The following is a 71,129-nucleotide window of genomic DNA, read 5'->3' as shown; positions in this document are numbered from 1 at the left end:
AATTACAATGATAGCATGATAGGCCTTCTATCACTTGATAATTACAATAATAGCATGATAGGCCTTCTATCACTTGATAATTACAATGATAGCATGATAGGCCTTCTATCACTTGATAATTACAATGATAGCATGATAGGCCTTCTATCACTTGATAATTACAATGATAGCATGATAGGCCTTCTATCACTTGATAATTACAATGATAGCATGATAGGCCTTCTATCACTTGATAATTACAATAATAGCATGATAGGCCTTCTATCACTTGATAATTACAATGATAGCATGATAGGCCTTCTATCACTTGATAATTACAATGATAGCATGATAGGCCAATGGTTTTTTCCAGACTAAACAGTGTACACAATACTCGGAAAATTGGTGCAAAGTAGCGTATGATTTTTACACTTCATTAATTTATTCATTTTATTTATCACTTGTATCCCTCGAATATTGTCGAATGGAATATAAAAATTTACATGTTTTATCCAGCTTCTGGTTGCAAAACATGGTCTTTTTTCAATTAACATATTTTCTACAAATTAAAATGTATTGTATCTATATCACATTAACTGATTTTTGTTATTGGAAAAAGATATCACATCGTAATATACATGCAATACTAAATATCAAAACGTGTTAAAGTAGATTTGTGGAAGAATGAAAGCATGTCAGTTTCCATACTATGGTGTGATATAACGTGGATTACAGTGATACCTTGATGAAGTATACCCAGGTAACAATACAGCGTTGGACCAACGTTGGATCAACGTTGGGAAATTTTTTCCCAACGTTGCCTCAACGTTGGCAGGCCAACGTTGCATCATCGATAGAAGTGCACGCGCATACATCGTCAGACCAACAACATTTCCAACGTTAGTTCAACGTTGTCCAGCAACAATGTTTCAACGTTGTCTGGCAACGTTGATCCAATGTTGGCTAAATAGTCAAATACAACATTGCTACAACGTTGGTAAGCAACGTTGTATCATCGATAGAAGTGCACGTCCATACATCGTCAGACCAACAACATTTCCAACGTCAGTTCAACGTTGTCCACCATCAATGCTCCAACGTTGGTATAATGTCGGCTGAGTCATCAATAACAGCGTTGCTGCAACGTTGATGGGCAACGTTGAAGCAGCGATGGACGTGCACTTGCATACATCGTCAGTCCAACTATGTTTACAACGTTGGTTCAACGCTGTCCAGCAACAATGCTCCAACGTTGTCTGGCAACATTGCTCCAACATTGTTACAACGTTGTCACAACGTTGCTCCAACATTGCTCCAACGTTATTCCAACGTATGGCAGTAATTAACAAAACATTAATTGGTTTCAAGGTGAAGTCCACCATTACAACTCTACACTCAAATGTTTATCATCATATGTCTTATCCTATCCTAAAATCCTACATCCTAATCCTATATCCTATTCCTATCATCCTACACCTATCCACTGTATCCTGTCATTGACTCCTATATATAGAGCAACTTTGCTATACTTGGCAGAATACAGTTAATATCATTTTCCACACTTAACCTTGAATATTTCACTTAGAATAATATGTTTTGATTATATATGATATGGTAATGGAGCCACATACTTTTCTGAAACTTTTCATGGTGGAAATATTGAATAAACATAAATACTCTAATTATTATAGCAATATTACCTAAAATTTTGGTCATTTACTGATGTAATGAATATTCATGAGTGCATAATCATTGTCCAGATGAGGCAGGTATGGCAGCGTTGGTCCAATGTTGGTCCAACGTTGGGTGACGTTGATCCAACGTTGGTATAATGTTGGTCCAATGTTGATGGAAAGTTGATTCAACTTTAGTCCAATGTTAGTCCAACGTTGGCGTAAACGTTGATTCAATGTTTGTCTAATATCGGTTAAATGTTGTTGTAACGTTGATTCTTTGTTGGTCTAATTCTAAACAAATCCAATGATGCGCCATCTCCATCAAACAGTTTTCAACACTGTGCCATCATCATCTGTAATCTGTTCATGATTCTATCAAAAAACATTACAACTATTATTACAGCTATTCATTTCTTTTCATTCTTTCTGTTACAAGTCTCTTCACATAATTAAGAGAAATCAAGATAATTACGTGTGATATTTATTGAGGCCTTTGTAGCATTCAAACTTTTTTGACATCCTCTTTTTCTCAAACAAGACTAATACCAAAAAAACATATGCATATGTAATAAAAATTAAGATGTATTACATTTTCTTGCGAGTTGCAATCTCTGTTTCTGTCTACAATTGTTTAATGACTCGGTATGCAATGCCAATTGCAACGTCAGTAATCATCACAAAAACTCACATGTGTAATTGCAGTCTCTCAGTATTTACAAAATCAAAAAAGGAGGTCGCGTAACTTGGCCTCACTCAGAGTAACGTAGCTACTGCCTACTGTAACTAAAGAGTGCCTCTTTTTGATTAAGATAGAAGTCAACTGATATCTCAATATGCATGGCCATGGCCTAGTCTCGCTCGTGCCATAACTATTAAATGATATTTCAGCGTCAAGTGTAGCATGCCTCACATAGCAACTACAGGTTTGACTGCAGTTGGAAAACACTCGGTCCAGGCTAGGCCAGGCAGGACCGACCAAGTCAATTCAAGGCAGCGTATAATAAATAAGGCAGGAATGCCAGGTAGCAAGTCATTTGGGTGATTTCAAGTACGGTGTACGGTGTTGAGAGCGTGAAAGGGCTGCTGAACTGAGCTCCAACACCAAGCGTAATATTATTTGCTCTCATCTTAAATGTAAAAGATAATTTTACGGAGATGGTTCGTCGTGTTCGCCCCCTGTTCGTAATTAAGCTACAGTTCATCAACACCAACACTGAACTTTAAATCACGATTCTCCCAATCCCTGGGGTACGTCGGTGTTGCTGAATGGGGAAATTGCTTGTAGATCATCAACACCATGCAGCCACAGTGCAGTGTTGGGTTCAGCAGATGACAATCAACACCAGCCTTCAACACAAACTGCCGGAAATACACCATATTTTCCGAGGTCAATCTTAACACCAGCCTGATTCAAGTACGGTGTTGTCACAACACCAACACTAACCCAGGGAGCTCCGGCCCGCTCAGCGGGCCGGAGCCCAGGGGCTTACCGTGTAATTCACCATACCCACGGTAGTAGCGTGAAGTATGGTCTAAATAATTATCCGAATAAATAGTTAAAACAGAAATTAAGCACTTACCACGATTATATGGATGAAGGTCTAACGATTGGCAGCTTCCCGACATCGAGGCACAGACTGGAACCTCAAAAAACGAAAAAGTTATGTCGCGGTAGCTCTCCTTCTTTCAGAATTCATAGCAAAATGGCCGTTCGAGACCGGTACCGAGGGTGTAGGGCGCATGCGCGAATTTGACAAAGTCTATATCATAGAGATGTATACTAATGCACTAGTGCTATTAGTCTCGGTCTCAATCGGCCATTTTGTTTTGAATTCTGAAAGAGGAGAGCTACCGCGACAGAACTTTTCGTTTTTTAGGTTCCAGTCTGTGCCTCGATGTCAGGAAGCTGCCACTCGTTAGACCTTCATCCATATAATCGTGGTAAGTGCTTAATTTCTGTTTTAACTATTTATTCGGATAATTATTTAGACCATACTTCACGCTACTACCGTGGGTATGGTGAATTACACGGTAAGCCCCTGGGCTCCGGCCCGCGCAGCGGGCCGGAGCTCCCTGGGTTACACTCACACGTATTGCCAGGTTAGTATTAGTACACTCACACGTATTGCCAGGTTAGTATTAGTATACTAACCTCGCACCACGAACCGCGTTTGGCAGTGGATTTCTTACTAGTGGGTCGCACGTGCTGGGATCTCACTTCTTGGGTCCACAACACACGACTTCTATGGCTTGATTTTTCTGTGCGCGGCGGCATGTAATGAACCCTTGGGTGCCTGGGTTACACCCACTCTAGGCGACACCCCAATACTTACCCGTGCTAATAAACTGGGACTCCACTCACGCGCGTTTGGGCCTCCCTAGCTTAGAACTAAGCACTAATATCACCTTAAAAACTAAATCTACAAGGTATGTATAATCTATTTATAACTTTAATAATGTTTAATCGGTACTCACCGGTTCTTTTGTTGCATTTTCAGACCATTTCTCACAATTCTTCGTAAATATTTGCGGCAAATTTTGTCGCCATAGACAGCTTAGCGTCCATCTTTATTGATAAATGGAGCGCCCTTTACGATAGTTGTTAATGCCGCGGATAAATCGTTAGGCATTTTGGCCTGTGTTCAAGGCGTTCTTTCTGTTTTATTTTTTATATTGAAGATTGTGCATTTGTTGAATAGCGCCGTCTACGTCAGGTATGAGATCGAGTGTATAAATACACTCTTCCAAAATAATTATGATTCCGACCTGGCGCTGTTTAACTTCAATCTCTTTCACCTAAATTAGCGATGAATGCTAGCATTATAAAATATATATTATTAACGTCTGACAAAAAGAATAACCAACCGATCAGCTGACGAGAACGCGAATCACGTGATCTTCATATCAGCTTCGATCGCGAGTCAGAAGAGAAGAGCAGCTGCCCAGAAAATCAGGAAAAAGCCGTGAAAATGTAAGTTCCCCTTCATTTCTTTCATTTTTTGTTGTTGCTAACGATGCATTTACACTATAAAATTATAATTTAAATAAGAGAAAGGAATAGAGCTTGTACTTGTGATATAATTGCCTAAATATCCTGTTCTCAGAGATTTCTAACCAAAAATACTACTGATGTCGCCTATGAGGTCCATACATGTAATGTTGGACCTCATTGGTACTAGGAGTGGGTTACACCAACACCAGATATCAGATTTCAACACTGTACTTGAATTTTGAAAATCATCCAATGACTGTTGCCTTGCCATTGGTATCGCATACTCGTTCCCACTCACACGTATTGCGAGGTTAGTATTAGTCACTCACACAAGCTAATTACGAGGTTAATTAGTATGTTATACTGTGCAGTGACTGGTGTTAAGTACTACTTTACTACTACTTACGGTACACAAATATACTTGCGTCGGACTGTACGCACACAGAAGCTGACTCCGTGATCTTTCGGAGGGGATCAATGGTTGCAGTTACCGATTATCTGCAAGTACAAAGAAAATTCAACTGTAGATTGTAGGTCCTAAATATACAGCTTATAAGTACTGTTCCAGATCACTAGATATTCTGGAATTTACTTATCTATATCCACTATCCAGTCCAAATTCTGCCAGATTCTTCAAGTTCAAAATTGAAGGAAGCAGACTACACAGACATGACAGAAGGAGTCCGACGTCGCGACTAATTCTGCGCATCAGAATAGTATGGTATTTTTAAATAGGCACATTTGATGCTTGTATTTCCTTCTTCAATTTCTTCTAGTTATGTGACGGTAGGCCTATGACATATCTCGTACTTACTGTGAAAGGCCTTGCCAGCTGCAAAGGATCGACGAGGGCGTTTCTGGAAATTCTGGTCTTGAACTACATTTTTTTCTTGTTTTTCTTCTTTATTTTCTATATTAATCGACACATTTGCATCCCCAGGTGCATGCAGCCTCTCTATTCTACCCCATCTTTATTTTTGTTTTCCCCTTAGACTTAGTTTTAGTTCCTCTTTCCCTTCCCATTATTTTCCTTCTCTCTCGATTTCTTTTCCCCTTATTGCTGGGGGATACCAAGGGTGACATGGATAGACAAGCAAACTTACTTTATCGACCCCCCCCCCCTTGGCCCCATTGGAAACTATGCCAGTATAGTCTTGTCTTGTCTTGGGTTAAGTCGGCATATGCAGACTTGCTGTACTCCGCCAACTTTATCAATTATCAATTCTCCAATGAACCAGTTTCTAACGTTCTCAACACTGTGTATATTATGCCGGGATATTATGTTGACTGTCAAACAAATATCCAACAAACTATAGTTTCCAACATTGTGTCAATGTTAACTGTCCAATAAACTATTCCAATTACGCTGTCCACGTTGTGCCATTGTCCGTTGTTCAACAACTCTCCATCAAACTAGTTTCCAACTTTGTCAACGTTGTGCCATTGTCGACTGTCCAACAAATCTCCAAGAAAATAGTTTCCAACGTTGTTCCTTTGTCGGTTGTTCAGCAACTCTCCATCGAACTAGTTTCCGACGTAGTCAACGCTGTGCCTTTGTTGGCTGTTCAACACCTATCCAATCAAACACGCGTTTCCAACGTTGTGACGTTGTTGGCTGTCCAACAAATCTCCAACACACTAGTTTCCAATGTTGTGCCATTGTCTGTTGTTCAACAACTTTCCAACGTTGCCAACGTTGTGTCATCGTCGACTATCCTACTGATCTCCAATCTACCAGTTTCCAACGTTGTGCCAGTGTCAGTTGTTCAACAACTTTCCATCTAACTAGTTTCCAGCTTTATCAACGTTGTGTCATTGTATACTATCTAACTAATCTCCAATCTACCAGTTTCCAACGTTGTGCCATCGTCGACTATCCAACAAATCTCCATCGAACTAGTTTCTAGCTTTGACAACGTTAATTGTGCCATAGTTGGTTGTTCAACAACTTTCCATCGAACTAGTTTCCAACGCTGCCAACCTTGTGTCATCGTTGACTATCCAACTAATCTCCAACCTACTAATTTCCATCGTTGTGCCATTGTCGACTGTCCAACAACTCTCCAACTAACAAGTTTCCAACGTTGCCAACGTCGTGTCATTGTTGATTGTTCAACAACTTTCCAGCGAACTAGTTTCCAACGTTGCCAACGTTGTGTCTTTGCTGGCTGTCAACAACTTTCCAATCAAACGTGTCTCCAACGTTGTGACATTGTCGACTGTCCAACAACTCTCCAACTTACTAGTCTCCAACGTTGTGCCATTGTCGACCGTCCAACAAATCTCCAACAAACTAGTTTCCAACTTTGTCAACGTTGTGCCATTGTCGGTTGTTCAACAACTTTCCAGCGAACTAGTTTCCAACGTTGCCAACGTTGTGCCTTTGCTGGCTGTTCAACAACTATCCAATCAAACGTGTTTCCAACGTTGTGACATTGTCGACTGTCCAACAACTCTCCGACTAACAAGTTTCCAACGTTGCCAACGTCGTGTCATTGTTGATTGTCCATCATCTTTCCATCAAACTAGTTTCCAACGTCGATTCAACGTTAATCCATCAAGTTTTCCCAACGTCCAACGACTTTCAAGTTTCCAACGTGGAGCCAACGTTGGCTTGTTACCTGGGTAACTTTTTGTCACAAGCAAAGGCGAGCATGTCTGGGGAGAGGGAAACCAAGTAAGACCAATTACAAACCAATGTCGTATTAAATGCATTGAACACAACTCTTTCCTTCAGGTTCAGACCATCAAGATCATAGAGCCTGATCACGACGCTACTATTCTTCTTATCAACACTCGCTACATACACCCTGTCCTGCTCATCCACGGCATCATAAAGGTGGACATCCTCTGGAGCTTGTAGAGACTCACCAGCATTCCCATCCCTGTCATAGACCGTCACCACGCTTGGATTGTACCAACATGAACTCGTGACGATCAAACCCGTCCTGGTGGTAGATGCCTGCCACGTAATGTGCTTTGTTCGAACAGTGTGTTTAAGAGTGGATCCTGTCGGGTCATAGATATAGACTCGTTTTTCAAAGTTAGTAATAATGATTTCATCTGATGGACTACTGTTAACTCTGAGACAAATAGTATTGTTTCTCACGTGGATTGTTGCTTTCCTGGAGCCAAGGGGAGAATAGATGTGGGCCTCTGTAGAACCAGTCGACACGCATAACGCCCCGTCCCGTTGCAACGCCAGATCATACCAATACATGTCACTTAAGGGTGCGTTTCTATACTGCTGCTTTCCGCCATTTGAATCAATGATATCAATACCTTGTGCATAATCCCCATACCCGATAGCGACAGTGCTAGGGGAGTACCGTGCCATACCGAGCATCACTCCCCGTAGATCAACACACTGAATGACTTCCATCTTGGGATCTGATCCTGAGATACTCCCGAGGTCAAGACGAGTATCATCTGCTGGTTTGAACCTCTTCTCCTGTGCTTTCTTCTTGATAGCTTCCGCAGAAGTGTGATCAGTAACCTCCTTCAGCATGGCATCCAGCTCCTCACAGAGCAAGATATGAGCAGATAGAGTGTCTGTCTCAAGATGACACAGTCTGTCATTGTCTACCAAAGTAATTGAACTACAAATACTCTTGATCCTCTGTCGATATTTTGACTTCAGGACGTTGAGGTCGTCATCAAAACTATGCTTTAAGGCATGTATTTGCTCGGTGAGATTTCGAAGATTTTCTTCCAGCTCCTTGGCCTTGATGCTGTAGGCTTGCCTGACATCATCTAGTAGTGTCTGCACTGCAGTGTGTACCTCATGACGTTGTATTTCTATGTTCTGAATGTTCTTCTCCAGCTCTGCTTTCTTGTCGGCACACCGCTGGGCAAGGTCCTTCACCTACAAATTGAAAGTGTGATAAATAAAAACAACGAATTTGGAAATATTGAATTAAGGTGAAAATAACAAATATCATTAAAGGACAAGTCCACCCCAACAAAAAGTTGATTTGAATAAAAAGAGAAAAATCCAATAAGCATAACGCTGAAAATTTTATAAAATTCGGATGTACAATAAGTTATGACATTTTTAAGTTTCGCTTAATTTCATAAAACATTTCAATGCACATACCGGTTAGTATGCAAATGAGGGAACTGATGGCATCACTTACTCACTTTTTCTTTTGTATTTTATTACATCAAATATGAAATGTTCTAATTTTCTCCCCATTGTTCTGTGAAACAAAGTTTTATTTCTCCCTGAACATGTGGAATTACCATTGTTTAACATTTTATTGCTCAGTCAAGTTTGTCCTTATTTTCAAATCTGTAAAAATTGAAATATTGTATAAGTAAAAACAATAAAAAAAAGAAATAGTGACTGAGGGACATCATCGAGTCTCTTGTTAATTTTGCACGTGACTAATTAAAGTGTGCATATAACTATTTTTTTAAAAATAAACGAAACTTCAAAATGTCATAAATTTCTTATTTTACATCCGATTTGGGTGAAATTTTCGGCATTATGCTTGTCTGGTTTTGCTATATTGATTCAAATCAATATTTTTCTGGGTGGATTTGACCTTTAAAAAGAATGACATACGATATTCTGAATAAGCTTGAAAGAGACCACAAACATTTATAAATACAAAATTTCATTTCAGATTGTGACAACAATGATTATAATCGTCACTGTAATTCAACATTAAGAATAAAGAACAAATTAATTAGATGCAACAATATTTATAATATTGATGATGGTATTACAAATTAAAAGCATCATTATTATTGTGCATTCATCAGCATCCAGTAGTAGTAGTAGTAGTAGTAGTAGGAGTGGTAGTCGTGGTAGTAGTAGTGGGAGTAGTGGTAGCAGTAGTGGTAGTAGTAGTGGTAGTAGTCGTGGTAGTAGTAGTAGTAGTAGTAGTAGTAGTAGTAGTATAAGTAGTAGTAGTAGTTGTAGTAGTAGTGACAGTAGTGGTAGTAGTGGTAGTAGTGGTTGTATTACTAGTAGTAGTAGTAGTAGCAGTAGTAGTAGTAGTAGTAGTAGTAGTAGTAGTAGTAGTAGTAGTAGTAGGAGTATAGTGGTAGTAGTGGTAATAGTAGTAGCAGTAGTAGTAGTAGTAGTAGTAGTAGTAGTAGTAGTAGAAGTAGTAGTAGAAGTAGTAGTAGCAGCAGTAGTAGTAGTAGTAGCAGTAGTGGTAGTAGTAGTGGTGGTAGTCGTGGTAGTAGTAGAAGTAGTAGCAGTCGTAGTAGTAGTAGTAGTAGTAGTAGTAGTAGTAGTAGTAGTTGTTGTAGTAGTGGCAGTAGTGGTAGTAGTGGTAGTAGTGGTGGTATAACTAGTAGTAGTAGTAGTAGTAGTAGTAGTAGTAGTAGTAGTAGTAGTAGTAGTAGTAGTAGTGGTAGTATTAGTAGTAGTAGTAGTGGTAATAGTAGTAGTAGTAGTAGTAGTTGTAGTAGTAGTAGAAGTAGTAGTAGTAGCAGCAGTAGTAGTAGTAGTAGTAGTAGTAGTAGTAGTAGTAGTAGTAGTAGAAGTAGTAGTAGTAGTAGTAGTAGTAGTAGTAGTAGTAGTAGTAGTAGTAGAAGTAGTAGTAGTAGTAGTAGTAGTAGTAGTAGTAGTAGTAGTAGTAGTAGTAGTAGTAGTAGTAGTAGTAGTAGTACAGTCCAGTTATTATCATCATCGTCACCACTATCATAATCATTACCAAATCACTACCAAAACTGTAATAATCAGTGCTGTTTACTCTTTTCGACATTATTGATCACCCTTAATATTTAAAGGACAAGTCCACCCCAACAAAATGTTATTATTAATAAAAAGAGAAAAATCTAACACGCATAACACTTAACATTTTATCAAAGTTTTATGTAAAATAAGAAAATTATGACATTTTTAAATTTCGCTTAATTTCACAAAACAGTTATATGCACATCATGGTTGGTATGAAAATGAGGAGACTGATGACGTCATGCACTCACTATTTCTTTGCTTTTTTATTATATGAAATACTAAATGTTTTTTGATATTATAAATATTCCTCATTGACTGTAAAACAAAGTTTTATTTCTCCCTGAACATGTGGAATGACCACTGCTTAACACTTTATGGTTCAGTCAAGTTGGTCTTATTGTTAAACATGTAAATATTGAAATATTGTATAATTCAATAAAAAACAAAAGAAATAGTGAGTGAGGGACATCTCATTTGCATGTGACTAAATTGTGCATACATTGCTATTTTGTGAAAAATAAGCGAAAGTTTAAAATGTCATACCTTTCTTATTTTACATCCGATTTTGATGAAATTTTCAGCATTATGCTTGTCCGATTTTTCTCTCTTGATTCAAATCAACATGTTTATAAGCAAGACTAATAATCATCAAAAACTGTAATAATCATTGTTGTTTGTTCTTATCGACATCAATGATCAACCTAAATATCTATATCAGTGTCTAACCATGCTAAACCTACCTATCGAACGCAGTAAAAATGCTGTTTAAAATGTATATGCAACGCTGTTTAACCTTACCGCAGTAATTTAAACAGTTTTAACAAGTCTTTAAACTCTTAGACAGCAAAGTTTGATTTTAGCTTATAATTGTCAATGTAAGGTTAAAAAAGAAAACATCATTGTATGAAATTTATGTTTAAAATATTGTTTAATTTCTATACAAGACTGTTTAACGGCAATTTTTTTTCCATAGTTTAAACAAGTTTTCAATCTCTCTAAAAGCACAGTTTTATTTTTAATATTTGATTTTCAAATAAATTAAGTCTGGTTGTTTAAACTTCTTAACAACTAAAGGTTCAATAGTAAACAACATTGTATAAAATTTTAAACAGTGTTTTTACTGTGATAATTATTAATAAATCTACCTTCCGTCGCAACTCCTGCTCAAAGTCTATCTGGTTCTTGATTTCATGAGCTTTGTGACCAACAAGTACGCACTTGTGACAGACATGGACCTTACAATCCTCACAAAACATATCCTTGTTCTCTTGTTTGTGGACGGAGCACTTCTCGAATAAATGACCAATGCTGACCTTCCCTTCGATGACATCATCCATGGAGACAATCTCATGACCGTCAAAGAACATGGTAAGCTGTTGATGAGAATGCAGACACTTATCACACATATAACAATTACATGCTAAGCAGAAGGACACGGCGTCTTTCAGAGACTTGCAAGCGGTGCATTTCTGGCACATCTCAAGGACAGCATTCATCCCTCCACACTTGACGTGGTAATCGTCTACGCATCCGTTGATGGAGACACTGAGGCGGAGATCATCGACACGGTTGGCGGACAACTTGGTGATCTCCCTGCAGAGAGGACAGACCATGTGATCAAGGTCCTGGTGGGTTAGATCGTATTTCTTGAGGCATCGCCTACAAAATGTGTGTCCACATGAAGTCAGGATTGTCGCCTCGACAAATATATCAAGACATAATGGACATATCAGGTTCGGTGAAGAGCTTGATGCTTTGTCTGATTCACACTTCTCAGCCATCGCTAAATCAATTTACGAACATGAGATTTAAATTCCGACAAATAACATACAAGTCAAGTTAGTACTAACGTATTGAAACGCTAGGTTCGCATTACAACACAATGATCACTTCATGTTATTGCTATGTGTAGTTCAATACAAATTCAAATCAACTACAAGAGTAAAAAAACACACACCCAATTCGAACTTCCTGTAAATAGTACCGGGTATTCCCAGCTACCTTTGAACCTGACTAACTCATCAAAAGAAGAGGAAGCAACTTTAACTGAAGGAATAAGGGTTTACTAGGATGGCTGAAAATTGAATTGATGATAAGCGTAAGAATTTTATTTTGGAAAACTTTTAGTTTGTCAATGTAAGTCTCAAAAGTATTATTATCCCATACAACATTAAAGTAAGTCAGATAGGGAAGCACAAAGCTGATATTTATGTAAAGTTCCTAGAAAAGCCTCAGACAAAACACATCTTAATCTACATATAGCACCTACACCTCGAGAAATCTTTGTACACACTGACTTTATGGGGTTTCTAAGTCAAATGTTCATCGATAATTACTCCTAGAAATCGAACATGCTGTGGCCCCCAACATTAAGAACAGTTTCTGGAATAATTTTGCCTCTAGATCGAAAAATTAATACTTGGGAAGCACTCCTCATCTCATGGACAGCAGTAACTCCACTCTGAATCCTTAGCCCTCTGGAGATGTTGTACCGCATTCCTTGCTCGTGTCCACCGCTGTACTCCCCATCCCTTCACAGCACGTTCGAATTTGTAATGGTGTAGATACCCCCACATCCAAACTTGTAACCGACCCAGACGTATACCCAGACATCTGGTGTTTGCATCGTGGATACCAAGACATCACTCAGTCCGACTCGGTGTGATCAATGGCTCCGATGCAGTCAACTTACGTAGATGTGATAACTGGTCTGCCCCCTCCCCCTTAGTGGAAGGGTCATCTTTCCTTTCATCTGCTACTGACCCGACCAGTGGCGTACCTAGGATTCTCCACAGGGGGGGGGCAAAACCGTCCACGAAAAAAAAAGAAAAAAAAAAAAAAAAAAAGGTCTTCAAGCTCGTCAGGAGGGCATTAAAGGTCTTAAAGCTCGTCAGGGGGGGGGGGGGCAAAAAGGTTTCTCAAGCCCGTCAGGGGGGGGCAAAGATACGTTTTTGCATGGGTTGTGACTCGTCAGGGGGGGGCAGAGTGCCCCCCTGCCCCCCCCCCCCCCCGTAGGTACGCTAGTGGACCCGACCCTTATTTCTGATCCTGCTGCTCCTGCGGGTCCCATCCACACTTCTTAAAAGGGTCCTTTCCAATGAGCTCTTGGTGGATATCTTGTCACTGTGTGATGCATCTCCGACTAGTCCCAGCTCGGAGGGACGTCTCCCCCATGTGCCAAGAGGACTGAAGAGGCTTCTTGTTATCATCTCTAGTTCGAAGAGGTCGACATCTCTCCAGGCCGCCCTCCAGACCCAGCTGGGCGGGACGTTTCCCTTATGTGTCAAGAGAACTAGTGAGGCCCTTGTTATCACCACTACTTCGAAGGGGTCGACATCCCTTCTGGCCGCCCTTCATGATTGATGATTTTTTTGGTCAATTTATTCTATTTATTCTATAAAGGTTGTGATCTATGAGCTAGCTCTTTTTGCCAGCTGAGGATGCTTAATGGTTGTTTACTTTATAATAACATCCCTCTTTTTATTTTTTTAATGCCGAGTTTAAATTTGGTAATACTACTACTAGGTTGATAACAATAATTTCATTTTGGCAAGCCAGCTTATAGCGAGGTAGCGACGCGATAAAAGTAATTTTATTTCAATACCAGTAGGTAGAATCCCTTTAATTGATGTTGCCGTTTTTAAGTATATTCGTGTTCGCAAAAATAGGTTAAACCGGAAAAAAACGTTTTGAAGAGGAAGGAGGTAATACCTTTTATATTTGTCTTGTTTTTCCTATTAAAAAAAACATTTTTTTTACAGAGGTATTGTAATTTATCGGAAACGGTGGTGGGAGATCAAGGAATTATACTGAACGTGGGGAAATTCATTTGCTTACTTTACCAGCATTGTGATAGTGCATGAATGTATTCTGAATTTAGACTGTGTTCTAAAATTTGCATATTCTTAGAGAACTTGAAGACATAAAAGGGATACTGCATTACTCAATGTGAGTATGCATATATATTGTCGTTATTCATTATTGTCTTTTTTAAGGTTCGGGTGGGGCCTCAAAACACCCATTTACATATAGAGCCGCGCCTCAATTAGCACGGTGGTCAAAATAGGGGGAGGGGACAAGTCCCCCACCCACCCACCCCCCCCCCCAAAAAAAAATATATATATATAATAGTAAATAAACAAATAATTAAAAAATAAAATGTGAAAATAAAATACGATAAAATGAAATAAATAATTAAATGAATGAATAAATAGATAAATAAATAAATGAATAAATAAATAAGGGTGGGGGCACAATAGGACATGCCCTCCAAATATTTGGAATTCTATTTCGGTTGATTTATTTTTGACAATCGTATAGTTACGTGTAATAACTTTTCCTACATATCAGACAATGCTTAAAATGATCATCCCCCCTCCCTCTCTCCCCCTCTCTTTATATACCTCTCTCTCTCCCTCTCTCTGATTGCCTCTCGGACTCTCTCTCTCTCTCTCTCTTCATTTCGTAAACTTACGAGATCGTATGGAAAAGATGGAACAAAGGTGGAACAAACTAAATTGAATCTGATTACATTCAGAATTTAATGAAATCTTGATATCAATAGAATCAATTCAACATGATAAATTAAAACTTCGTAAGTATGCGATTTACATGAATACTGATCAATCGTTTTGTTAGCAAGCTCTCTTACTGTCTCCTCTCCTAAACTAATGATAAAATCACTTGGCTTTATGATATCAATTATGCAGTTGTAGCTATTGTAGTGGTAATATCGGATTGATCAGTATTTCTACATTATTGTTTGGTTTGGTTGGGTTAGGTTTATTATCAGAATAACACCAAGATAATATAGAGTGTACATGAAGAATTACAAATGCGAATGTTTTAACATGTACAAGATACAGATGGATCACTCTATTCAGAGCTGTTCATGATGATGTCGTTCTTCCTATAGAGGTCTAATCACAGTAATGAGAGCAATAATGTGACAATATACATGTACATGAATAAATGAATAAAACGTATTTGGGTATACATTTAAAAGCAAAATAAGCATGACCCATGAACGTGTGATAAACAAAGCGTGTGAATAATTTACTTTAAGCCCCCTTTACCCATTAATAAATAAAATCATTATAAAATGAAATATATGTACATGACACATACTTATGTGACATATATACATAATAACATTTAAATGACTAAATTGCCAATGGAAAGAATAACTCGACTGCATGCATTTCCCCTCCAAAAATATTTACACAGAAGAAAAGCTCATTTAGGAGAGATACGTACAAGAGTGATCCTTTAATTTCATGCAGGAAATACAGTATGGAACCAAAATGAAAGTTCTATTAAAATGTCACCTACTTTTGCAAAGATTTAAACATACCCCCAAAATATACGTTTTCTGCAGATGAGGAATATTCAACTTTTAATGGTGCATGCGACCATGCATGATTGCCATGAATTTCACTTAAAAGGGATCTTTTATCAAAGCATGTTTGATAATTTCCTCTTGTAAAATGAATATTTGTTCCTTTTCTCGATCCGTTTTCAGATTGACACTCGAATCCCTTCCCAAAGTAATACAAAGCAATGACATTGGTAGCTAAACAAGTATGTGACAATCATATTGATAAATGGAAACATAATTCAAAACAATTGTTACTAAGAAATGCAATGAGCGTATCATTTCATTTGGGGATTCTCAATTTAGACTGCTGCTCTCATTGTGCCAAGTTCCTTAATTTAAAAGGCATCAGTTAACGTTATAGACTTGAATTAAAAAAAAAACCAAAGGAGAGATGAAATATGTACATGGATGCCTTTCTATCAACTTAAAAACTCTGAAACCAACAAAAAATCAAAAGAAATGCTTTTGATTAATTTGAAATGAAGATTTTGTGTAATTTCTATCATGCCGATAATAATAGAACACATGTGTATGTGTTAAAATAAAGATCGTGTTTCCGTTCACTTAATATTTCACTTGTTTGAAGCACAAAATAATGATTTTCGAACGCTATTTTTTTTTTATTATTATTATTATTTTTTTTTTTTTGGGGGGGGGGCTTCATTTTTTGTAACATATCAGAGACACAGGTGATAAGTGGGAACTCGCAGCTCAGATTTTTTTTTTTTGAAGTCAATACAATGTTAGCAAATGCCTTTCACACAAACCAATGTTTATACCATGGATATGAATCATCAGTGTTTGCTCAGGCATGAGCAAAAAAAAATCAAATAACTGGTGTCACCTGATCGTGAGAACTTTAGAATGCCAACCATTATATTTCTAAAAAAAACTTATTTATACTTAGAAATGTAACTTTGACACCTTTTCTAAAATGTAACTTTTTGGCATATAAATACACAAATTAAGCAAATCTTCAGACATTACGGGAGAGGAGGGCATCATAGAATTGATATCATCATGATCATATTGAAAAAAAAAACCGGGGTAATAATAATAGCAGGGCCCGCTGGGAGAACGGTTTTCAGAACTGACGTGGCTTCCCTGGGTAAATATACCTATATCATTATTATTATTATTATTATTATTATTATTATTATTATTATTATTATTATTATTATTATTATTATTATTATTATTATAGAATTGAGCATATATCAAATTCAAATCATTTTTCTCAATATTTAATAATATAGGGTATTTATATTGCGCACATATCCACCTTGTTAGGTGCTCAAGGCGCTCATATATTACCCGGCTAAGCTAGGCGTTCATAGCGCACACAGCTTTTTAAGGAATTACATCCTACCGGTACCCATTTACCTCACCTGGGTTGAGTGCAGCATACTGTGGATCAGTTTCTTGCTGAAGGAAATTACGCCATGGCTGGGATTCGAACCCACGACCCTCTGTTTCAAAGTCCGAAGACTAATCCACTGGGCCACAACGCTCCAACCTTAATATTCTCCCAATTTCCTTTATACTACAATAATGTTCAATTATCTGTTTTTTATGCATTCCTATTATAACAACCTTTCGCCTAATAATTTTGACAATATATTTTTGCAAACCAATATAGATGTACATAATACTAAGACATTCAACCGATACTCGTGCAATATATGGTCATTATTCTTTCTCAAACAATATATTTTTATATACATGTAGGGGTCCCATTATTTAGAATAAGCTCCCTCAAAATATCAAACAGTGCAAAACTGTACAAAGCCTTAAAAGACATTTTAAAATCCACTTAATGCAGAAATTATAATACTAATGGTAAACTGATATAGATTCAATTATTATATTCACGTTATGTTTGTTTGATCTGTATTTCCAGTCTGCATTTATTTTTATTGTGTTGTTTTGTGTTAATTTCATGATCATTAATTTAAAAGTTCTATGTTACTTTCTGTGATCCATCGACTATTCTCAAATATTCTTACTTATGTTAAAATGTATTTTATTTGAAATATCCATATTTCTTGATTTGTATGTTTTTTAGTGAAGATTTTGGTAAATAAAGTTTCAATTTCAATTTAAAGTGAATAATAAAGCGAGACTGATATTTTGATATCATCATGATCATATTGAAGAAAAAAAACACATAATGTGACATAGTGTGAACATGAAATAAAAATGTACAAATTTTATGTTAAGCAAAGTGATTTTATATTTTGATCTTCCTCATAGGAGACAACAGAATATACTCTACATAGATTTATAGCTTATCATATCTCATATAGACTTATGATCAAATTCAGAAACTAATAGAAAAGTTCGCTATGCCAACAATTGCTCATATATATACAGCTTATCATATCTCATATATGCTTATGATCAAATTCAGAAACTAATAGAAAAGTTCGTTATGCCAACAATTGATCATATATATACAGCTTATCATATCTCATATAGGCTTATGATCAAATTCAGAAACTAATAGAAAAGTTCGCTATGCCAACAATTACGGCACATATATACAGGTTATCATATCTCATATAGGCTTATGATCAAATTCCAAAACTAATAGAAAAATTCGCTGAGCCAAACATTTATGACTCATCTCTTGAATAGTCATTAACTGATAAATAACATTTAAAAAAAATATGGTAATGGATATGTACATTCTACGATAACTATTAGAATATGGAATATATATATATGTATACTATGTATCGATTAAATCATTAAAATTCATTTTGCCTGACCATCGCTATCAGAATACCAGCCCATGTGACACATGTAACAGTATCCCGTTTATGTGATTTGTTCAACTGATAACCTTTAATGTATATTCAGTTAGAGGGCGCACTCATGCTGAGTAATAAAGTACCCTTCCTACCTGTAAAAAATATCTAACTACTCTCTGATGTTCGAGTCAAGTAAAACCACCTAACAACCCAACCACAACATGAAACAACAGAGAGTGAACATAATCAAAATGTACAAATTTTACACAGTCACTTAGCAGTAAAAAAAACACATTGTTTAAGTCTGTCACTCTAACAACAAGCTGTTTAAATTTGTATGCAATTGTTTAAACTTTATAAACAACTTCTTTTTAAAAAATTAAACGATAGTTATTTGAGTGATGGGTTTAAACAACGTGCTTAAAATTTGAAACAGCGTTTTTTTTTTTTACAGCAGTATGTTATTTTGGAGCTTTTTTCAAAGTGATTTACACGTTAACATTGTATTCTTTCATTATCAGTAGGAGATAACAGGGGGTCATCGTCATAATTTATGCATTATAATTATCAAAGTCAATAGAAAAGTTCGTTGCGCCTAACAACCTGGAATTTGAGAAGAAATGGTCATAGAAATTGTGACTCGTCAACTGATTAAATTATGAAGTCATTACAGGATGAAATAAACATATAGAGAACAAATATATCCGACGCTTTAAGGAAATGTTGATGGACATATACTGTACCTTACTGTACACGATAACTACGAGAATATGAACAAAACACATTTGAATCATAAAAAGATACATGGCTATGGTTCGAGGATATGGTTGCTTATAAACACACATACATGAAATCGTTGGCCTATCCGGGGCAATGGGTTAGATGACAAGTCAGAGCGCTGGTGCCCTTTTATACGATATTATTATCAGGTCCCTCGAAGAGGACCTTAAGCCGTCGGTTCACTGGTTGATTACTAACAACCAACCAATCACACTTTCTCCGCAGTTCGGTATGATAATCCTCACCAACATGTTTTATATATATAAACCCAAAATTATTTACATAATATAGATCAATACAGTAATGAAGGGGTACTCAGGCTGAGAGTGACAAACAAAAAACTGAAAACTGACAATTTTATCAGCACTGCGTTTAATACTTTGGTGACACTGTTATAAGATTGGTTACTGCTTTGACGGTAATATCATCATTGTTGAAACATATTTTACACACATACATTGTGATGTCCTTTAATGAAATAAGAAAAGGGTAAGTTGGGACCACACATCATCAGCCCACCTATCACTGGTCATTGCATGCATAGAGCTGTTTTCACAGAACATTGATAAACTAACATATTGATTAGTTGTTTTATCAGATTTTGATGAAATTTTCAGCGTTTTGCCATTTTATACTATGGAGTATATCATAATATATATTCTGATTTTACTATTTTCAGCCAGGAGAACCCATTTTTAAAGGAATTTAACTGATAGTTCTATAGCATGCGTGACTAGTCTGTGTATTCCTAAGAATGTCACATGATGGATCCTACCATTGGAATAAGATATCATGAAATTAGAATAAACAATAGAATATTGAAGCATGGAGGTAAAACAGGTGGTTAGTTAGGTGAATATATGTTACACAATATTGGACTGTGATGCCATATGGTGTGAGACAATCTGGATTACAGTGATACCTTGATGAAATATAACTTTTTGTCACAAGCAAAGGCGAGCATGTCTGGGGAGAGGGAAACCAAGTAATACCACCAACAATCCAAAGTCATATCAAGTGCATTGAACTCAACTCTTTCCTTCAGGTTCAGACCATCAAGATCATAGAGTCTGATCACGACGCTACTATTCTTCTTATCAACACTCGCTACATACACCCTGTCCTGCTCATCCACGGCAGCATACAGGTAGACACCCCGTAGAGCTTGTAGAGACTCACCAGCATTCCCATCCCTGTCATAGACCGTCACAACGCTTGGATCGTCCAAACATGAACTCGTGACGATCAAACCCGTCCTGGTAGTAGATGCCTGCCGAGTCTTGTGCTTTGTTTGAACAGTGTGTTTAAGAGTGGATCCTGTCGGGTCATAGATATAGACGTGTTTTCCATTGTTAGTAATGATGATTTCATCTGTTGGACTCCTGTTAACTCCGAGATAATATCCATTGTCTCTCACGTGGATTGTAGCTTTCCTGGAGCCAAGGGGAGAGTAGATGTAGGCTTCCGTATAAGAACCAGTGGACACGCATAATGTCCCGTCCCGTTGCAACACCAGATCACTACATCTCATGCCACTTAAGGGTGTGTTTCTATACTGCTGCTTCCCACCATTTGAATCAATGATATCAATACCTTGTGCATAATCCCCATACCCGATAGCGACAGTGCTATTGGAGTGCCGTGCCATACCGAGCATCACTCCCCGTAGATCAACACACTGAATGACTTCCATCTTGGGATCTGATCCTGAGATGCTCCCGAGGTCAAGACGAGTATCGTCCGCTGGTTTGAACCTCTTCTCCTGTGCTTTCTTCTTAATAGCTTCCGCAGAAGTGTGACGGGAAACCTCCTTCAGCATGGCATCCAGCTCCTCACAGAGCAAGATATGAGCAGATAGAGTGTCTGTCTCAAGATGACCCAGTCTGTCATTATCTACCAAAGTAATTGAGCTACAAATACTCTTGATCCTCTGTCGATCTTTTGACTTCAAGACGTCGAGGTCGTCATCAAAACTATGCTTTAAGGCATTTATTTGGTCGGTGAGATTTCGAAGATTTTCTTCCAGCTGTTTGGCCTTGATGCTGTAGGCTTGTCTGGCATCATCTAGTAGTGTCTGCACTGCAGTGTGTACCTCATTACGTTGTATTTCTATGTTCTGAATGTTCTTCTCCAGCTCTGCTTTCTTGTCGGCACATCGCTGAGCAAGGTCTGTCACCTACACAATGAAAGTGTGATATGTAAAAACAGCGAGTTAGATCTGGAAATATTCCATAAAGGCGTATTATAAGAAATACTAAAACAGAATGACATACGATTTTCTGAATAAGCTTGAAGAGAGACAACAGATAATTACAAAATTGTACGTCATATTTAAACAATAACGGTAATAATCATCAATGTAATTCAACATAAAGAATAAAGAACTGGATTAAATGCAACAACATTTTACATACTTAAAACAGAGTAGATTAGACTTCTTTTTAATTTCTTCGGAGCTCCTTTCACTTGTTCAGAAAGTTCGCATATTTTCAGGTTATCGCACAGATCATTCTTTAGTTTGTCTAAGTCTCAACTTGAATAAGATAAAAAGAGGTCCTGGTTTTTGGAAATTCAACAATTCTCTATTGAAAAGTGATGAATTTGTTTCTAATATCAAAAAAGTAATAAACGATACGACTATATATTTTATGCGAGAGACGAAGTAAAATTTGATGAAAATGATCGAATAGTAGGTGATTGTGAATTCAATATAAACGATCAGTTATTTTTCGAAACTTTAATGATGATAATACGAGGAGAAGCAATATCACATGCCTCCTTTGTAAAAAAAACAAAATATAAACAGAGAAAAAGACTTAGAAAAAAAAATTGAAGAGCGTGAAAGAAAACTGGTGATTACCGACACCGACGATAAAATATCTGGATATAAAAAATATTTGGATCAAATTGATAAAGCAAAATCAGAACTGGAAACATTTTGTTTAAAATCTAATAAACATGATGAAGGAATTGCGATTCGATCTCGGATTAAGTGGATGGAGTTTGGTGAAAAGCCTTCTAAATTCTTTTGAAATTTAGAAAAACAAATTGCATTAATAAAGAAATACGTCAGTTATCCACTGAAAATGCTGGTGATAATTTAGAAATGCAAAGTGACATAATCAATGAAATATTTAATTTTTACTCTAATCTTTATGCGGAAAAGGAAACCAACGTAAGCAACTTGGAATTATTATTAAATTTTCCTGGTATTCCTAAGGTGTCCCCTAAAATGGCGTCCTTATTGGAGGGTCCTTTGAATGTTGATGAGGTTCTTTCCGTTTTAAAGCTCATGAAAAATAGTAAATCGCCCGGACAGGATAGTTTTACCGTAGAATTGTATCGTTATTTTTGGGAAGATATCAAACTTTTTTTGGTTAGATCATTAAATTATGCGTATTTTTTCAGGACATATGTCTAATTCACAAAAAATTGGAATAATTACTTTAATTCCGAAAGGAAACAAACCCAGACACTTGTTAAGAAATTGGCGACCTATCTCCCTATTAAATGTTGTCTATAAAATAGCGTCCAGTTGTATAGCAAACAGACTCAAAGGTGTTCTGTCTTTTTTAATTCATCAAAACCAAACTGTTTTTTTTAATGGTCGCTTCATAGGTGAAAACATTCGTTTATTGTATGACACATTACTTTACAGTGAATTACATGATATAGCTGGCATGCTTCTGGTTGTTGATTTTGAAAAAGCTTTCGATTCTGTATCACATAATTTTCTTTTCAATGTCCTGGATTTTTTTCGCTTCGGTCCATCCATTAAAAGGTGGATAAAATTGTTCTATGCAGACGCAACCTCTTGTGTGTTAGTTAACGGACATTGTACAAATAGGTTTAATATAGGATGAGGGTGTCGTCAAGGAGATCCTTTATCTCCCTATCTTTTTTTGTTAGTAAGTGAGATTCTTGGTATTTTGATTCGACACTCAGACAAACTAGAGGGAATGCATATTAATGGAAAACACTTAAAGTGTTACAATATGCAGATGATACCCTTTTGACACTCAATGGTTCAGAACAAGATTTAAAATGTGCCCTTGATACACTTGATGAATTTGAAAAAAAATATCCAACCTCAAAATTAACATAACTAAAACCCAGGTGATATGGATTGGGAAGAATAGAACTTTCAAAAAAGAGATTTTACACGAGTACAAACTGAACTGGATTTCGGAAGGATATTTTAGGTACCTAGGTATAGACTTTTCAGTTGAATTATCAGGAATGGTTGATTACAATTATCAAGAAAAGTTTAAAGAAATAAAACGTCATATGGCGGTATGGCGAAAAAGATCTTGGACTCCCTTAGGGAGGGTAACCATTGTTAAATCTATATTTATACCGAAATTGAATTACTTGTTTTTATCTTTTCCAGAACCAAAATTAGAAATTATGAATGATATTCACCGATGTTTTTACGACTTTATATGGGAAGGCAAACCTGATAAAATAAGTAGGAAACAAATATGTCAATCGTATAGTGAGGGTGGTGTTAGGATGACTGATATTTTTATCCATTCCAAATCATTAAAAATTTCATGGATAAGAAGGTTTATTTCTTGTTCTGAAAATTTTACTTTTCACATGTTTCAATTATTTTTGCCTGCACCATATACATCTTTTCAATTATTCATGGGGGCTGAGCATTATAAATCACTTGCTATATCAATGAATAACCCATTTTGGGCACAGGTATTGTTGGCCTTTTCAGATCTTTCCCGCCTTATTGTTGATGACGTTGCATGTCAAGCCCTTTGGAATAATCCAAAAATTAAAATGAATAATAATGGAATATTTTATAGGTCTTGGTGTGCTAATGGGGTGCGTTTTGTTAATGATATTTTGGGAACAGATGGAAAATTTCTCTCATATTTTGATTTTCAACGCAAATACAATGCACACGTCAATTTTTATTCAACTGCAGATGTCAACATGAGCTGGTTTCAGTTCAAAATAGTGAATAGAATTATTTATATGAAAGATGCTTTGTTACGATTTAAATTGGTTACAGATAACTTATGTACTTTTTGTTATAATTATAAAGAAACTGTTATGCATATTTTTTGTTCTTGTGCCCACACAAACGAAATATGGTCTCAACTCGAAATTTGGTTTTCTCGTAACAATTTGCATATCAAAATTTCAAACCAGAATAAACTATTCGGTTTTTACGGAAACAATGGTGCTCTTAATTGTATTTTTATAATCGTTAGAAAAGAAATTTTTGCAGCAAAATGCAAACACTGTCTTCCAGTTTTCGACCACATTTTGTCTGAAATAAAGCCTTATTATGGTATGGAAAAGTATATATATAAAACAAATCTGAAAGAGAAGAAATTCATAAAAAGGTGGTCATATTTTACTTTATGACATTAAGTCTCTCAGATATCATTCTAAAATACATATATATATATATATATCTTGTATGGATTTTTGTTTTCCTTTGCACTTTGATCTTTGATTTTGCTTTTTTTATACAAATGTTACGATAATTTTATGGAATATTGTATTGTAAATATTCAACTTGTGTGTCATATACTGTGTTAATTATTCAATCATGTATTGTCAAAAAATATGTATTATAGTGATTTCAATAAAGGACCCCTGTGGAAGGGTAAAAAAAAAAAAAAAACATTTTACATACTGATTATGGTATTGCAAAGTATTATTCATCCTTGTCAATCTGTATTATTGTTGTCATTCTATTTATCAATATTCATGTCTATGATTATAAGTATTATTATTCTTGTTATTATAATTATTATTATCATTAATATTTCATTGTCATTAATATTATTTTTTCAATCTTTAAAGTCCAGTTACTGTTCTTAATATCTTATATACCTTAATATTGTGATTATAAGTATTATTGTTGTCACCATCAGAATCATTATTAAACCTGGTATGATCTTTGGTGTTTATTCTTATTAATTAATTTTTAAGATCACCCTCAGTATTTATAACCATGTTTAATCTACCTATTATGTTGGGCAACATACTGTCCACTATGTTGGGTAAAGTTTGTTTGTAAAGAAATATATACATGCCTATATATTCTGGGCAATTATTATCTAATTGAGCAAATTTATTACCGAATTATTAGTTTTATTACCCAATTTGGACAGATTTTATCCAATAGTAGTATGGAAAGTATGTTGCGCAGTGATTGTTAAAAATTTGGCCTTTTTTGCCTAAACTTTTCATGAGTGTACGCTTTCAAAATATTGCCTACATTTTTTATACAACTTTTACCTCACATTACTTGTTTAAATATTTTCTAAGCGTTTAAACTTTTAAACAGCTATGTTTGATTATTAATATTTGATTCTCAAAATTAATACTGGTTGTTTAAACTTCTAAACAACTACTGTAAGGTTCAAATAGTGAACAGCGTTATATAGATTTTTATACAGGGTTTTTTACTGTGATAATTATGAATGAATTTACCTTCCGTCGCAACTCCTGCTCAAAGTTAACCTGGTTCTTGATTTTGTGATTTTGATGATCAACGAGTGCGCACTTTTGACAGACATGGACCTTACAATCCTCACAAAACATATCTTTGTTTTCTTGTTTGTGGATGGAACACTTCTCGAATAAATGACCAATGCTGACCTTCCCTTCGATGACATCATCCATGGAGACAATCTCATGACCTTCAAAGACGACTGTAAGATGTTGATGACAATGTAAGCACTCATCACACATGTAATAATTACATGTTCTGCAGAACGACACAGCGTCTTTCAGAGACTTGCAAGCGGTGCATTTCTGGCACATCTCGAGGACAGCATTCATCCCTCCACACTTGGCGTAGAAATCGTCTACGCATCCGTTGATAGAGACATTCAGGCGGAGATCATCGACACGGTTGGCGGACAACTTGGTGATCTCCCTGCAGAGAGGACAGACCATGTGATCAAGGTCCTGGTGGGTTAGATCGTATTTCTTGAGACATCGCCTACAAAATGTGTGTCCACATGAAGTTAAGATTGTCGCCTCAACAAATATATCAAGACATAATGGACATATCAGGTTCGGTGAAGAGTTTGATGCTTTCTCTGATCCACACTTCTCAGCCATCGCTAAATAAAGAGATCTAATTAAATCCAACCACAAGAACTATCACATTACAACGAAGCCAACAGTGCATTTCGATACAAATCACTCGTAGTGCTGCAATTGTAAAAGCGCACTATTGTGAATTGAAGTAGGAACGTTCTATTAATAGAACTGGGTATTCCCACCTACCTTTGAACTTGACAGCGTTAAGTATGCATTATTCCATCGAAAGAGGGAGTTTTTTTTTCATCCCGGATTGTATATATTCAATTTCATTTGTAATCATTTTTAAAATATTTGTAATCTCATTGATATTGATATATTTATTTGTTTGATTGTTTATTGATTGTATACATGCAAAGAATCTTTATTTATATGAATTGTCATTGTCCACTTATTGATTTGAAAGAGGAAGAAAATAAAATATTATTGAAAACAAAAAATATATTTAGTACACAATGATCCAAAAGCCTCGTATTACTTTTTGATTACAAACAATGGTAAAAGCACGCTATTGTGCAGTAGAAACTTCATATAAATAGAAGTGGGTATAATGATTATATATTAATAGCATGTGTGGTGCTGGCTCCATGTGACTACCTGATGACTATGTCATCAGAATTGTTCTTCCACTACAAACTCTTGTCAGTTTTATCTATTACAAAGGTTGATTAGCCAGAATGTAGATATTCCTATTTTCAACTGGTTATCTAAATATTGGAGATTTATCGATTCGTGTTGGCCTTGGCATTGTTTGACTGAAGCAACTCAGCCAAAAAAGCTGTTTAAAACCTTTATACATACCACGCTGTTTGCGATATCAACTTTACAGTTGTTTAAAGTCTTAAACAACATTGATAAATAAATCATGTTTATTTTAACCGTTTGACAACTACTGTAAGTTCATATAGTAAACAGTGTTGTATAAAAAAAAAACTGGTTACTGTTAATGACTTGATCATAGAGTTGAATACTGCACTCTAAAACAAATCAGCCCAAAATGACTAATTAATAGGGTCAGCTGGGTGCAACTATTATTTTAGCCATATTTGACTATTTTCTAGTCGTATTTTACTAGAACAGAGTCATTTCTGACTAGAATATATGTCAAAAATGTGACTATCAATGATTGCCATATCAGTTGCACCCAGCTGACTACTGGTCTAGTCAATTTGACTGATTTGCTTTGAAGAGTGTGGGCTTTAATTTGTAGTTGAAATCAAACAATAGTTCAATATAGGATGTGATCTAGAAAATTGGTCACGCGATAATACATGGGAAGAAAATATTTTGAAATAATTGTTTTGGTTGAAATGTTATTTAATAGTTTCAATGAGAAAAAAGGGTAGATTTAAAGAACCATTTACCTATTAAAAATGACAGATTCAAAGAAGGCTATAATCAAATCAGTATATTTAAAGCACATAACGTGATATGTAGGAGCTTGGTAGTGCTTTACCTATCTTTATTAAAGAGAGTTACTTGTAGATTTAGGCCGTATGGTAGTAACGTATAATGGAAATACGGGTGTTTACTTTCGGCCGCCTTTTCTTGCCACGGCAGCAGATCCCAAGGGATATCATTATCACCCTTATTCATTCGCCAACCAGCCCCCCCCCCCCCCTGTTCCTAATCCCCTCATTTCAGGCGTCAGTTAAGTGTTATATTCCAGTTCCCTAGCTCCCCCATTTGAAGAGGGCAATATAGTTCTTGAATCCTTTCCTTTTCATAGTAACTTCAGTTCTTAATTGCTTAGAGATATAGTTTCAGATTTTGGGGCCGCACCCCCCCCCCCTGCACCCGTTAAGGAGATTTAGACGTAAAACATTCGTTTTTATTATTATTTTTAGATATATGTGTTTGCACATAATTCGGTTGACTTTATTGTCATGTTCTCGCCAGGACAGCTGAATGATTAAGTACTATTAAGGTTTATATCCTACATAGAGTAAATCCTGTATAGTGATTGGTTCAAGTAGCATCATGTGACCTGATATATTTCAACTATGATGTTGCGTGACGTCAGACCTCGATATATTTTTGGATATATCGAGGTCTGACGTCATTATTTCGCAAAACTGGATATCTAGCTAAACTCTCGGGCGCACCGGCCAGCGCGCTCTCTCTCCTGGGCAAGTCCAGCGATGCGTCGGCGCAGGCACTAATCTGCGTTCCGCTGAGCGCGGTGGCTCGGAGAAAAGTAGGTAATTCAACTCAAGTAACCGGACTTTGCAAGCTCAACACATAGATTTTGGTTGTAAATTACCAAAAGTAGGATATAAAACAAATATACCAGGCGTTTCATTCGAAAGCATAGTGGGAATTATTAATCCTCGGTTGGACTGGCAAAACTACTATATTTCCCTCGGGGCTTCGCCCCTCGGGAAAAATAGTAATTGCCAGACCAACCTCGGATAAATAATTCCACTATACTTTCTCAAAGCCTGATATATTTGTTTAATATATATAAAAGTCAAATTATGTCTCTCATAAAATTAATGATACAAGTGGTTAGCCAACTAAGACACAAACATTTTTGTTTTCATTTTTTCATATTTATTTTCTATTTTTTGCCTCGCCTGCATAGCAGAGCGAGATTATCAATATCAAAATCTTAACCTAGGGTTAAGTTTTGAAATGTCATCACAAATTAAAAAGTATATAAACCAAGTTAATGAAACTTTAACATGAGGGAAAGCAAGTATGACTAAATATCCTGCCTGAGTTTCAGGTGACATGACTAAGGTCAAAGGTCATTTAGGGTCAATGAACTTTGGCCATGTTGGGGTATTTGTTGAATTGCCATCATAACTTTTCAAGTTTATGGAACCAATTCATGAAACTTGGACGTAAGAGTAATCAAGCACTAGCGTACCTACGGGGGGGGGGGGCAAGGGGGCAGTTTGCCCCCCCCCCCCTATCGAGCCACAACCCATGCAAAGGACGTATCCTTGCCCCCCTGACGAGCTTTTTTTTTTTTTTTTTTTGCTTGTCAATTTTTTTTCTGTTACGAAATCCCTTATTTGTGATTGAAGACCTTTTTTTTTCTTCAGTTGGAGAGAAGAACAATCGATCGGACAGAAATGGGAACTTGATCCCCCTACCCTACTTGCACCCGCACCTGCACTTGCATTGCACCCACTTGTTCAGTAATTACCAATCATAGTCACGAACCCTTTTTATGAGGCCGCCATCAATTACAAGCTTAACCGCTCACGATGGCGGTCTCCTCCGTTCATTAAATTTTGTTAATGTTCCTTTTTTATTATTAAAATGTAGTGTATATGCCCACACCATTTTTTCCCTTCAAATTATGTTTTATGTTTATGTTGTATGCATTATGAATTATTTTGTATATCACAAACATTGTAAATATTTGTGATAATGTATTGTGAACGCAGAAATAAAAATAAAACAAACAAACAAACAACCCCTCTTTCCCTCTCCCTCTCCAAGTACCCTCTTTACGTCACATTTTCTCTGCCCTGCCGCCCCCCCCCTCTCTCTCTCTTTTCTCCCTCTCTATCTCACTCTCCCTTTCTTATTGAAAGTTGATTCGCAGCTGGAGGTAGGAACGGTTGCTGATACAGAAACGGGACTACATCGATACCCACCCCCCCCCCTCCTTTTTCCCATCCCCTCTTTATTTTTTTCTGCCACCCCCCTCCACCTTCTCTCTCCCTCGGTAAACTACCCATTCGTCTACTCCCAACTCGTCCATTCATCACACTGCTTACCTTAACTTTATTAAGTCTAATGCCATTCCGTCCATCAACTTTTCGTCTAACAGTCATTGGTCCAATAATCACTTCGTCTAAACACCAGTTCGTCTATGATAATTTCGTCTCATAACCAGTTGGTCTAATAACAATTTACTTTTCATTCACTTCGCCCTATTATAATTTTTGATCCAACTAGACCAAATGGTATGTGGACTAATGGATATTGGACCAACTGGTAATAGACGAAATGATGAGTGGATCAAATGGCAAGAAGACCATATGGATAGTGGACGAACTGATGGTGGACCAAATGATATAAGACGAGTTGGTCATTGGACGAATTGGCATTAGACCAATTATAAATAAACCTCTCACTCTCCCTCTCTCTTTTTCTCTCTCTAATCGTTTTCACATTTTCAGTGTCATCAAAACATACATGTACCTTTATATGAAATGTTTTGTCTTTTTCGCTTTCTTTTTCTTTTATTTCCCTTTGTTTTGAATGTTGTGATAACTTAATGTGTTAGATGATTAACAGGCTTAATCCAGTTGTCACTGAAAATTAAATACATTGGTAATTATGTTACACATTAAAGGAAGACTTCATTCATTCAATAAAAGAACAATCAAATTAAAATTGTTTGGGTTAATAATTGAGTCTTACAATAAAACTAATATTTTAATTTTACGCTAAAGAAGTGCTCTTATGGATTACACAGCATTATCATCCTGACTTCCATTGATTCTATTTATGCATTTTTTATTATCCATAATGAATTATTTTGTGATATATACCTTATTTGTTAAGCATCATGTTTTAAATGTTATATGATTTATTTTTACAACAGGAACTATTAAAAGTATTTAAACGAGATGAACATACACAGTGACCTTTCTTTTAATATTTTAACAGACCAGCATGGTCATTCTGGTCCTCGATGACGGTATCAACATCAATGGCTTTAAAAAGATTGTTCTCAGCCTTGGTCTCCCCTTAGGTTTCATGTGGAACATACTTGGTTTCCTTGCAGTGAGTATATACCTTGATCAGGTTAGCCCTAAAAAGTTACGCAACATTTTGTAAGTGCATGCAGACCCAAAATTACAACAACAAAAAACGTGAATTTGTGTACAAATCCAACGCAAATAGTGTTTTTAGCCAAAATTCATAAATGTATCATTATTTTTCCTTTTACTGCTTAAAATCAATTAATTTTATCTTTTTAATGGTCAAAATAAAGTCCCCGACAATTTCCATTGAAAAAAACAATGAAAAACAAAAAGTCGAAAAACAAAGAAATACATAAGAAATTAAGAAAACAATAGAATACATAAGAAAATGAATGTGATGTTAAAATTTGTTCTAATAAATTTGATCAGATGCCTATCTAGAGTTTGTGAAACAAAAATTACCATTTTAGGGGCGTTATTTTATTAATTAGAGCAAACTTATGATTTTACGCATAAATTAGCATAAGTTAATGAGCTATGAGATTTTTTGCAGAATTTGACATTATAGTTTTGTAGATAATGCCCAATGCCATGGGTAACGCGCGTGCCAATTTTTGTCGCGATCGCGCGGTCGACGGCCGAGATCATAAGGGGGGGCTCCCCCCCCCCCCCCCCCCCAGTCTTCTTAGGCGTCGAGATAGCCCAGTCTATTTAGGGTTAAAAGTTATTTAGTTTTGATTATTCACTTTTATAGTCAGTTTGAAACGTCTATGCCAACCAGAAGATTAATCATTCACTCTTTGATTGTATTTGAATGTATCCCGTTCTCTGTGAGTTCTTGAAGTCATGTTTTGTAAATACGAGGGCGTGCTCGTAAAACTACAAAATATATACTACTTCTGTTTATAATTTTTTTTCGTGGTAAAAATCGTAAAATCTTAAAGATGTGTTGCCCTCTTATGAAAATACCCGGACGCAGTAACGTCACCCCTGTAATATTATCACCCTATCTTCTCAGGAAGCCGTGGGCTGACAGTGACGTACAGATGAGGGCCTTTGGTGTGTGTGCCACCCCCCCCCCCCCCTGCAAAAAAAAAGGGGAAGAAAAAAAAGCAAAAGAAAGAAAAGGGTTAAATATCATATCATTTTCTGAATCTTATGTCAACATATATGACAAAAAATTAGATTTGTTTAAAAAAATTAATTTTGGGATTTTAGCTAGCGAGCATCGCTCACTCGCAACTTTTCATAAATTCATTGTACCCGAAATCGCTAAATCCGCCGTCTCATTTTTTGTTTGCACATTACGCACTTGTGTGCTAGTATTAATACGTTTAACCGTTTCTGTAAGTCATACCGGAATGGACCTAATTTACTGACTGAATTTGCATTACATGTTGTGGTTGTCTTGAAACGTTTTATGTTTTATGATTCACGTGTATTTCAGTTTGTCGACAGAAGTATGTGAAGCATTCAAGGAACATCAGTGTCTATCGATTTATCAAAACGAGTCATATCCTCTTCAAGTTTGAACTTATGTGACTCTTCTTGTTTAATTTTCAGTTACGATATGAAAACAGAATTCTGGTGGTTTTCTTCTTGGCGACTGGATGGATCTTACCCGCATTCATCATTGTTCATTGACGTATTACTAAGGAATTCAGAATAAAATGGGGATTGGGGATGGCTTGGGGCCATGGATCCCCAAAAAGTTTCACAAGCAAGAAAAAATGAGTAGGCCTAAAGAAACAAAAATTAAGAAAATGGTAAAGTGTGTGAAGAAAAATCTATCACAGATTCAGATTTTCGCCACAATTTTTTTTTGGCAAGGTCGTAGCTTTTTAGGAAACTTTCCCCATATTCCATGTCTGGTCCTCCACTCTGGCCCCCTCATTTTTTGGCTCATTATACATCACGTATGCTCAGAGCAGGCTCTATAGCTAGGTCACTTGTGCAATGCTCCAGTCATACAACGAAACTTATTGCAAACCGTCCGATCATAATATGTCATTAATCCGTAAAATAACTTTTCTCGGTTTGTGGAGTCGGATTCGGTAGTGTGACTGCAGCAAAAAAATTTCGGTCACACCAACAACCGACTACAAACCGACCAATGATATATCATTGGTAATAACGTATTGGCATGGATCGGTCTGAAATCGGTTTCATTGGTGTGACTGTAACCGAAACCGACTCCAAACCGACCAATGATATGTCATTGGTAACAACGTAATAGCCTTGATCGGTCTGGAGTCGGTTTCGTTGGTGTGACTGTAACCGAAACCGACTCCAAACCAACCAATGATATGTCATTGGTAACAACGTATTGGCCTTGATCGGTCTGGAGTCGGTTTCGTTGGTGTGACTGTAACCGAAACCGACTCCAAACCGACAAATGATATGTCAGGGGTTCTCAAACTTTTTATTTGAAGGGCCAGATGAGACTCGAAATAAACCTGAAAGGGCCCGGGTGAAGTGGATATTTAGAAAAAAATAAATGTGCGCGAAGTGCGAAGACCCTTGTGGTCGGGGTCCTATGCTCTCTAGCTGGTGCAATCTGGCCCTTATTTTGGGAGAATTTAATCCAACAAATTTATAACAGTTTCATATAGAACACAGGCAAAATTAGAAAAGAATTAAAAATACAGCAACAGTCAAAATTGTAGTACTTTGTTAAAAGGAATGTAGATTGTACCTATAGTATGTCAATTTTAACACATACGTGAAACTGAAGGAATAATGTTTTGTAGCAGGCCTAACAATATTTTTTATTTGTAGTCAAAGTAGATTGGTCAACAAATTGGCCTTGTGCTCGACTGCGGCTAAATGAATGTATACTTGTCTGCCCATTCTTCATGGAAAACACGATTTTCAATTTTCAACCTTTCTTTTCTTTGCAGAATTTGATGCCATCTTGACTGGCTAACAATTAATGATGATTAATGTACCCCTGAAAATATTTGCAGAATTAAACCGGCAATTAAGTTTACGTTTTAACAAATTGATCGCGCGTTGGAATGGGTGCGCGCACGTGTTTGACGTGAAACTACTTTCAATGTAGCGCCGCGCTGGTCATCTAATAAGAACAGTCAGAAAAGACTCCACTAAACTTTGTTTATTAAATTTGACTGCCATTGCTTTTATTACGGTTTCATGGATACACAATGTAATCATATTAAGCTATGTTTCATATTGTGACTTAAATTTTTTTTTTACAAAAAACAGCAGAGTCTCGCGGGCCGGATAGAGAAGCCCTGCGGGCCGTAGTTTGAGAAACCCTGCTCTTTCTGATGGTGGAATAATATTTCATTTAACTTGAGGTTAAAACAGGTAAATTCTTAGAGAAAGAAAATCTCACGAATCACGAGATTTTGCAAGGAGGAGGATTCAGCCACGGACTGGAGAGTAATCCTTGCTTTACATCATCGTGACATCACCAATATGATTTAGTCAAAACAATCACCCATGCACTTATCTGGATTTGTTTTCTTCCGATTGAAATAACTGTTTTATTTGGGTTCAATTCCCCTACCAATAAACGTACAGAGCATCATCAATGTGGGGGGTGATTTGGTCTAGTTGTTATGTTTCTCGTCTGTCAATCTGAGTGACATGGGTTCTATTCCCAGCCATGGCGTGTTAGCCTTCAGCAAGAAATTTGCCCAAATTGTGATGCACGCAACCCAGATGAGGTGAATGGGTACCCGGTATGAAGAAATTCCTCGAATGCATGAGCTCCTAAATTGGCAGCGCAGCTGAAGCCGGAGTGATAATAGCAACGCTTTGTATCCTCAGGCAAAAAAAAAATCGTAAATCAGATGTTGTTATAATTATAAAACTTGTCAGCAAATTGGTAAAGTCATTCAATTTGAGTTAATTATAGCAAACATTATAGACTGAGATATCTCCAATTTACCTTCTCTATGTTTAATATTTCAATCAAGTATTTTGATGCAATTTAGTAATAGCATAATGTTATTCTTGTGGAACCGTATGCTGACCTGGGCCCCGTTGTACAAAGAGTTACGATTGATCCGATCAATCGTAACTCTATGAAAATCCATCAGTGTCATAAGTTTTTTCTACAAGAAATTTGCAAAATGTCCTTTGTAATCAAAGGAGAACATTCCAAATTGTCAAGAAATCAATGAATTTATGGATATGGATTCATATCTAGAATTTTTTTTTGAAAAAACATGCATTTCATATGTTGACTTTGCTGGTTTTCCATATTTGCGATTGATTGGATCAATCGTAACTCTTTGTACAACGGGGCCCTGTTCAACGATAAAGTTATCGATTTACTATTTCCCAACTTATGGGTCTATAGGTATGTTGATTCGAGTTTGTTGAAGTTATATTGGTATAATGTAAATAAAGGCCTAATGAACACAAAATCTCATCGATATGTAATAGAAAATGATAAGTCCTACCCACCCCCCCCCCCCCTCCAAAAAGTTGACGAGAAATCAAACAAGTATAACACTGAAAATGTCATCAAAATCGGATGTAAAATTAGGAAGTGGTGAAATTTTTACAATTTTCACTCACGATTCACAAAACAGTTATGCACATCCCGGTCGGTATGCAAGGAGGGGACTGATGACGTCACCCACTCACAATTCTTTCTGTATTTTATTTGGTGAAATATCCTCATTAACCTGTGAAACAAAATTTTATCCCTCCATGAACATGTGAAATTACCAATGTTTTAGCATTTTATGGCTCGGTCAAGTTAGTCCTTATTGTCAAATCTGTAACAAACTTATACATTTTAAAATTCAAACAATGAAAAGCAAAAGAAATGGTGAGCAAGGGACAACATCGACTCTCTAACTTGCATGCCACTGTGTTGTGCATATGACCTTTTTCGTGAAAAATGAGTGAGACTTTAAATTTTACATCCGATTTTGATGAATTTTCAGCATTATGTTTGTTTGATTCTTCTCTATTGATTTAAATCAACGTGTTTTTTTTTCTAAGGTGAACTTGGCCTTTAAAAGCGAATTACTAATCTACATACGCGTATTCTACATGTATGAGTCACTATATAGTTAATGATAGCAAATACGTTCGAATGTTTATACATGTATATCTGAATAAAATAGCTGAGAGAAGTGTGTGAATGTTCTTCCAAATAATCTTGTAAATTTACTTTGATTGTAAAAAATTGGAATCAACTTCATGTAAATTTTGATGCATTATTTGAAATTTGCCCGTTCGTCTCTCTTGGTAATTGTGGCAATAGAAACGATGTATGATGGCATTGTACTGAGATTAATATTAGATGCATTCTGCGGCTCACGTGCAAATAAACCAGTGCAATGTGTAAAATGACTCTTTGATGTTGTTGTGTCATATATTTCTGTCCTGAAATATGATTCCTGTCGAGTACAATGCAAAAACTCCGGTGTTGATCTAACACCAGCATGGAATATATATATATATGTCCGCACCAGAGAAGTATTGAAACAACACCAGTTTGGATGCTGTATATATTGGTGTTGTATAAACACCTATCTGGTGTTAGACCAAAACCAAAAAGGTGTTGTTTACCACTTCTCTGTATATATTCCGGGCTGGTGTTAAATCAACACCACAGTATTTGCAGTGTAATCTCCAAGAACACCACCGCAGGGAAACAAAGTTTGCCACCTCTTGTTAATAAAATGTGCTATTTAATATGGTGTAACTGTAATGACGGGGGACTGTTACGCCCTGCCAAGCGCCCTGCCCCTCCCAAAACTACACTGCAAAAACTCTGGTGTTCATCTAACACCAGCCCGGAATCTATATGTGTCCACACCAGAGAAGTGTTAAACAAAACCAGTTTCGTTTTGGTCTAACACCAGATAGGTGTTTATACAACACCGATTAGTATTAAACAGCATCGGTTTGATTCCAAACTGGACAGGTGTAGTTTCAATACTTCTCTGGTGTGGATTCCGGGCTGGCGTTAAATCAACACCGGAATTTTTGCAGTGTATATGTGAGCAGCCACCCCAAAACCAACACGTCATCAGAAAAAGTTCTCAGTAAATAGCCAAAATAAGACTTTGGTATTCAGGAAGAAAAAAAATAGAAAATCAGCTTATCCGACAGAGTATTTCTTTTTCTACATATTGGCCTACTGAAAATTTTGAAGTTGTTTATCAGAATAAAAGACAACGGGATCCTGATAAGCTTATTTGGGGGCGGAGGGTCACATATATTGTAAAAAAAAAATATTTTGTAATTTTTTTACCACCACGAGGGTAATTATGTGTCAAATCAATTTTGGGCAGTATTTTACCCAATGCAGGAAGCATATTGTCCAGTAAGGTTAAAGATATAAGTAGCAATTACACTAGAATTTGCAAAATTTTCATAACACTGGATAAATAAAAATGCCCCAAAGAAATGCCAAATGTTGGTTGGACACATAATTACCCCCATGGTTCTCTTTTACCCAATATTGTTTTTCGAGTGTAGATGTCATTAAAGCGAATGGACAGCTTTCGATTTCTGCGAGATATCTTGTCAACGTACGAGATTAAGGAATTTCGGAGCTCTGGGCATGCGCAAATTATGTTATGGTACCTTTAAAAGACATGAAATCCATTTTTCAAGGGGTTATTGCTTCCTTGACCAAGTTTAATTATATGCTCGACAGGACAAACAGGAAGGAATTAATGTCTTTCAATGGCATTGGAGTATTGAGTCAGTTTTGAAGGAGCTAGATATGGTAGATCGGGTAAAATGTATTAAAAAGTTATGAGCGAGCAAAGCGAGCACGCAAATATTCCCACATTTTTTTTACAATATCAAATTTGGTGGTAGATTTTTACATAATATTCAGAAAATAATATCATATTTTACTTTCTATCTCTCCTTTTATTTCCTTTCCACTTTCTTTCTTGGTCATGATTTTTTTTTAATTGAGGGGGAGGGGTATCATCCCCGAGCCCCCGCTCATCTGTATGGCACTGTTCAAAAGGCACCATAACCTTTGTAGCACACAATGAGAAGATTTGAAATAAAATACCCGCTCTCCCATACTTCCGTTGAAAAAAAATTGTTTTTGCTTGAAGAAGCTAGGAATATTCAAAGCTAAAAGAGAACAAATCAAAAAGAAACAATAGAACAATTCAAGCAAATAATTAGATTTAAAAATGAATTTTGACCGCATAATTCGAAAATTATGGCAAAGATATTGAAAATGATAAGAGGAAGTCTGCTGATTAGAAGGAAATCCGATCATCATTTGTATCATTATATTTTAATCCCAGACAAAAACATTCCGTGTTCGCTCAAGTATGAACGAAACTAAATTTTGTTAATGGCATTTGAAAGATAAGGCCCTAGAACACCTATTAACACCAAAATATAGACATCATGATTTGAAATAAAAATTTGATAGACTTTTCAAATCTGCCCCCTTTTTTTTATACGCACTGTATATTGTCGATATTCATTATTGTCTTTTTTAAGGTTCGGGTGGGGCCTCAAAACACCCATTTACATATAGAGCCGCGCCTCAATTAGCACGGTGGTCAACCTAGGGGGAGGGGACAAGTCCCCCACCCCACCCACCATCCCCCCCCCCAAAAAAAAAAATATATATATATAATAGTAAATAAACAAATAATTAAAAAATAAAATGTGAAAATAAAATACGATAAAATGAAATAAATAATTAAATGAATGAATAAATAAATTAATTAATAAATGGATAAATAAATAAGGGTGGGGGCACAATAGGACATGCCCTCCAAATATTTGGAATTCTATTTCGGTTGATTTATTTTTGACAATCGTATAGTTACGTGTAATAACTTTTCCTACACGTCAGACAATGCTTAAAATGATCATCCCCCCCTCCCTCTCCCCCCCCCCTCTTTATATACCTCTCTCTCCCCCTCTCTCTGATTGCCTCTCGGACTCTCTCTTCATTTCGTAAACTTACGAGATCGTATGGAAAAGATGGAACAAAGGTGGAACAAACTAAATTGAATCTGATTACATTCAGAATTTAATGAAATCTTGATATCAATAGAATCAATTCAACATGATAAATTGAAACTTCGTAAGTATGCGATTTACATGAATACTGATCAATCGTTTTGTTAGCAAGCTCTCTTACTGTCTCCTCTCCTAAATTAATGATAAAATCACTTGGCTTTATGATATCAATTATGCAGTTGTAGCTATTGTAGTGGTAATATCGGATTGATCAGTATTTCTACATTATTGTTTGGTTTGGTTTGGTTGGGTTGGGTTTATTATCAGAATAACACCAAGATAATATAGAGTGTACATGAAGAATTACAAATGCGAATGTTTTAACATGTACAAGATACAGATGGATCACTCTATTCAGAGCTGTTCATGATGATGTCGTTCTTCCTATAGAGGTCTAATCACAGTAATGAGAGCAATAATGTGACAATATACATGTACATGAATAAATGAATAAAACGTATTTGGGTATACATTTAAAAGCAAAATAAGCATGACCCATGAACGTGTGATAAACAAAGCGTGTGAATAATTTACTTTAAGCCCCCTTTACCCATTAATAAATAAAATCATTCTAAATGAAATATATGTACATGACACATACTTATGTGACATATATACATAATAACATTTAAATGACTAAATTGCCAATGGAAAGAATAACTCGACTGCATGCATTTCCCCTCCAAAAATATTTACACAGAAGAAAGGCTCATTTAGGAGAGATACGTACAAGAGTGATCCTTTAATTTCATGCAGGAAATACAGTATGGAACCAAAATGAAAGTTCTATTAAAATGTAACCTACTTTTGCAAAGTTTTAAACATACCCCCAAAATATACGTTATCTGCAGATGAGGAATATTCAACTTTTAATGGTGCATGCGACCATGCATGATTGCCATGAATTTCACTTAAAAGGGATCTTTTATCAAAGCATGTTTGATAATTTCCTCTTGCAAAATGAATATTTGTTCCTTTTCTCGATCCGTTTTCAGATTCATACTCGAATCCCTTCCCAAAGTAATACAAACCAATGACATTGGTAGCTAAGCGAAAAACAAGTATGTTACAATCATATTGATAAATGGAAACATAATTCAAAACAATTGTTACTAAGAAATGCAATGAGCGTATCATTTCATTTGGGGATTCTCAATTTAGACTGCTGCTCTCATTGTGCCAAGTTCCTTAATTTTAAAGGCATAAGTTAACGTTATAGACTTGAATAAAAAAAAACCAAAGGAGAGATGAAATATGTACATGGATGCCTTTCTATCAACTTAAAAACTCTGAAACCAACAAAAAATCAAAAGAAATGCTTTTGATAAATTTGAAATGAAGATTTTGTGTAATTTCTATCATGCCGATAATAATAGAACACATACGTGTATGTGATGAAATTATATGGTGTTTCCGTTCACTTTATATTTCACTTGTTTGAAGCACAAAATAATGACTTTCGGACGCTATTTTTTTTTTTTTTTTTTTTTTTTTTGGGGGGGGGCTTCATTTTTTGTAACATATCACAGACACAGGTGATAAGTGGGACCTCGCAGCTCAGTTTTTTTTTTCATGTCAAATCAATGTTAGCAAATGCCTTTCACACAAACCATTGTTTATACCATGGATAAAAATCATCAGTGTTTGGTCAGGCATGAGCAAATAAAAAATAAAATATCTGGTGTCGCCTGATGGGGAGAACTTTAGAATGCCAACCATTATATTTAAAAAAAAACCTTATTTATACTTAGAAATATAACTTTGACACCTTTTCTAAAATGTAACTTTTTGGCATATAAATACACAAATTAAGCAAATCTTCAGACATTACGGGAGAGGAGGGCATCATAGAATTGATATCATCATGATCATATTGAAAAAAAAAACGGGGTAATAATAATAGCAGGGCCCGCTGGGAGAACAGTTTTCAGAACTGACGTGGCTTCCCTGGGTAAATATACCTATATCATTATTATTATTATTATTATTATTATTATATATGGTCATTATTCTTTCTCAAACAATATATTTTTATGTAGGGGTCCCATTATTATTTGGAATAAGCTCCCTCAAAATATCAAACAGTGCAACACTGTACAAAGCCTTAAAAGACATTTGAAAATCCACTAAATGCAGAAATTATAATACTAGTGGTATACTGATATAGATTCAATTATTATATTCATGTTATGTTTGTTTGATCTGTATTTCCAGTCTGCATTTATTTTTATTGTGTTGTTTTGTGTTAATTTCATGATCATTAATTTAAAAGTTCTTTGTCACTTTCTGTGATCCATCGACTATTCTCAAATATTCTTACTTATGTTAAAATGTATTTTATTTGAAATATCCATATTTCTTGATTTGTATGTTTTTTTAGTGAAGATTTATGTAAATAAAGTTTCAATTTCAATTTAAAGTAGATAATAAAGCGTGACTGATATTTTGATATCATCATGATCATATTGAAGAAAAAAAAACACATAATGTGACATAGTGTGAACATGAAATAAAAATGTACAAATTTTATGTTAAGCAAAGTGATTTTATATTTTGATCTTCCTCATAGGAGACAACAGAATATACTCTACATAGATTTATAGCTTATCATATCTCATATAAGCTTATGATCATATTCAGAAACTAATAGAAAAGTTCGCTATGCCAACAATTGCTCATATATATACAGCTGATCATATCTCATATAGGCTTATGATCAAATTCAGAAACTAATAGAAAATTTCGCTATGCCAACAATTACGGCACATATATACAGCTTATCATATCTCATATAGGCTTATGATCAAATTCCAAAACTAATAGAAAAATTAGTTGAGCCAAACATTTATGACTCATCGCTTGAATAGTCATTAACTGATAAATAACATTTTAAAAAATATGGTAATGGATATGTACATTCCACGATAACTATTAGAATATGGAATATATATATGTATACAATGTATCGATTAAATCATTAAATTTCATTTTGCCTGACCATCGCTATCAGAATAACAGCCCACGTGACACATGAAACAGAATCCCGTTTATGTGATTTGTTCAACTGATAACCTATAATGTCTATTCAGTTAGAGGGCGCACTCATGCTGAGTAATAAAATACCCTTCCTACCTGTAAGAAATCTCTAACTACTCTCTGATGTTCGAGTCAAGTAAAACCACTTAACAACCCAACCACAACATGAAACAACAGAGAGTGAACATAATCAAAATGTACAAATTTTACACAGTCACTTAGCAGTAAAAAAGTACACTGTTTAACTCGGTCACTCTAACAACAAGTTGTTTAAACTTTTTTTTTTAATTGTTTAAACTTTTTAAACAATTTCTTTAAAAAGTTTAAACAATAGATGTTACAGTGATGGGATTAAATAACGTGCTTAAGATTTTAAACAGCGTTTTACACTGTATGTTATATTGGAGCTTATTTACAAAGTGATTACACGTTCACATTGTATTCTTCAGGGGTCATCATCATATGCATTATAATGATCAAATTCAATAGAAAAGTTCGTTGCGCCTAACAACCTATTAAATTATGAAGTCATTACATGATGAAATAAACATGATAACAAATATATCCGACGCTTTAAGGAAATATGTTGATGTCCATATATACTGTACATTACTGTACACGATAACTACGAGAATATGAACAAAACAAATTTGAATCAGATACATGGCTATGCCTCAAGGATATGGTTGCTTATAAACACACATACATGAAATCGTTGGCCTATGTTGGTCTCTCAATCCGGTGGAGTGGGTTAGATGACAAGTCAGAGCGCTAGTGCCCTTTTATACGATATTATTATCAGGTCCCTCGAAGAGGACCTTAAGCCGTCTGTTCACTGGTTGATTACTAACAACCAACCAATCGCACTTTCTCCACAGTCCAGTATAAAAATCCTCACCAACATGTTTTATATACAGTATATATACACCCAAAATTATTTACATAATATAGATCAATACAGTAATGAAGGGGTACTCAGGCTGAGAGTGACAAACAAAAAACTGAAAACTGAAAATTTTATCAGCATTGCGTTTAATACTTTGGTGACACTGTTATAAGATTGGTTACTGCTTTGACGGTAATATCATCATTGTTGAAACATATTTTACACACAAACATTGTGATGTCCTTTAATGAAATAAGAAAAGGGAAAGTTGGGACCACACATCATCAGCCCACCTATCACTGGTCATTGCATGCATAGAGCTGTTTTCACAGAACATCGATAAACTAACATATTGATTAGTTGTTTTATCAGATTTTGATGAAATTTTCAGCGTTTTGCCATTTTATACTATGGAGCATATCATAATATATATTCTGATTTTACTATTTTCAGCCAGGAGAACCCAATTTTAAAGGAATTTTACTGATAGTTCTATAGCAAGCGTGAATAGTCTGTGTATTCCTACGAATGTCACATGATGGATCCTACCATTGGAATAAGATATCATGAAATTAGAATAAACAATAGAATATGGAACCATGGAGGTAAAACGGGGTAGCTGGGTGAATACATGTTACACAATATTGGACTGTGATGCTATATGGTGTAAGACAATCTGGATTACAGTGATACCTTGATGAAATATAACTTATAAGCACAAGCGAAGGCGAGCATGTCTGGGGAGAGGGAAACCAAGTAACACCACCCATATTTCAATGTCATATCAAGTGCATTGAATTCAACTCTTTCCTTCAGGTTCAGACCATCAAGATCATAGAGCCTGATCACCACCTTCCCATTCTTCCAATCAACACTCGCTATATACACCCTGTCCTGCTCATCCACGGCAGCATACAGGTAGACATCATCTGGAGCTTGTAGAGGCTCACCAGCATTCCCATCCCTGTCATAGACCGTCAACACGCTTGGATCCTCTCAACATGAACTCGTGACGATCAAACCCGTCCTGGTGGTAGATGCCTGCCACGTAATGTGCTTTGTTCGAACAGTGTGTTTAAGAGTGGATCCTGTCGGGTCATAGATATAGACTTGTTTTCCATAGTTAGTAATGATGATTTCATCTGATGGACTTTTGTTAACTTTGAGATAATAATTAGTATTGTTTCTCACATGGATTGTTGCTTTCCTGGAGCCAAGGGGAGAGTAGATGTAGGCTTCTGATGCATCACATGGGGACACGCATAATGTCCCGTCCCGTTGCAACACCAGATCATAACATCTCATGTCACTGAAGGGTGTGTTTCTATACTGCTGCTTCCCACCATTTGAATCAATGATATCAATACCTTGTGCACTCCCCCCATACCCGATAGCGACAGTGCTATTGGAGTGCTGTGCCATACCGAGCATCACTCCCCGTAGATCAACACACTGAATGACTTCCATCTTGGGATCTGATCCTAAGATGCTCCCGAGGTCAAGACGAGTATCGTCTGCTGGTTTGAACCTCTTCTCTTGTGCTTTCTTCTTTATGGCTGCCGTAGATGGATGATCAGTATATTCTGAGATACTCCCGAGGTCAAGACGGGCATTGTCTGCTGGTTTGAACCTCTTCTCCTGTGCTTTCTTCTTAATAGCTTCCACAGAAGTGTGATCAGTAACCTCCTTCAGCATGGTATCCAGCTCCTCACAGAGCAAGATATGAGCAGATAGAGTGTCTGTCTCAAGATGACCCAGTCTGTCATTATCTACCAAAGTAATTGAACTACAAATACTCTTGATCCTCTGTCGATCTTTTGACTTCAAGACGTCAAGGTCGTCATCAAAACTACGTTCTAAGGCATTTATTTGGTCGGTGAGATTTCGAAGATTTTCTTCCAGCTCCTTGGCCTTGATGCTGTAGGCTTGTCTGACATCATCTAGTAGTGTTTGCACTGCAGTGTGTACCTCATGACGTTGTATTTCTATGTTCTGAATGTTCTTCTCTAGCTCTGCTTTCTTGTCAGCGCAGCGTTGGGCAAGTCCTGTCACCTATATGAATTGAAAGTGTGATAAGTAAACACAGCGAGTTAGATTTGGATCCTTAAAGGATAAAACAACAAATTATATACGAAACGAAAGTAAATCACACAGAATAACAGACAATATTCTGAATAAGCTTGAAAGGAGACCACATATATCCATAAATTGCATGTCACATTGAAACAATAACGATAGTAAGCATCACTGTAATTCACATAAAGAATAAAGAACAACTGGATTAGATGCCACAGTTATAATATTGATGATGGTATTACAAATTATAATCATTATCATTGTGTAATCAACAGCATCCATTATTATCATAATAATGATTATCATTATTATAGTTTTTTATTAAAAATGTTATTATTATTAGTTATTAGTGGTGGTAGTGGTGGTGGTAATAGTTGTAGTGGTAGTCATAGGCGGATCCAGGGGGGCCAGAGGGGCCCGCCCCCCCCCCCCCCCCCCCTATTGGCGGAGCAAAAAAAAGAAAAAAGGGGAAAGAAATTTAAAAAAAAGGAAAAGAAAGAAGGGGGAACATAAGAGGAGGAAGGCGAGTGAATAAAATAAGATGAGGGGAAAAAATATTTCATGCCACTGTACAGTATAAAATTTTCACTCGCGCTTCGCGCTCGCATTGCCTTTTAGGTGATTTATATATCTTGCTCAACATGGAGCTTAAATATCAAATTTTGTAGTTAATATACAAAACGTATTTCAGCTTGGATATTCAAACTTTCATTATTTTGTTTCATTCTGTAAGAATTTGTTTTATCTTCTGAATATTAACATTTTCTGCTCGCGCTGTGCGCTCGCAAAATTTGATTTGTCAGGTACCTATTATTTTCCTGCATTCCATAAAGTTTTCAAATATCCCTATTCAGGTCAAATTGTCAAAACGTAATAGCTAGCGCTGCACGCTCGCATTTTGATTGGTGATTTGATTTGTATATCTCAATATTAATTCTATAACAAACTACTAAAAATCCCCATTTCATGACAGTTTATCAAAAATATGATGACATAATGTTTTTAGAATGTCCCTGTCCTATGTCAAAACTCAAAGTAATAATAATGAAACATATCAGATCTTTTTTTAACTGTGATTCATATCCACCTCATATTTTTCCTACAAAGTGCTTGAAATACAGAGCTTAAATTGACCTTTTTCAGATTGGAATATCAAATATTTAAAGCTCGAAGTTCGCGCTCGCTTTATTGATTTTCATGATAAAAAAGGGTATTTAGAATGCCCAGATTCTAGGTCGAAATCTGAAACACGCGCAAGCATGTTTATTCAGATACGCAGCTTGTTCTCTATTTCAATCATTATGAGCCTATATATCCAGTGTCAGATCAGAATATCAAAAATGTTCTGCTCACCCTTTGCGCTCGCATTATTAATGTAGGAAGATATCAAGTTATACCCATTTTTTCATGATTTACAAAACATGAAGAGAGTGTCACGTTTTTAAGTTTGAAATCTAATTTTTCTTTCCTCTCGTTCTTCGCGCTCGCATCGATTGTTTGGTTATAATACTTATACCATTCATGATTACAAAAAATGCAAAGAACCTTAATTTTTTAGGCCGGAACGTCAAAAAATTTCAACTTGCGCTCGCATTATATAATCATTGAAATATGTATATGGCTAACTGCAAATCGTCCTTAACGGGTCCCTCTTCGACAAGGCCAGAACGCATTATAAACATTTCTGCTCGCATTTCGCGCTCGCAGTAATTATCTAGTTACATACGCATCTTCTTCAAGTTTACAAACATTGCCCAGAATGTTCAACTGAATTTTCAGGACAAAATACATGAAATTTCAAAATTGTTAACTCGCACTTCGCGCTCACACTATTTTAATAGGGCTTATGAAATTGCTACATAAGAATAAAGCTAAGAAATTACTGTTAGGACATTGGCGTTTTGCCCCCCCCAAAAAAAAAAAAAAAAAAAAAAAAAAAAAATCAAGATCACGATCACGAAAAAAAGAGAAAAGGAAAGGGAAAAGGGTGAAATATAATATTATTTTCCAAATATTATGTTCAAATCTATCAAGAACTTGAATTTTTGTAATTAAAATGCCAAAAAATTTTGCTCGTTCGTAACATCTTATCAATTTTACGCGATACGCCATTTCGAGCCCCCTCAATTTTTTTTGGCTCATAACGCCACTGGGACAACCCCTTCAAAGAAACAATCAACTTTGAGCGACCGATCGGGGAAAATATGGGTAAACAAAAAATTCGGCCCCCCCCCTATTGGCAGAGGGTGGATCCGCCCCTGGTGGTAGTATTATTATTATTATTATTAGTAGTAGTAGTAGTAGTAGTAGTAGTACTACTACTACTAGTAGTAGTAGTACTACTACTACTAGTAGTAGTAGTACTAGTAGTAGTAGTAGTAGTAGTAGTAGTAGTAGTAGTAGTAGTAGTAGTAGTAGTAGTAGTAGTAGTAGTAGTAGTACTAGTAGATACTAGTAGTAGTACTAGTAGTAGTAGTAGTAGTTGTAGTAGTAGTAGTAGTAGTAGTAGTAGTAGTAGTAGTAGTAGTAGTAGTAGTAGTAGTAGTAGTAGTAGTAGTAATAGTCCAATTATTTTCATTATTATCGTCCTCACAATCATAATCATTATCAAAAACTATAATTGCTCTTTATTCTTTTCGATATCAAAGATCACCCTCAATATTTGATATCAGTGTATAACCATACTAAATCTACCTTTTATACGCAGTAAAAATGCTGTTTGAAATTTATATGCAACGCTGTTAAACCTTACAGTACTAATTTAAATAATTTAATATCTTAAACCGCAAAGTTTGAGTTTGAACATTTAATTATCAATCTAACTTTCAATAGAAAATAGCCCTGTATAAAATGTGTGTATAAAATGCTGTTTATTGTTCTATACAATGGTGTTCAACCCTACAGGTAGTTGTTTAAATAGAATACGCAAGTGTTTAAAAAATATTAATAAGCACAGTTTGAATTTGATGTTTGAATTTGATGTGTTGGCTCAGTTGGTAGAGCGTCCGTCTCACAACCGGGAGGTCGGGGGTTCAAACCCCGGCCGCGTCAGACCAAAAGACGCAAAAAGATGGGAGTTGCTGCTACCCTGTTTGGCGTTCAACAATTAAAGGGATAGAGCCTCGTCGATCTGGCGCTGCACAGCGGCCGCCGGGCCCACGATCAATTGGGCAAAGCAAATTTTCGGAGTACTTCATTTAATGTCTATTTCGAACAATAAATTATGGATTTATTTATATTTGATTCTCAAAAAAAAATAAGCAAGGTTGTTTAAACTTCTAAACAACTAATATAAGGTTCAAATAGTAAACAGCGATACGGATTTTTAAACAGTTTTTACTGTGATAATTATGAATAAATTTACCTTCCGTCGCAACTCCTGCTCAAAGTTAACCTGGTTCTTGATCTTGTGATTTTGATGATCAACGAGTACGCACTTGTGACAGACGTGGACCTTACAATCCTCACAAAACATATCTGTGTTCTCTTGTTTGTGGATGGAACACTTCTCGAATAAATGACCAATGCTGACCTTCCCTTCGATGACATCATCCATGGAGACAACCTCATGATCTTCAAAGACTGACAGATATTGATGACATTGCAAACATTTATCACATATGTAGTTATTACAGGTTCTGCAGAATGAGACAGCATCTCCTTGAAGCTTGCAACCAGAACATTTTTGTCGCATCTCGAGGACAGCGTTCATCCCTCCACACTTGGCGTGGTAATCGTCTACGCATCCGTTGATGGAGACATTGAGGCGGAGATCATCGACACGGTTGGCGGACAACTTGGTGATCTCCCTGCAGAGAGGACAGACCATGTGATCAAGGTCCTGGTGGGTTAGATCATATTTCTTGAGACATTGCCTACAAAATGTGTGTCCACATGAAGTCAGGATTATTGCCTCGACAAATATATCAAGACATAATGGACATATCAGGTTCGGTGAAGAGCTTGATGCTTTCTCTGATCCACACTTCTCAGCCATCGCTGAATTAATTTACAAACACGAGATCTAAATTCCTAAATGTCTATCAGTTCTAACGTATATTGAAACGTCAAGTTCGTGATACAACGCAATGGTCTAGGTTCATACTATTGTCGTACTTCAATACAAATTCAACTACAAGTCAAACACACCCACTTTGAACATCCTATAACAATATAACTGGGTATTATCAGCTACCTTTGAACTGAACTGCGCGTTATGTATTTATTCATCGATAGAAGGGGCGTCGTTATCAAATCAGGCATTTTGTCTTCATGTGCAAAATCCCACAATGGATGATTTTATCTTTCATATTGTATGCATGCAACTCTATTTCTCTATCAAGAAGATATTTTATTCGGCTACCTTACTTGAATTTTCGAATTTTCCTTTATTAAAAGAGAGTATGCCTTTTCAGTGTAACTCATTTACAGATATTATTATGCAAAAAACAAAAGAGTCAATTTTCCGTGTTTTTCCCTTCATATGCATAAATCCCAGAATGGATGATTTGATATTTCCAATATTGGATGTGCATCTCTTTTTCTTTATCAAGAAAATATTTCATTAGGTTACCTCACTTGAATGTGAAGAAGATATTTTATTCGGCTACCTTACTTGAATTTTCGAATTTTCCTTTATTAAAAGAGAGTATGCCTTTTCAGTGTAACTCATTTACAGATATTATTATGCAAAAAACAAAAGAGTCAATTTTCCGTGTTTTTCCCTTCATATGCATAAATCCCAGAATGGATGATTTGATATTTCCAATATTGGATGTGCATCTCTTTTTCTCTATCAAGAAAATATTTCATTAGGTTACCTGACTTGAATGTTTCAATTTTCCTTTACAGACAGAATCTGTTTTCATCATTTAGATATCTGATTATGAAAAAAAAGTAGGTCATTTTTTCCACAATTTTTGTCTACATGTGTAAAAATCTCAGCATGGATGATTTGATATTTTCAATATTGTAATGCATCGCTATTTCTCTTTCAAGAAGCGATTTTGTTGTGGTACCTGACTAAATGTTCCATATTTTGAGAGATCATTATTCGGTAACAAGAACAAAAATCTTTAAAGGAAAGTTCTCATTCTGTATGTCGATATTGTTTCGTGACATTGTGGTTTTATGCTCTTTTTTTAATTGTTTGAGTAAAAGGAAATCATTCAGTAATGTTTGTGTTGGGATAATTTAAAAAATGTTTGTATCTTTCTCTCATCTTTGATTCTCGCTCAGGTTTCATCTCATGTACTCCTGATCCACTCTTCTCATATTCTCTCCCAACTCCCCCCCACTCTCTCCATCTCTTTATTTTTTTCTGTGTTTATTTTTCTTTATTTGTGTATTTTTCTTTTTTTTTCATTCTGTTTTATTATAGGAAAGATATTTTTCTCAATGTTTATTGTTGTCTGTCATTGTTGTTCTTTCTTTCCTTTTAAAGTTTTTCTTTGTCTGTTCGGGGGGGGGTAGTACTTTCTTTCTATATTTTTCTAGCTTTATTTTCTAATACCTTAGTAAGAGTGGCTCCCGTTCCTTGTCCACTTTTCCTTTTCAAGGTTAGTGAACCCCACCACAAAGTGCATTTCTTCATGCCGAGTGTTGAATATAGACAACACTACAATACGCAGCGAGCCCAGAGAAACAAACTTTATTGAATTTGAAAGTTTATCAAATTAATTTATTATTAGATATCTAAAAAAAAATGGCAGGACTTGAACATTCTAAATACATTTCATGTTTATTTTTGGTAGGATTCACTGACTTTGGAGCTCCACCGTAACACTGTCAAGATAATGACAAAGATTCTCATTAGCATGGTCAAGAGATGAAGTAAATTTCTACTAAATTGTTGCTACAGTAGGCCCTATCAGTATCCGAGTAATTATGAATTATTGTCAATTATCTTAATACGATTCCATGATGAAAAATAGACTTAAATCACAAAGAACATATTACGCACATAGTGTACCCGAAGTAATGCCGCCGTTTAAGAAGTTGGAATAGCGCCATCATACACAGTTTTGATACCAGTCTTACTTTCTTAATATGTGCGTAATTATTTCGAAAAACCGATATTATTGTTTTGATGTCTCTTTCCTACTCTTCTTTTCATCGTTGCTACTTTATTTTTGTAATTTCTTACCTTTTTTCTTTTCGAAAAACCGATATTATTGTTTTGATGCCTCTTTCCTACTCTTCTTTTCATCGTTGCTACTTTACTTTTTTTTTAATTTCTTACCTTTTTTTCTTTAATTCTTTCTCCCTTTCTTTCAACCCCCTCTCTCTCTCTCTCTCTCTCTTTCTCTCTCCCACATTCTCTTTCTTTCCTTTCTCCCTCTGGGTGTTCGTACATGGCCCATTTTAATAATAATTTCTAAATCAAAGTGTCCACCTAAAGTTTTTCCTTAACTTAAACATTTATTTAAGTTTGATGATTTGTTTAATAAAGGCTATTTTATGAAAATCCATAATTTATTGTTCGAAATAGACATGAAATGAAATACTCCGACAATTTGCTTTGCGCAATTGATCGTGGGCCCCGCAGCCGCTGTGCAGCGCCAGATCGACGAGGCTCTATCCCATTGATGTTGAACGCCAAACAGGGTAGCAGCTGCAACTCCCATCTTTTAACGTCTTTTAGTCTGACGCGGCCGGGGTTTGAACCCCCGACCTCTCAGTTGTGAGACGGACGCTCTACCAACTGAGCCAACACACCGGTCGGATGTCACTTGAGATAAATTTGCTGTTTTGAATATACATGTATACAGATCAATGATCAATAATCTTATTTTATTTTCATTATGATCATCGCGTCCAAAAGTAATTTATATCTCAATTACCCTTCACATCTATCTCTGCTTATCACCACCATGCGTATTAACGATGGTTATTCCGTAATAACTTATCATCACCGTCATCATCATCATCATCACCATCATCGTCGTCGGCATCACCATCTTTACCACTAACTTCATCACCACCACACCACCTTTGTCATCATCATCATCATCATCGTCGTCGTCGTCATCATCATCATCTTTACCACCATCTTCATCACCACCAGCACCACCACCAGCACCACCACCAAACCACTATCATCATCATCATCATCATCATCATCATCATCATCATCATTACCATCATCATCACCATCATCGTCGTCGGCATCACCATCTTTACCACTAACTTCATCACCACCAGCACCACCACCACACCACTATCATCATCATCATCATCATCATCATCATCATCATCATCATCATCATCATCATCATCGTCTTTATCATCATCATCTTCATCATCACCATCATCTATCATAATCATTACCATCACATTTGTCGCCATGACGCTTATATCACATACACATGTGCCGGAAGTCGTCAATTATAGCAAATGTAACACGAATGTATTTTAGAAGACACCCCCCCCCCCCCTCCTCAACCTTTATTTTTACTAGAGACTCTCAGAATTCATGTTGATGTCTCACTGATTACCTATTAAAACTATTTACCAGAATCTGATAGTGTTAACTATTCATGTATTTTTTTTCAACCGAAATTAGTGATAGACAATTCTTGGTTTTTAAGTAAATCATCTTCATATTCCACTCTCTTCTCGTCCCCCCTCTCTCACACACACCGAATACCCCCCCCCCCCTTCATTCTTTGGCAAGCACTGTATGTAGTTAGTATTCAGCAAGTTCAAAGTTTGAACAGACTTGATTAAATTTTCTTGTATTTAAGATTTAATGAAAAGAGAAATCCATAGATTCAATTCAAAAGGAATAATAGCTACATATATATGCTCGATATACTTCAATTCTAATCAAATATACATTAGTCGTTTTTACATAGCAAACTCTAGATTGTCCTCTCGGAATAATTTTCCCTCGTTTTCTATCTTCACCATTTATATATCTTATATAAAATAATCGGATATCCATTTGTTTCTATTTGTTGTCTCGTTTGCTTTGCTAAATGCATTTTAATACATATAGGCCTAAGAGAATAAAACAATTGAATATCAAAATGTAGCCTATGTATAACGTAATCAAATGATTTGCCGCTTTAGTGGCCTTTCTTCTGTAAAGGTGATTCTTTATTTAAGTAAACAAGATATTTATTCTGCAGTCAGCACATTAAGAGATAGGATATTTTTCTATATTTTTATATTATACATATATAGAGAGAGAGTATACCCTTCCCATTTATACAGTGCATAAGTCTACAAGTGTCCCGTAACACAAAGGTTAGCGATTGATCGTATGCTTGGGATTCATGATTAATTGTACATTGTAGTCAATTCAATCATTCGTAGAGATATCCATCTAAAATGGTTGTTACGGTTCGTGTAACTGGCCCCAGAAGTGCATTTCAAAACATAAAGCCGATTTGCTCTTTTTTCATGTTAAACTAACTAGGCGAGATATCACAAAAGTTAGCGATTAATCGCTAAATGAAATAGCCTATCAAGATCGTCGTTGCATGCGTATTTTGCTCTTTAGACTGAATAAGAACCAATCAGAATTGTTCTTTCAAATTTGTGCTACGGGGCCCTGATGTCACTGGTTTACATTCAAAATAAAGTCATCTAATAGCTCTACGCATAGTCACTAATATTGATGCATTCATGTCATCAGGAAACATGTATTGTAAAATGATAAAAAACCCTATACCGACATTATAAAACTATAAATGTTGTAATCAATTCAAATCAAAATACTCTTTCCCCAAGGATAAACAGAGTCGTTTAAAACATAAGTCATAACTATAACATTTTATAAACAAAAGATTCTCATAGACTAACCTCTGAGAGGGCAGTAATTCAATGGCATGCATTTCTAAAATATAAATCGTGATATTTACACAAGAAAAAAAATCATTTATACATTAAATTCTAAGTACAATGAAATGTTATTAAAAAAAATAACCACAGATCGACCTGCATCGAGTTGGCCCCCTTAATACGTTAAAGGTGATACCTTGGTCTCTAGAATTATTGCTTAAAAAGGTTCTATTAAGAACGTTCTTTTAAGGCTGTTTTAATGATCCTAAAATCGCAATCGCAGAATTTCGTCGTTTGGGGCTTGTACTAAAAAAGCTAGTTGCAATTTTTATTTTCCAGATATACAATTATCTATTTTTACTTTATTAAACTTCCATTTTTAATTTCGAAATATAGCGGTGGTTTAGTTTTGGGTTTTTAACACCAATTTGTTAGGTGCAAATTCGGGATAAGGATTGCATAAATATTCTTTTAAAACTGCAAAAATTTTGCAGTTTTAATGGGTGTCAAATTCTGGGATCTGAAGTGATCGTTGTTACGTGCTTGAATGTAGAGAGTGAAATCTATCTGTATGAATTTTCTCTAAATAATTCTTAGAAGGCCTCTACACCTTAATGTAACGATAATTCAAGATTTGTAATTATACTTTACACCGTATACAATACATTCCTATATGCAATATTAAGTATATAATAATTGAGATAAAGTTTGTATTTATACACGCATATATTGGAAAAGGAATATAGAATATATATACACATCTCCACCTGTTCACTAATTTATACGAATTACAATTACAATGCTTCCATTCCTTTTCAAAAGGAATCAAATATGACAAAAGAAGAATAGGAAATATTCTTCACATGTCTCGTAAACATTCTAAAACAAAGAAAATCAAAATCGTATATTTTCAAGACTACTCTTAAACAAAAGGAGGATTTTTTACCAGCAAATATTTGGGTTTTTTTAATAACTGGTTATCAGCGGTTGGTACATCTTTCCCTCTTGGAGAAGATCACATAATTATCAAAAACAAAATGCAAGAAACATCTAGACAGCAAAAACTGTGGTGTTAACCGGTATACATAGAGGACCACACCAGTTATTTTACACCGGTGTTAAATTGGTGGTGTTAGTTTTACACCTATAGGTGTTATTAAAACACATATGGTTGTTACATTTACACTCTTTGGTGTTATGTTCAATCTCTAGGGTGTTATTTTATATATTATCACCAATTGATGTCAGTTTTAACACCACAGTTTTTACAGTCTAGAAGGTCCAAAAGAAGTCATCATTCCATCACCAAAGTTAATTCAACTGAATAATATACAAATAGTGAATAGGCATGAGTATGGTGGTACGAAACTTTCGCATGATGTGAAAGCAAAATGGTCTAATACTGTGTAGAGTGTAGTCTTTCTGCTTATTTTCCGTTTATTCCCCTAATGCGCTGTAAATATTTTCATTAGTAAGTATGATAGTAATTATCTTGATTTATTTGAAATTACATTTGCTAATTGCTTTATTATATTTTCAATAAACACTTAGTTATATTTTTATCTTTATGTTAATAAATGATAATTACAATAATAAGCACGGTATACCTGTTTGTTGCAGACTAAATGGTATATTCAATACTCGTAAAATTGGTGCAAAGTAACGTATAATTTTTACACTTCATTAATTGATTCATTTTATTTATCACTTGTATCACTTGAATATTGTCGTATTAAATTCTAAAATTTTCATATTTTATCCAGCTTCTGGCTGCGAAACATATTTTTTTTTTCTACGAATTAAATGGTATTGTATCTGTATCACATTAACTGATTTTGTCATTAGAAAAAGGTATTACATCGTAAGTAATATACATGTCATACTGAATATCGACACGTGTTAAAGTAGATTTGTAGCAGGGTGAAAGCACGTCAGTTTCCATACTACATAGTGTGATATAAAGTGTATTACAGAGATACCTTGATGAAATATAACTTCTTGTGACAAGCAAAGGCGAGCATGTCTGGGGAGAGGGAAACCAAGTGACACCAACCACTACCCAATGTCATATCTAGTGCATTGAACTCAACTCTTTCCCTCAGGTTCAGACCATCAAGATCATAGAGTCTGATCACTACGCTACTATTCTTCTTATCAACACTCGCTACATACACCCTGTCCTGCTCATCCACGGCAGCATACAGGTGGACATCCTCTGGAGCTTGTAGAGACTCACCAGCATTGCCATCACTGTCATAGACCGTCACCACGCTTGGATTGCCCCAACATGAACTCGTGACGATCAAACCCGTCCTGGTGGTAGATGCCTGATAGGTATCGTGCTTTGTTTGAACAGTGTGTTTAAGAGTGGATCCTGTCGGGTCATAGATATAGACTTGTTTTCCATAGTTAGTAATGATGATTTCATCTGTTGGACTCCTGTTAACTCTGAGAATATATCCATTGTTTCTCACGTGGATTGTTGCTTTCCTGGAGCCAAGGGGAGAGTAGATGTGGGCTTCTGTAGAACCAGTCGACACGCATAATGTCCCGTCCCGTTGCAACACCAGATCACTACATTCCATGTCACTTAAGGGTGTGTTACTATACTGCTGCTTCCCACCATTTGAATCAATGATATCAATACCTTGTGCATAATCCCCATACCCGATAGCGACAGTGCTATTGGAGTGCCGTGCCATACCCCACATCCCTCCCCGTAGATCAACACACTGAATGACATCCATCTTGGGATCTGATCCTGAGATGCTCCCGAGGTCAAGACGAGTATCGTCTGCTGGTTTGAACCTCTTCTCCTGTGCTTTCTTCTTAATAGCTTCCGCAGAAGTGTGACGGGAAACCTCCTTCAGCATGGCATCCAGCTCCTCACAGAGCAAGATATGAGCAGATAGAGTGTCTGTCTCAAGATGACCCAGTCTGTCATTATCTACCAAAGTAATTGAGCTACAAATACTCTTGATCCTCTGTCGATCTTTTGACTTCAAGACGTCGAGGTCGTCATCAAAACTATGCTTTAAGGCATTTATTTGGTCGGTGAGATTTCGAAGATTTTCTTCCAGCTGTTTGGCCTTGATGCTGTAGGCTTGTCTGGCATCATCTAGTAGTGTCTGCACTGCAGTGTGTACCTCATTACGTTGTATTTCTATGTTCTGAATGTTCTTCTCCAGCTCTGCTTTCTTGTCGGCACATCGCTGAGCAAGGTCTGTCACCTACACAATGAAAGTGTGATATGTAAAAACAGCGAGTTAGATCTGGAAATATTCCATAAAGGCGTATTATAAGAAATACTAAAACAGAATGACATACGATTTTCTGAATAAGCTTGAAGAGAGACAACAGATAATTACAAAATTGTACGTCATATTTAAACAATAACGGTAATAATCATCAATGTAATTCAACATAAAGAATAAAGAACTGGATTAAATGCAACAACATTTTACATACTTAAAACAGAGTAGATTAGACTTCTTTTTAATTTCTTCGGAGCTCCTTTCACTTGTTCAGAAAGTTCGCATATTTTCAGGTTATCGCACAGATCATTCTTTAGTTTGTCTAAGTCTCAACTTGAATAAGATAAAAAGAGGTCCTGGTTTTTGGAAATTCAACAATTCTCTATTGAAAAGTGATGAATTTGTTTCTAATATCAAAAAAGTAATAAACGATACGACTATATTTTATGCGAGAGACGAAGTAAAATTTGATGAAAATGATCGAATAGTAGGTGATTGTGAATTCAATATAAACGATCAGTTATTTTTCGAAACTTTAATGATGATAATACGAGGAGAAGCAATATCACATGCCTCCTTTGTAAAAAAAACAAAATATAAACAGAGAAAAAGACTTAGAAAAAAAAATTGAAGAGCGTGAAAGAAAACTGGTGATTACCGACACCGACGATAAAATATCTGGATATAAAAAATATTTGGATCAAATTGATAAAGCAAAATCAGAACTGGAAACATTTTGTTTAAAATCTTATAAACATGATGAAGGAATTGCGATTCGATCTCGGATTAAGTGGATGGAGTTTGGTGAAAAGCCTTTTAAATTCTTTTGAAATTTAGAAAAACAAATTGCATTAATAAAGAAATACGTCAGTTATCCACTGAAAATGGTGATAATTTAGAAATGCAAAGTGACATAATCAATGAAATATTTAATTTTTACTCTAATCTTTATGCGGAAAAGGAAACCAACGTAAGCAACTTTGAATTATTATTAAATTTTCCTGGTATTCCTAAGGTGTCCCCTAAAATGTCGTCCTTATTGGAGGGTCCTTTGAATGTTGATGAGGTCCTTTCCGTTTTAAAGCTCATGAAAAATAGTAAATCGCCCGGACAGGATAGTTTTACCGTAGAATTTTATCGTTATTTTTGGGAAGATATCAAACTTTTTTGGTTAGATCATTAAATTATGCGTATTTTTTCAGGACATATGTCTAATTCACAAAAAATGGGAATAATTACTTTAATTCCGAAAGGAAACAAACCCAGACACTTGTTAAGAAATTGGCGACCTATCTCCCTATTAAATGTTGTCTATAAAATAGCGTCCAGTTGTATAGCAAACAGACTCAAAGGTGTTCTGTCTTTTTTAATTCATCAAAACCAAACTGTATTTTTAATGGTCGCTTCATAGGTGAAAACATTCGTTTATTGTATGACACATTACTTTACAGTGAATTACATGATATAGCTGGCATGCTTCTGGTTGTTGATTTTGAAAAAGCTTTCGATTCTGTATCACATAATTTTCTTTTCAATGTCCTGGATTTTTTTCGCTTCGGTCCATCCATTAAAAGGTGGATAAAATTGTTCTATGCAGACGCAACCTCTTGTGTGTTAGTTAACGGACATTGTACAAATAGGTTTAATATAGGAAGAGGGTGTCGTCAAGGAGATCCTTTATCTCCCTATCTTTTTTTGTTAGTCAGTGAGATTCTTGGTATTTTGATTCGACACTCAGACAAACTAGAGGGAATGCATATTAATGGAAAACACTTAAAGTGTTACAATATGCAGATGATACCCTTTTGACACTCAATGGTTCGGAACAAGATTTAAAATGTGCCCTTGATACACTTGATGAATTTGAAAAAAATATCCAACCTCAAAATTAACATAACTAAAACCCAGGTGATATGGATTGGGAAGAATAGAACTTTCAAAAAAGAGATTTTACACGAGTACAAACTGAACTGGATTTCGGAAGGATATTTTAGGTACCTAGGTATAGACTTTTCAGTTGAATTATCAGGAATGGTTGATTACAATTATCAAGAAAAGTTTAAAGAAATAAAACGTCATATGGCGGTATGGCGAAAAAGATCTTGGACTCCCTTAGGGAGGGTAACCATTGTTAAATCTATATTTATACCGAAATTGAATTACTTGTTTTTATCTTTTCCAGAACCAAAATTAGAAATTATGAATGATATTCACCGATGTTTTTACGACTTTATATGGGAAGGCAAACCTGATAAAATAAGTAGGAAACAAATATGTCAATCGTATAGTGAGGGTGGTGTTAGGATGACTGATATTTTTATCCATTCCAAATCATTAAAAATTTCATGGATAAAAAGGTTTATTTCTTGTTCTGAAAATTTTACTTTTCACATGTTTCAATTATTTTTGCCTGCACCATATACATCTTTTCAATTATTCATGGGGGCTGAGCATTATAAATCACTTGCTATATCAATGAATAACCCATTTTGGGCACAGGTATTGTTGGCCTTTTCAGATCTTTCCCGCCTTATTGTTGATGACGTTGCATGTCAAGCCCTTTGGAATAATCCAAAAATTAAAATGAATAATAATGGAATATTTTATAGGTCTTGGTGTGCTAATGGGGTGCGTTTTGTTAATGATATTTTGGGAACAGATGGAAAATTTCTCTCATATTTTGATTTTCAACGCAAATACAATGCACACGTCAATTTTTATTCAACTGCAGATGTCAACATGAGCTGGTTTCAGTTCAAAATAGTGAATAGAATTATTTATATGAAAGATGCTTTGTTACGATTTAAATTGGTTACAGATAACTTATGTACTTTTTGTTATAATTATAAAGAAACTGTTATGCATATTTTTTGTTCTTGTGCCCACACAAACGAAATATGGTCTCAACTCGAAATTTGGTTTTCTCGTAACAATTTGCATATCAAAATTTCAAACCAGAATAAACTATTCGGTTTTTACGGAAACAATGGTGCTCTTAATTGTATTTTTATAATCGTTAGAAAAGAAATTTTTGCAGCAAAATGCAAACACTGTCTTCCAGTTTTCGACCACATTTTGTCTGAAATAAAGCCTTATTATGGTATGGAAAAGTATATATATAAAACAAATCTGAAAGAGAAGAAATTCATAAAAAGGTGGTCATATTTTACTTTATGACATTAAGTCTCTCAGATATCATTCTAAAATACATATATATATATATATATCTTGTATGGATTTTTGTTTTCCTTTGCACTTTGATCTTTGATTTTGCTTTTTTTATACAAATGTTACGATAATTTTATGGAATATTGTATTGTAAATATTCAACTTGTGTGTCATATACTGTGTTAATTATTCAATCATGTATTGTCAAAAAATATGTATTATAGTGATTTCAATAAAGGACCCCTGTGGAAGGGTAAAAAAAAAAAAAAACATTTTACATACTGATTATGGTATTGCAAAGTATTATTCATCCTTGTCAATCTGTATTATTGTTGTCATTCTATTTATCAATATTCATGTCTATGATTATAAGTATTATTATTCTTGTTATTATAATTATTATTATCATTAATATTTCATTGTCATTAATATTATTTTTTCAATCTTTAAAGTCCAGTTACTGTTCTTAATATCTTATATACCTTAATATTGTGATTATAAGTATTATTGTTGTCACCATCAGAATCATTATTAAACCTGGTATGATCTTTGGTGTTTATTCTTATTAATTAATTTTTAAGATCACCCTCAGTATTTATAACCATGTTTAATCTACCTATTATGTTGGGCAACATACTGTCCACTATGTTGGGTAAAGTTTGTTTGTAAAGAAATATATACATGCCTATATATTCTGGGCAATTATTATCTAATTGAGCAAATTTATTACCGAATTATTAGTTTTATTACCCAATTTGGACAGATTTTATCCAATAGTAGTATGGAAAGTATGTTGCGCAGTGATTGTTAAAAATTTGGCCTTTTTTGCCTAAACTTTTCATGAGTGTACGCTTTCAAAATATTGCCTACATTTTTTATACAACTTTTACCTCACATTACTTGTTTAAATATTTTCTAAGCGTTTAAACTTTTAAACAGCTATGTTTGATTATTAATATTTGATTCTCAAAATTAATACTGGTTGTTTAAACTTCTAAACAACTACTGTAAGGTTCAAATAGTGAACAGCGTTATATAGATTTTTATACAGGGTTTTTTACTGTGATAATTATGAATGAATTTACCTTCCGTCGCAACTCCTGCTCAAAGTTAACCTGGTTCTTGATTTTGTGATTTTGATGATCAACGAGTGCGCACTTTTGACAGACATGGACCTTACAATCCTCACAAAACATATCTTTGTTTTCTTGTTTGTGGATGGAACACTTCTCGAATAAATGACCAATGCTGACCTTCCCTTCGATGACATCATCCATGGAGACAATCTCATGACCTTCAAAGACGACTGTAAGATGTTGATGACAATGTAAGCACTCATCACACATGTAATAATTACATGTTCTGCAGAACGACACAGCGTCTTTCAGAGACTTGCAAGCGGTGCATTTCTGGCACATCTCGAGGACAGCATTCATCCCTCCACACTTGGCGTAGAAATCGTCTACGCATCCGTTGATAGAGACATTCAGGCGGAGATCATCGACACGGTTGGCGGACAACTTGGTGATCTCCCTGCAGAGAGGACAGACCATGTGATCAAGGTCCTGGTGGGTTAGATCGTATTTCTTGAGACATCGCCTACAAAATGTGTGTCCACATGAAGTTAAGATTGTCGCCTCAACAAATATATCAAGACATAATGGACATATCAGGTTCGGTGAAGAGTTTGATGCTTTCTCTGATCCACACTTCTCAGCCATCGCTAAATAAAGAGATCTAATTAAATCCAACCACAAGAACTATCACATTACAACGAAGCCAACAGTGCATTTCGATACAAATCACTCGTAGTGCTGCAATTGTAAAAGCGCACTATTGTGAATTGAAGTAGGAACGTTCTATTAATAGAACTGGGTATTCCCACCTACCTTTGAACTTGACAGCGTTAAGTATGCATTATTCCATCGAAAGAGGGAGTTTTTTTTTCATCCCGGATTGTATATATTCAATTTCATTTGTAATCATTTTTAAAATATTTGTAATCTCATTGATATTGATATATTTATTTGTTTGATTGTTTATTGATTGTATACATGCAAAGAATCTTTATTTATATGAATTGTCATTGTCCACTTATTGATTTGAAAGAGGAAGAAAATAAAATATTATTGAAAACAAAAAATATATTTAGTACACAATGATCCAAAAGCCTCGTATTACTTTTTGATTACAAACAATGGTAAAAGCACGCTATTGTGCAGTAGAAACTTCATATAAATAGAAGTGGGTATAATGATTATATATTAATAGCATGTGTGGTGCTGGCTCCATGTGACTACCTGATGACTATGTCATCAGAATTGTTCTTCCACTACAAACTCTTGTCAGTTTTATCTATTACAAAGGTTGATTAGCCAGAATGTAGATATTCCTATTTTCAACTGGTTATCTAAATATTGGAGATTTATCGATTCGTGTTGGCCTTGGCATTGTTTGACTGAAGCAACTCAGCCAAAAAAGCTGTTTAAAACCTTTATACATACCACGCTGTTTGCGATATCAACTTTACAGTTGTTTAAAGTCTTAAACAACATTGATAAATAAATCATGTTTATTTTAACCGTTTGACAACTACTGTAAGTTCATATAGTAAACAGTGTTGTATAAAAAAAAACTGGTTACTGTTAATGACTTGATCATAGAGTTGAATACTGCACTCTAAAACAAATCAGCCCAAAATGACTAATTAATAGGGTCAGCTGGGTGCAACTATTATTTTAGCCATATTTGACTATTTTCTAGTCGTATTTTACTAGAACAGAGTCATTTCTGACTAGAATATATGTCAAAAATGTGACTATCAATGATTGCCATATCAGTTGCACCCAGCTGACTACTGGTCTAGTCAATTTGACTGATTTGCTTTGAAGAGTGTGGGCTTTAATTTGTAGTTGAAATCAAACAATAGTTCAATATAGGATGTGATCTAGAAAATTGGTCACGCGATAATACATGGGAAGAAAATATTTTGAAATAATTGTTTTGGTTGAAATGTTATTTAATAGTTTCAATGAGAAAAAAGGGTAGATTTAAAGAACCATTTACCTATTAAAAATGACAGATTCAAAGAAGGCTATAATCAAATCAGTATATTTAAAGCACATAACGTGATATGTAGGAGCTTGGTAGTGCTTTACCTATCTTTATTAAAGAGAGTTACTTGTAGATTTAGGCCGTATGGTAGTAACGTATAATGGAAATACGGGTGTTTACTTTCGGCCGCCTTTTCTTGCCACGGCAGCAGATCCCAAGGGATATCATTATCACCCTTATTCATTCGCCAACCAGCCCCCCCCCCCCCTGTTCCTAATCCCCTCATTTCAGGCGTCAGTTAAGTGTTATATTCCAGTTCCCTAGCTCCCCCATTTGAAGAGGGCAATATAGTTCTTGAATCCTTTCCTTTTCATAGTAACTTCAGTTCTTAATTGCTTAGAGATATAGTTTCAGATTTTGGGGCCGCACCCCCCCCCCCTGCACCCGTTAAGGAGATTTAGACGTAAAACATTCGTTTTTATTATTATTTTTAGATATATGTGTTTGCACATAATTCGGTTGACTTTATTGTCATGTTCTCGCCAGGACAGCTGAATGATTAAGTACTATTAAGGTTTATATCCTACATAGAGTAAATCCTGTATAGTGATTGGTTCAAGTAGCATCATGTGACCTGATATATTTCAACTATGATGTTGCGTGACGTCAGACCTCGATATATTTTTGGTTATATCCTACATATAGTAAATCCTGTATAGTGATTGGTTCAAGTAGCATCATGTGACCTAATATATTTCAACTATGATGTTGCGTGACGTCAGACCTCGATATATTATTGGATATATCGAGGTCTGACGTCATTATTTCGCAAAACTGGATATCTAGCTAAACTCTCGGGCGCACCGGCCAGCGCGCTCTCTCTCCCGGGCAATTCAAGTCCAGCGATGCGTCGGCGCAGGCATGTAATCTGCGTTCCGCTGAGCGCGGTGGCTCGGAGAAAAGTAGGTAATTCAACTCAAGTAACCGGACTTTGCAAGCTCAACACATAGATTTTGGTTGTAAATTATCAAAAGTAGGATATAAAACAAATATACCAGGCGTTTCATTCGAAAGCATAGTGGGAATTATTAATCCTCGGTTGGACTGGCAAAACTACTATATTTCCCTCGGGGCTTCGCCCCTCGGGAAAAATAGTAATTGCCAGACCAACCTCGGATAAATAATTCCACTATACTTCCTCAAAGCCTGATATATTTGTTTAATATATCGAGGTCTGACGTCATTATTTCGCAAAACTGGATATCTAGCTAAACTCTCGGGCGCACCGGCCAGCGCGCTCTCTCTCCTGGGCAAGTCCAGCGATGCGTCGGCGCAGGCACTAATCTGCGTTCCGCTGAGCGCGGTGGCTCGGAGAAAAGTAGGTAATTCAACTCAAGTAACCGGACTTTGCAAGCTCAACACATAGATTTTGGTTGTAAATTACCAAAAGTAGGATATAAAACAAATATACCAGGCGTTTCATTCGAAAGCATAGTGGGAATTATTAATCCTCGGTTGGACTGGCAAAACTACTATATTTCCCTCGGGGCTTCGCCCCTCGGGAAAAATAGTAATTGCCAGACCAACCTCGGATAAATAATTCCACTATACTTTCTCAAAGCCTGATATATTTGTTTAATATATATAAAAGTCAAATTATGTCTCTCATAAAATTAATGATACAAGTGGTTAGCCAACTAAGACACAAACATTTTTGTTTTCATTTTTTCATATTTATTTTCTATTTTTTGCCTCGCCTGCATAGCAGAGCGAGATTATCAATATCAAAATCTTAACCTAGGGTTAAGTTTTGAAATGTCATCACAAATTAAAAAGTATATAAACCAAGTTAATGAAACTTTAACATGAGGGAAAGCAAGTATGACTAAATATCCTGCCTGAGTTTCAGGTGACATGACTAAGGTCAAAGGTCATTTAGGGTCAATGAACTTTGGCCATGTTGGGGTATTTGTTGAATTGCCATCATAACTTTTCAAGTTTATGGAACCAATTCATGAAACTTGGACGTAAGAGTAATCAAGCACTAGCGTACCTACGGGGGGGGGGGGGCAAGGGGGCAGTTTGCCCCCCCCCCCCCCTATCGAGCCACAACCCATGCAAAGGACGTATCCTTGCCCCCCTGACGAGCTTTTTTTTTTTTTTTTTTTGCTTGTCAATTTTTTTTCTGTTACGAAATCCCTTATTTGTGATTGAAGACCTTTTTTTTTCTTCAGTTGGAGAGAAGAACAATCGATCGGACAGAAATGGGAACTTGATCCCCCTACCCTACTTGCACCCGCACCTGCACTTGCATTGCACCCACTTGTTCAGTAATTACCAATCATAGTCACGAACCCTTTTTATGAGGCCGCCATCAATTACAAGCTTAACCGCTCACGATGGCGGTCTCCTCCGTTCATTAAATTTTGTTAATGTTCCTTTTTTATTATTAAAATGTAGTGTATATGCCCACACCATTTTTTCCCTTCAAATTATGTTTTATGTTTATGTTGTATGCATTATGAATTATTTTGTATATCACAAACATTGTAAATATTTGTGATAATGTATTGTGAACGCAGAAATAAAAATAAAACAAACAAACAAACAAACAACCCCTCTTTCCCTCTCCCTCTCCAAGTACCCTCTTTACGTCACATTTTCTCTGCCCTGCCGCCCCCCCCCCCCTCTCTCTCTCTTTTCTCCCTCTCTATCTCACTCTCCCTTTCTTATTGAAAGTTGATTCGCAGCTGGAGGTAGGAACGGTTGCTGATACAGAAACGGGACTACATCGATACCCACCCCCCCCTCCTTTTTCCCATCCCCTCTTTATTTTTTTCTGCCACCCCCCTCCACCTTCTCTCTCCCTCGGTAAACTACCCATTCGTCTACTCCCAACTCGTCCATTCATCACACTGCTTACCTTAACTTTATTAAGTCTAATGCCATTCCGTCCATCAACTTTTCGTCTAACAGTCATTGGTCCAATAATCACTTCGTCTAAACACCAGTTCGTCTATGATAATTTCGTCTCATAACCAGTTGGTCTAATAACAATTTACTTTTCATTCACTTCGCCCTATTATAATTTTTGATCCAACTAGACCAAATGGTATGTGGACTAATGGATATTGGACCAACTGGTAATAGACGAAATGATGAGTGGATCAAATGGCAAGAAGACCATATGGATAGTGGACGAACTGATGGTGGACCAAATGATATAAGACGAGTTGGTCATTGGACGAATTGGCATTAGACCAATTATAAATAAACCTCTCACTCTCCCTCTCTCTTTTTCTCTCTCTAATCGTTTTCACATTTTCAGTGTCATCAAAACATACATGTACCTTTATATGAAATGTTTTGTCTTTTTCGCTTTCTTTTTCTTTTATTTCCCTTTGTTTTGAATGTTGTGATAACTTAATGTGTTAGATGATTAACAGGCTTAATCCAGTTGTCACTGAAAATTAAATACATTGGTAATTATGTTACACATTAAAGGAAGACTTCATTCATTCAATAAAAGAACAATCAAATTAAAATTGTTTGGGTTAATAATTGAGTCTTACAATAAAACTAATATTTTAATTTTACGCTAAAGAAGTGCTCTTATGGATTACACAGCATTATCATCCTGACTTCCATTGATTCTATTTATGCATTTTTTATTATCCATAATGAATTATTTTGTGATATATACCTTATTTGTTAAGCATCATGTTTTAAATGTTATATGATTTATTTTTACAACAGGAACTATTAAAAGTATTTAAACGAGATGAACATACACAGTGACCTTTCTTTTAATATTTTAACAGACCAGCATGGTCATTCTGGTCCTCGATGACGGTATCAACATCAATGGCTTTAAAAAGATTGTTCTCAGCCTTGGTCTCCCCTTAGGTTTCATGTGGAACATACTTGGTTTCCTTGCAGTGAGTATATACCTTGATCAGGTTAGCCCTAAAAAGTTACGCAACATTTTGTAAGTGCATGCAGACCCAAAATTACAACAACAAAAAACGTGAATTTGTGTACAAATCCAACGCAAATAGTGTTTTTAGCCAAAATTCATAAATGTATCATTATTTTTCCTTTTACTGCTTAAAATCAATTAATTTTATCTTTTTAATGGTCAAAATAAAGTCCCCGACAATTTCCATTGAAAAAAACAATGAAAAACAAAAAGTCGAAAAACAAAGAAATACATAAGAAATTAAGAAAACAATAGAATACATAAGAAAATGAATGTGATGTTAAAATTTGTTCTAATAAATTTGATCAGATGCCTATCTAGAGTTTGTGAAACAAAAATTACCATTTTAGGGGCGTTATTTTATTAATTAGAGCAAACTTATGATTTTACGCATAAATTAGCATAAGTTAATGAGCTATGAGATTTTTTGCAGAATTTGACATTATAGTTTTGTAGATAATGCCCAATGCCATGGGTAACGCGCGTGCCAATTTTTGTCGCGATCGCGCGGTCGACGGCCGAGATCATAAGGGGGGGCTCCCCCCCCCCCCCAGTCTTCTTAGGCGTCGAGATAGCCCAGTCTATTTAGGGTTAAAAGTTATTTAGTTTTGATTATTCACTTTTATAGTCAGTTTGAAACGTCTATGCCAACCAGAAGATTAATCATTCACTCTTTGATTGTATTTGAATGTATCCCGTTCTCTGTGAGTTCTTGAAGTCATGTTTTGTAAATACGAGGGCGTGCTCGTAAAACTACAAAATATATACTACTTCTGTTTATAATTTTTTTTCGTGGTAAAAATCGTAAAATCTTAAAGATGTGTTGCCCTCTTATGAAAATACCCGGACGCAGTAACGTCACCCCTGTAATATTATCACCCTATCTTCTCAGGAAGCCGTGGGCTGACAGTGACGTACAGATGAGGGCCTTTGGTGTGTGTGCCACCCCCCCCCCCCCCCCCTGCAAAAAAAAAGGGGAAGAAAAAAAAGCAAAAGAAAGAAAAGGGTTAAATATCATATCATTTTCTGAATCTTATGTCAACATATATGACAAAAAATTAGATTTGTTTAAAAAAATTAATTTTGGGATTTTAGCTAGCGAGCATCGCTCACTCGCAACTTTTCATAAATTCATTGTACCCGAAATCGCTAAATCCGCCGTCTCATTTTTTGTTTGCACATTACGCACTTGTGTGCTAGTATTAATACGTTTAACCGTTTCTGTAAGTCATACCGGAATGGACCTAATTTACTGACTGAATTTGCATTACATGTTGTGGTTGTCTTGAAACGTTTTATGTTTTATGATTCACGTGTATTTCAGTTTGTCGACAGAAGTATGTGAAGCATTCAAGGAACATCAGTGTCTATCGATTTATCAAAACGAGTCATATCCTCTTCAAGTTTGAACTTATGTGACTCTTCTTGTTTAATTTTCAGTTACGATATGAAAACAGAATTCTGGTGGTTTTCTTCTTGGCGACTGGATGGATCTTACCCGCATTCATCATTGTTCATTGACGTATTACTAAGGAATTCAGAATAAAATGGGGATTGGGGATGGCTTGGGGCCATGGATCCCCAAAAAGTTTCACAAGCAAGAAAAAATGAGTAGGCCTAAAGAAACAAAAATTAAGAAAATGGTAAAGTGTGTGAAGAAAAATCTATCACAGATTCAGATTTTCGCCACAATTTTTTTTTGGCAAGGTCGTAGCTTTTTAGGAAACTTTCCCCATATTCCATGTCTGGTCCTCCACTCTGGCCCCCTCATTTTTTGGCTCATTATACATCACGTATGCTCAGAGCAGGCTCTATAGCTAGGTCACTTGTGCAATGCTCCAGTCATACAACGAAACTTATTGCAAACCGTCCGATCATAATATGTCATTAATCCGTGAAATAACTTTTCTCGGTTTGTGGAGTCGGATTCGGTAGTGTGACTGCAGCAAAAAAATTTCGGTCACACCAACAACCGACTACAAACCGACCAATGATATATCATTGGTAATAACGTATTGGCATGGATCGGTCTGAAATCGGTTTCATTGGTGTGACTGTAACCGAAACCGACTCCAAACCGACCAATGATATGTCATTGGTAACAACGTAATAGCCTTGATCGGTCTGGAGTCGGTTTCGTTGGTGTGACTGTAACCGAAACCGACTCCAAACCAACCAATGATATGTCATTGGTAACAACGTATTGGCCTTGATCGGTCTGGAGTCGGTTTCGTTGGTGTGACTGTAACCGAAACCGACTCCAAACCGACAAATGATATGTCAGGGGTTCTCAAACTTTTTATTTGAAGGGCCAGATGAGACTCGAAATAAACCTGAAAGGGCCAGGGTGAAGTGGATATTTAGAAAAAAATAAATGTGCGCGAAGTGCGAAGACCCTTGTGGTCGGGGTCCTATGCTCTCTAGCTGGTGCAATCTGGCCCTTATTTTGGGAGAATTTAATCCAACAAATTTATAACAGTTTCATATAGAACACAGGCAAAATTAGAAAAGAATTAAAAATACAGCAACAGTCAAAATTGTAGTACTTTGTTAAAAGGAATGTAGATTGTACCTAGTATGTCAATTTTAACACATACGTGAAACTGAAGGAATAATGTTTTGTAGCAGGCCTAACAATATTTTGTATTTGTAGTCAAAGTAGATTGGTCAACAAATTGGCCTTGTGCTCGACTGCGGCTAAATGAATGTATACTTGTCTGCCCATTCTTCATGGAAAACACGATTTTCAATTTTCAACCTTTCTTTTCTTTGCAGAATTTGATGCCATCTTGACTGGCTAACAATTAATGATGATTAATGTACCCCTGAAAAATATTTGCAGAATTAAACCGGCAATTAAGTTTACGTTTTAACAAATTGATCGCGCGTTGGAATGGGTGCGCGCACGTGTTTGACGTAAAACTACTTTCAATGTAGCGCCGCGCTGGTCATCTAATAAGAACAGTCAGAAAAGACTCCACTAAACTTTGTTTATTAAATTTGACTGCCATTGCTTTTATTACGGTTTCATGGATACACAATGTAATCATATTAAGCTATGTTTCATATTGTGACTTAAATTTTTTTTTACAAAAAACAGCAGAGTCTCGCGGGCCGGATAGAGAAGCCCTGCGGGCCGTAGTTTGAGAACCCCTGCTCTTTCTGATGGTGGAATAATATTTCATTTAACTTGAGGTTAAAACAGGTAAATTCTTAGAGAAAGAAAATCTCACGAATCACGAGATTTTGCAAGGAGGAGGATTCAGCCACGGACTGGAGAGTAATCCTTGCTTTACATCATCGTGACATCACCAATATGATTTAGTCAAAACAATCACCCGTGCACTTATCTGGATTTGTTTTCTTCCGATTGAAATAACTGTTTTATTTGGGTTCAATTCCCCTACCAATAAACGTACAGAGCATCATCAATGTGGGGGGTGATTTGGTCTAGTTGTTATGTTTCTCGTCTGTCAATCTGAGTGACATGGGTTCTATTCCCAGCCATGGCGTGTTAGCCTTCAGCAAGAAATTTGCCCAAATTGTGATGCACGCAACCCAGATGAGGTGAATGGGTACCCGGTATGAAGAAATTCCTCGAATGCATGAGCTCCTAAATTGGCAGCGCAGCTGAAGCCGGAGTGATAATAGCAACGCTTTGTATCCTCAGGCAAAAAAAAAATCGTAAATCAGATGTTGTTATAATTATAAAACTTGTCAGCAAATTGGTAAAGTCATTCAATTTGAGTTAATTATAGCAAACATTATAGACTGAGATATCTCCAATTTACCTTCTCTATGTTTAATACTTCAATCAAGTATTTTGATGCAATTTAGTAATAGCATAATGTTATTCTTGTGGAACCGTATGCTGACCTGGGCCCCG

General features: G+C 35.8%; 4 protein-coding genes across 4 annotated transcripts; all 4 read right to left on the bottom strand.

Moving 5' to 3' along the window:
• Nucleotides 1-5,557: 5,557 nt before the first annotated feature.
• LOC135156654 (E3 ubiquitin-protein ligase TRIM71-like) lies at nt 5,558-12,268 on the bottom strand. The gene is made up of 2 exons (XM_064109536.1): nt 11,488-12,268; nt 5,558-8,512 (listed from the first exon to the last, which is right to left on the bottom strand). Exons 1-2 carry the CDS (start codon nt 12,121-12,123, stop codon nt 7,265-7,267), a joined length of 1,884 nt encoding a protein of 627 aa, XP_063965606.1. The 5' UTR covers nt 12,124-12,268; the 3' UTR covers nt 5,558-7,264.
• A 5,668-nt stretch (nt 12,269-17,936) lies between these two features.
• Nucleotides 17,937-26,445, bottom strand: LOC129276124 (tripartite motif-containing protein 55-like). Its single transcript, XM_064109678.1, has 2 exons — nt 25,715-26,445; nt 17,937-21,428 (listed from the first exon to the last, which is right to left on the bottom strand). Exons 1-2 carry the CDS (start codon nt 26,348-26,350, stop codon nt 20,163-20,165), a joined length of 1,902 nt encoding a protein of 633 aa, XP_063965748.1. The 5' UTR covers nt 26,351-26,445; the 3' UTR covers nt 17,937-20,162.
• A 15,086-nt stretch (nt 26,446-41,531) lies between these two features.
• LOC129276494 (E3 ubiquitin-protein ligase TRIM71-like) lies at nt 41,532-49,123 on the bottom strand. Its single transcript, XM_064109689.1, has 2 exons — nt 48,366-49,123; nt 41,532-44,977 (listed from the first exon to the last, which is right to left on the bottom strand). Exons 1-2 carry the CDS (start codon nt 48,996-48,998, stop codon nt 43,922-43,924), a joined length of 1,689 nt encoding a protein of 562 aa, XP_063965759.1. The 5' UTR covers nt 48,999-49,123; the 3' UTR covers nt 41,532-43,921.
• A 6,457-nt stretch (nt 49,124-55,580) lies between these two features.
• LOC135156625 (tripartite motif-containing protein 55-like) lies at nt 55,581-62,023 on the bottom strand. Its single transcript, XM_064109400.1, has 2 exons — nt 61,296-62,023; nt 55,581-57,018 (listed from the first exon to the last, which is right to left on the bottom strand). The coding sequence occupies exons 1-2, from the start codon at nt 61,929-61,931 to the stop codon at nt 55,756-55,758; spliced, it is 1,899 nt and encodes a 632-aa protein (XP_063965470.1). The 5' UTR covers nt 61,932-62,023; the 3' UTR covers nt 55,581-55,755.
• Nucleotides 62,024-71,129: the final 9,106 nt, after the last annotated feature.

The sequence above is a fragment of the Lytechinus pictus genome, chromosome 14, assembly GCF_037042905.1.
Source record: "Lytechinus pictus isolate F3 Inbred chromosome 14, Lp3.0, whole genome shotgun sequence".
Lineage (NCBI taxonomy): Eukaryota > Metazoa > Echinodermata > Echinoidea > Temnopleuroida > Toxopneustidae > Lytechinus > Lytechinus pictus.
This window is presented reverse-complemented; position numbering and strand designations above follow the sequence as displayed.

Bases quoted from the DNA above. Each gene is read 5' to 3' on its own strand.
- LOC129276124 (XM_064109678.1), bottom strand. From the start codon at position 26,350: ATGGCTGAGAAGTGTGGATCAGAGAAAGCATCAAACTCTTCACCGAAC. The intron at 21,429-25,714 runs GTAAATTCATTC...TTCATTGTGTAG, and splicing joins AGCAGGAGTTGCGACGGAAG to GTGACAGACCTTGCTCAGCG.
- LOC129276494 (XM_064109689.1), bottom strand. From the start codon at position 48,998: ATGGCTGAGAAGTGTGGATCAGAGAAAGCATCAAGCTCTTCACCGAAC. The intron at 44,978-48,365 runs GTAAATTTATTC...CAATTCATATAG, and splicing joins AGCAGGAGTTGCGACGGAAG to GTGACAGGACTTGCCCAACG.
- LOC135156625 (XM_064109400.1), bottom strand. From the start codon at position 61,931: ATGGCTGAGAAGTGTGGATCAGAGAAAGCATCAAACTCTTCACCGAAC. The intron at 57,019-61,295 runs GTAAATTCATTC...TTCATTGTGTAG, and splicing joins AGCAGGAGTTGCGACGGAAG to GTGACAGACCTTGCTCAGCG.
- LOC135156654 (XM_064109536.1), bottom strand. From the start codon at position 12,123: ATGGCTGAGAAGTGTGAATCAGACAAAGCATCAAGCTCTTCACCGAAC. The intron at 8,513-11,487 runs GTAGATTTATTA...TTCAATTTGTAG, and splicing joins AGCAGGAGTTGCGACGGAAG to GTGAAGGACCTTGCCCAGCG.